Below are 72,089 nucleotides of genomic sequence, written 5' to 3'. Positions count from 1 at the left end.
ACATCAGGTTCTCAACTATCTTTGAAGGATGTCACATTCTCTTGGATTGGAAGACTCCTATGACAGTCTCTCCTCCCTCTGGGCACTCCAACACTTTCTTCTTTACCTCATGATAACAAAGAATTTCACAGCTTGTGTTGTGTTGTGTGTGTCTTTTATTCCCCACTAGAAGGGAAATTCTTCAGCAGCAGAAACTGTGTCTCCTAAAACAATGTCTTGTACATTAAGATACAAAGAGGTGTTTTTAAAGAATGAATTTAAAGGCTTTGCTTAGAAACAACTGCTTAGACTAAAAGCTAAAGTTATAACAAAGCAAGGATCCGAATGTTAGGCACTAAAATACAAAGAGATCAAAGATGGTTTCATCAGGTTATAGCTATGTGTTGAAGTTGGGAACACACAGAATGTCACAATGCACTTAGGGATAGAAGGGCAAAGTGTGATTTCATCTGGCAAGCTAAGTGAAGTAACATACACATCACGTGAATAAAGTTCTAGGTTTCATACCATCATGGTACCCAAGAGCGATGAATTCAATTTTGGAGCAATTTCCAAAGTTTCAAGAAAAATGGTGGAAAAATGGGATCCCTCAATTTAGACTGATTTGAAACAGAACTGTCTGAAGGCCCAAGTGTGCCTTCTACTGCACCAATAAAACCCCACCTCGTTTTATGTGCACAATTTACGTTTATTTATCAAATATCATTTGATTGTCATGGCTGTGATGGACACCTGGTTTGTCATAAGTTTACAAATGGATGACTATTGAAGAGAAAAGTAGACAAAAATTACTTTCCGGGGCTCCTAAAGCTTTTTGCAATGTAGTAAAGAAGAAGAAATTAGATTGTCTGTCTAACAAATAGAAGTGAACTCCATATGGAAAAAAGGCAAGCACTTTACATGGGAACTTACCTTGAACAGCAGTCTACAAACAAAATAAAAGTTAAAAATGGCCTTGTCAGTTCAGGGCTGGAAGAGCATTTAAATGTCTGGCCAACTCTAGTTCACATTGTGATATACAGTTCTCTTGGGTACAGACTGTCAAACTGAGTTAGTGTCAATGAAAGAAAATGGGAGATGGACTTTCAGATGTTCTCACTCAGATAAAAAGAAAAATAGAGTTCAAAGAGCTTTTACCCACTGAGCTTTTCAAATAACCACTCAGTAGGATGGACATAGTGCTTGGAACAGAAAGCTCATAGGAATAGTAAGAGAACTTGACATCTATCAACATTTTTACAAAGTGAATCCAGGTGATTGCTTCTCAAAAGAGCAAATAGATAACCTCAAAAGAGTAAACAGGTGGTAAAGATAACATAATCACCCAGTTCACATGGTCACGTAACTGGTGAAGTGAATTTAGAATAGATGCTCTTAAGCAGCTTTCATCAAACTCGTTCTGCATCAGCCAACCCATGCTTTCTAGTCCCTCAACTAGCCAATGTTGGCTATAGCCTGTGACCTTCTCAACTTCACCTTCTACAGACATGAGGTCAGGAACAGTACCACACGTGGCCCTTAGAGTCGACAGCAGGGTCACTCAAGATAATCTAGGCGGGATCTTTGTAACTTTTTTATCCTCTGGACACACAGAAAAACCTAGGCTTACTGAGCGTGGTGAAATGCACATGTAAAACTTAGACTGAAATGTTAAGTTCAACTTGATACAAACTGTCCTTGCATATATTGTTCACTGATAACATGAAGTCACCTTCTTTTTGCCCAATGTAGACACTGATACAGCATCTGGCAGCTAAATATTTTGAGCTATCTCCCTTTGAATGGTCCTCTGATCAACAATGTAATTTTAGAACATCCCCACTCTTGTCAACAAAGCAGGGTTTGTGTGATCTGTTCTTATGCTTTATAAAAATAGACTAGAAAACAAAAAAGGGCTGATGCTTGTTATAAGAAGTATAGTCTCACAAACTTAACAAGGATGGATGGGATTATGCCTCAATAAATTCACTCATCTGGTCCTTAAATTAGCCAACCATGAGTACAACTTTGAAGGCAGAGCTCAAAGTGTAGGACATATGCGTGTAGGAAATACGTCTTCAAAGTTGTATTTTGAAACTTCTAGATACAACTAGAAATTTTATTTACTTTTTTCTTTTTCTTGTCTCCAGTGCAGACCTTTGAGCTAATTAAACTTTTAAATTTTTGATATATTATTAATTAAGTCTGTATAGGTAATTTGTTTTATTAATTTTTCTCCCTTCAACTCAGAGATCTCTCTGTGTGTTGATGAGAGATTAATGCTTTGCCTACTGCCACGAGACTGACTGTTTACTGGTGGAAATGAATACCAGGTTATTTAAATCACTACAGAGATGAGCTTGGAAAAAATAAGCTCCAAATGGTTATCAATATTAAGACTATGAGCATATGAGGTCTTACAGTATGAAACTGCCGAATATCTGTAGTGTAAGAAGAAATGTCCCTGAGTGGGTCCAAGGACTAAGATATTAAAATACAGGATGGAAAAGGTATTTGATGTAATTCAGTCCTCGCTCTAATGATAAAACTAACAACTTTAAGTAGATTTGGGCCAAACATGAATGTACTAGTCAGATTTAATCAAATACTGAGCACAGGGACACATTGGGAAGAAGCCAAAGGAACAGATGAATACCAGAGAAATTCATGTGAGATTTTAGGATCTTGGAATTCTTAAGATGGGAAAATCTGAGTAAATCACTCAGTCAGGGCTTGCTTTCAGACTTGTTCTATTAAAATCTCCAGCATCAAACGTTTTTTAAAGCACCGCCTTCCCTGCCTAACCCTTCATCTTGCCTCTTCTTTCCCCACCATTCACTCTTCAAAATGGAAATTACAGCATGACCTCAGAAATCCAAACCAGAGCAAACAACAACAACCAAAACCCCTCGTCATTCAAAGTGAAAATGTATCAAGAGAGAAGGTCTGAGTTGAGTCCAGATGGCCATGTGCCAGGAAGTGCTAACAGAGCTCTTCATTTTCAGCCGAGAGCAAGAACAGGCAGTGTTTATAATGACGTGTTAACATCTGTCTGTGAATATCATCTCCATGGTACCAAAGTACACCACCCAAACAAAGGAAATTCACAAGAAAAGCAAGACTCTACACATTCTTAGTAGGGAATTAGTTATTAGAACTGACAAAAGACTCATCGTATATACGTTTGACAAATCCAGGTAAAGTATACCCTACCTCAAAGAATGACTTCTATACTCGATCAGACATGAACAAGAAAGCAGAGGCTAAGGACGTTTTAACATGGAGTATGTCTAGCAGTCCACCTCGGTTGGTGCCAGCAGAGAACACTAGAGTAAATAGCAGCCTTAACATCGTATTTACCTGAATGTAATCCTAGATCCACCATTCATTAGCTGTATGTCCCTGGGTAAGTTACTTAATGTCTGTCAGCTTTGGTTTCACTATTTAAAGGAGGAAATGGTAAGCAACACTTCGTACGAATCAGTAGGAGGTATGGACTCTTCCCAAACCACCTACCTGTTAATGTGTGCTCCATAAATGTTAGTTTTCTTTCCGCTTTCCTTATAAAATAGTCTCTCTTACTTTGTTCTAAATTCGCAATTGCTCGTTTGTTGTAAAAGCAGTTTATTTAGCCTAGAAGCATAAAATAGCTTTTTTTTTTTTTTCTCTCTTCTAGTCACTATTTTTGGTCTTGTTCATTTGAATCCCCTTTCTCAACCTTGAGTGGCCTCTCAGGCAGATTTTGTAACTTTCTGAATATTTTCCCTTACCAGAATTCAGGCCACTCAAGTTAAAATTCCAGTCACAGCTAAGTCAGTGCTTTCCTGTGTGCTCTCTCTGGCCATGCTGGAGAAATGGTCTAAGGAAAGAGAAATGGTCAGCAATTCTACTGCGTCCCCCATGCCCTTGTAAACTTTAAGTCCTGGATCATCATGACCAGGAGAATGGATTGGGGAATTGGACAGATGTCACTGTAACAGTGATCAGCTGCAGTCCTTCTATGGTGGGTTATTGTTGCTCCTCTAGCTAATGCGGACTGGCTGTCACTGCCTTCTGTGAGGCAGACCTCCCTCTGTTGGCCCACTCCTTGAGCCCATGTGTGAGTCTTTGGAAGGTTCTCCAGAGTCCCCTGGTCCACAGTTTCCTGAAATGAGAAACTGGTCTGGGTTCAGTCTCCAGTCTCTAGTACCGCCTCCAGCTCCAACCCCTGGTGGTCCACCTTGAACCCACTGCTACTAGGATCCTCTTATGTGGTCAACATGCTAGAAAGAGCTCAGCTCAACTCCTTCTAGAGATTTCCATTTGACCCGTGAAAAACACATTCTTTTCATACTAAAATGGCAGACCCAGCCATTGCCGTTTCTTTTCTCTCTCTCTCTCTCTCTCTCTCTGGCCTACTCTTTCTCTCCCAGATCACCTTTAGCCCTGCTCAGGTGGGCATCCGGTAGAGAGGCAGATGTGTTGCCTAAGCAGACCTCCAACGGCAGATCAGGATGCCAGGCTTCCCTGGTTTTCCATTTTTGCAGGGAAGCCCTCTATCTTTTATGCCTTCCCCATGAACCCTCCCTGCGGTCAACAAGCAACTTCTCGTTTCATGGGATTGCTTCTGCAAGTTTCTGGCCACAGTGTTAGTAGTTCTCTTTGAAATGTAGGGAATATGCTCTTGCTACTTTTCAGCTAAGGATACGGGCCCCCAGTTTGAGAGTAAAGGGAAAACCGTTAATATATTGGATTTCAGTGTCGTCACAAATAAAAAGAATGGCAAAAGGAAGTCTGAGAGGTAATGAAGTTGAGTACATGGCAAGAAACACAAGTATTTGGTGTATATACAGTTTGCTTTTCTGTCTGCAGTGTTGTCACAAACTTACTCCAACTCAACTTTATAACTGGTCTAGTCTTCACACACTCCCACGAAAGGTAGTAGGAAAAAATCAGCCTATTAGTTCTAATCTCCAGCTCTCCTTTATGTTCCTCTCTAAGACAGAGTTTGATGTGTGAGTGCAAGGACACTCAGGCGACCTTGGGGAAGCATGGGGAATGGATTCGCAGATCTATACAGTATCCCCAAGGTCCACACCAGTCTTCACTGTACAGTGGCCAGCCTGATCTTTCTTAGGGTGCATGTAGCACCGGGTTTCATCTCTGGGTGTTCTAATTAGCATCTGTGGCTGAATCAGCAGCTAACTGGAGATCGGTTAGTGCCTGGCTCAGCTGGGGCCACTTACCTCTCCCTGCAGGTTCAGCCTTTACTTTGCTTGGGCAGAGCTAGATAGCCCACATCCTCAACAGGTCCCCTGGCTCTTACAGTTTTTAAGGCAGGTTCATGTCCCCACTACCTTGGTTGGTACAATGACAGACCCACTGGCTTTGTAGTCAGCATCTATCACATGTGGGAACCAGGTGGGGTTGGAAATGCCTGAGAACTGTCATATCTGATCATTTTATTCTACCCTCTTAGTGAGGATACTAGTTCCTCTGTCCTCTGTGGGGTTTTTAAAACTAATGTGTGTTTTTCTCACTGATTCTGTATAGCTGTTAAGTTTCTCTTGGGAATTTTCAATATCCATTGGAGTAAGAGACAGAGCTACCAGACACTTAGTTCACTGAGATTGTGCGAGGTGACCGTCTCCTCCAATGTAGTTCACAGATGAAAGAAGCCATCATTATTTACTTGGTAATTTTTCGTCGGCATTTTGTTACATGATTTGTTGCTTCACCTTGACATGTAAAGAAATCTTTCTACAATTTGTAATATGATTGTTAAAGGTAGAGAAATAATGAAGAAAGTTTTCAATAACCACAAATTTCTAAATGGTTATTGTGTTATCATTGTCTTGTGAGGGAAACTATAAGGAATAAGTAAATATTGTAGAAATCTATGGTACAGAAAATAAAAGTGGTACTTAAGCATAATCGCAATTACTACAGAAAATAAACATTTCTCCATGGGGTGCCTGGGTGGCTTGGTCTGGTAAGTGTCTGCCTTTGGCTCAGGTCATGATCTCATGGTCCTGGGATCGAGCCCCACATCAGGTTCCTTGCTCAGTGGTGAGTCTGCTTCTCCCTCTCCCTCTGTGATCTCTCCCACTCTCATTTTTTCTCAAATAAATAAATAAAAATATTAAAAATAAAAAATAAAAATTTCTTCATATTTTATAGAAGTTTTCTTCTTTTTAGAAAAGATACAATAACGTCATTGAGAATTTTAAATGCATGATCTGTAATTTGACAGTTGAAAGAATATACTTAACATCTAGAAAATGACATACTTGAGCCGAAGGTCATTTTTTCTTCCAAGAAATTCGAAATATGTCATAAAAACTATTTTAAAAAAGAAATAAGTGCTATAATTCTCCCACCTTTTTGATTGATATTGCCTTATAAACCCTATAGTTTACAACTTTGAAAAGCCTCAAACCAGTATTTCAAAGTTGTAGCTGGAGTAAATTGAAAAAGTACTGATGTCCCAAACTATCTTTGAAAATAAGCTTTGGGTGCCTGGATGGCTCAGTTGGTTAAGCGACTGCCTTCGGCTCAGGTCATAATCCTGGAGTCCCGGGATCGAGTCCCACGTCGGGCTCCCTGCTCAGCAGGGAGTCTGCTTCTCCCTCTGACCCTACCTCCTCTTGGGCTCTCGCTCTCAAATAAATAAATAAAATCTTAAAAAAAAAAGAAAATATGCTTATGTTAATTTAAAAGGTTTATTTTTAAAGTTAATAAAATTTTCCAGGCTTGGTTAGCTTTGCTGGGTTTTTTTTATTTTTTTATTTTTTGAGATTTTATTTATTCATTTGAGACAGAGAGATACAGAGAGAGAGAGAGCATGAGTAGGGGGAGAGGCAGAGGGGGAGGGAACTGAGCCGGGAGCCTGACGTGGGGCTCGATGTGGGACTTGATCCCAGGACCTAGAGATGATGACCTGAGCTGAATGCAAACGGTTAACCATCTGAGCCATCCAGGTACCCCTATTTTTTTTTTAATAAAGCCATCAAATACTGATATGTGAAGGATGGTATGTTAAGCCAATCACTAAAAATGTCTCAGAAACTGGATTTTTTGAATTTTCAGAACAATAAAATAAATTAGTCTTTAATTTAGATCATGATTTTTTTATTCATGTACTAACTAGAGCTTTCCTCCAATGTGTGATGCATATTTACTACTTGTTTTATTTATTTTTTTTTTTTAAAGATTTTATTTATTTATTGGAGAGACAGAGAGAATGAGAGAGAAAGCACATGAGATGGGGGGAGGATCAGAGGGAGAAGCAGACTCCCTGCCGAGCAGGGAGCCCGATGCGGGACTCGATCCCGGGACTCCAGGATCATGACCTGAGCCGAAGGCAGTCGCTTAACCAACTGAGCCACCCAGGCGCCCTACTACTTGTTTTAATTAGCAAAGTTTACTTCTTCCAAAAGGATGATTATTAGCTGGACCAAAGGTGGGACTCATTTAGTCGAGGAGATTTTGGCCAAGTCCGTTGTAGCAAAGTGAGGTGGAGAACAGAGGCAACTCGCAACAACTACTGAGTTCTCACTTTTCATATAACTTTCTAGTATGCACTATGGGTGACTTTAAAGAAAGCAAAAGTCTCTACCTTTACAGTGTTTAAAATTAAATAGGAAAGTCTAAAAAAAAATCTATACATATATATGAATAATTTAGAAACAAACAAATACACACACTTTCAGAGATGAGAATATTACTGCAATTCTTTACTTGTTTGCAATAGACACAGTTTAAGAAAGAAGAGTAGGGTGCAAAATGATGTAGGACCGTTCGTTCTGTTATAATACAGAAGGACTAGCCACAGGCTCTCCACTCCTCCCCACCCCACCCCTCCTTGAGAACCTTCTGTGAATTCTCAGAGAGGCAGGGGAGCCTTCCGGTGTTTGCAGAGAAACATCATCCACGTCCTGTGTCAGAAACTCTGGTCTCCGTGGCACTTGTGACTCGCCATGCCGTCTTCTGGTCTGTGTGTGTCCTTCCAGCCAGCTCCGACTTCAGGCCTAACCAGGTTCACACTCAGAAAGGGGGCTCCCCACCCCCATCAGGGCTGACAATGGTGGGGCAACAGCTGCTCCCCGTTGCCCCGCTCCTGGTCCCTTCGAGGTGTTTGACGGGGCAGTCAGATTTTTAAAGTTTTGTACAAAGTTTTCCTTTGTAATCACCCCCCATTTTTACTTAACAACTGACTTATTGTGGCTCTTATTTCTGAATTCAAAGCTTGTGAAAAAATAAAGAAAAGAAACAGCCAAAAAAAAAAAAAAAAAAAAAGGAGAGGAATTAACAGTTCCATAAAATAGTGTGTACATGGGATACATGGTTCAGTCAAACTGGTAATACGGTGTTCCTCTGAAGAGCTCCCCAGAAAAATCCAATTCAGAAAATCACAATGTATAGATACCAGGGTCCTGGTGCAAGTTTATGGTTTGTCCTTCCCTAAAATAGAATCTAAACCCAGGACTGCTTTCTGACATGAAGAAAGAGGTACAGCAACTCACAGACCAGAGTTGTTGGATTGAATGTGGTTTCCTTTTAGACCTTGTGATAGATAAATTATTGAAATCATCCTAAAAAGATCTAGCAGGCTATTTAAAGTAGGGATTAGATTATTTTGTCAATTATATTGGGCATGATTTTTCAATTCCTAAAAGCATTTTTCAATGAATCATTTTATCTTCTCTTCTGTACATTCACCCTTTTAGTTGGCTATATTTTATCAGAGGGTGAATTAGGTATTTGCTGTAAACATGCTATATAACAGACATCCACTAAATTTCCATGGTTTACAAAAACAATCATTTTTTTCCACATCCACATATTGGTAGGTCATCTGTCATTTCGGTGCTCTCAGCTGGGCTTGTCTCGTCTTTCCTGGGCTGGGCTGGATCACAAGCTTCAGATTGATTTGATTCTTCCTTTCAGGATCCAGGCTGAAGAAGAAATAGATCCCTGAGATAAGTTACAGCAAAGGGGAGCTGTTCCAAGAGTATTGGCTGAATCTTGTCACTAAGGCACAAGTGGGGAAAAGGCACATGGTCATCTCTGCCCAGCATTCCATTAGCTAAAGCAGGTGTCACTTGGACAAGCCCAAAGTCATCAGGGTAAGGAAATATACTCCAGCCACAGGTGAGGGGTAGCACAACAGGTGAGAGAGGATGAACGGTAGACCCATACTACAATCCACCCCAGTAATATAAGAAAAGAGATAGATAATAAAGCCTGGTGTCTGGGGCTAATGTGCAAACACCCCTCCAAGAAAATCACAATTGCAAAAAGAAGACAGGATGTACCACTTTAAACTGCTCAGTAAGGATGACTCAAGCTCATACTCAGCCCCAAAGCAGCTGCATGCCTATTCAGTTGTCTCTTTCAGGCATGGATGGGGAAGCTTTTCTGACTCTGTTTTATAAAAGTACACCCTCTTCCCCTTCCTTTGGTTTAGGATTTCAGCCATGATTTTCCAAACAACAGCTTTTCTTCTGGGTGTAGCTCTGGCCTCTGCCTCAGATACTCATTCTTATCAAATCCTTCATTTTACTCACTTAGCCCGGGTCAGATGTCCACCCCCCATCCAATCTTTCACCAGAAGCATTTGGCACCTAGAACCTGACAACCATGACTCCTGACTGACTGGGTGTTCTACCTTGCTACTGTCCAACTTTTTATTCAGAATGTGTATGCTCAAAATATGAAGGTTATAAATCAGGGGAAAGATAGTATGAAGCTGGAAACCTTAATCTATAACTCTTAAAGAAAAATTGTGATTAGGTTCTATATATTCATTTATCTGTATTCATATATTCATTTATTTATATTTTTATATTTATTTTTATTTAAAACAAAGATTAAGCTGTTGGGCTCCCTAAATACCAGAGAAGCCATGAGATATGGTAGAATAAGGTAGTTTATGCTTTTATCTTTGCCTGTGTCATTAAGACTTATAGTCACCTTCTACATGATGTATCTCCCTGTTTTTGATCTCTTGGTAACCTTATTTGAAGGATGACAGCATGAGTCTTAAAAGTTTCATATACTCCTACTCAACTGATACTAAATATCTGAGAAAAGGCCGTAACATTATCTTTGTTAATTAAAGACATATATATCTTTGGGACACCTGGGTGGCTCAGTCAGTTGAGCATCTGACTCTTGATTTCAGGGTCCTGGGATCGAGCCCTGCATTGGTGTCTGCGCTCAGTGCTAAGTCAGCTTGAGGATTCTCTCTCTTCCTCTCCTTCTGACCCTCCCCCAGCCATCCCCGGCTCATGAATGTGAGCTCTCTAAAATAAATAATCCTTCAAAAAAAATACATCTTTTATTCAAAACTAATCCCAATGTCACAGATAGTCCCTCCAGTTTGAAAGTTTAGAAATTCCATACAAATTTAACAAATACATTTAAATGATGCAAATGCTGATTTAGATAGCGTTTAACATTTGAAGCTATACTTTATTATTTATCGGATCATATTTTTCGATGAGCATCTGATAGAAAAGTCTTATTCTCAGGACCTACATTTTTATGTTGTTTTTCTTCACTGACTTAGAGTCAGTCATTCCAGAGAATATTTATGGATCATCTACCATATATTGAGCACTGGACACAACACTCTATAAGAACCAATGGTATAGACAAGGCTTCTGTCATCAAGGAGATTTTAGATATTATCTGCCAGGAAGACAGATAAGAAAAAGCAAAATAAATTAAACAAAAGTAAATATTTTTGGATAGTTCAATGTTTTATGGAGAAAACAAGCAGAGAAATGAAATATAAAATGACTCCCAGTATGTGTGCTACTCGAATTAGGGGGGGTCAGGGAAGACATTTAAGCTGAAATCTAAAGGAACAAAGAGATAAACAATGTGGGTCTCTGGCCATGTGGACATCTCCGGGAAGAGATCTCTAGGGCTTGGAGGAAAATAAAGGAAAGGCTCTCACGTTAGATTGGAGCCTATGGTGTCCAATCTAGAGACAGGGAAAGACCAGGCAGGATGCTGGTGCCCAGTGAGCAAGGGAGAGCATGGTAGCTGGTGGGCTCAGGATCATGTCTCTGAGGAAGTTTTGACACAGATGATAGTGGTTTCCAGGGGGTAGTGTATAATGCAGGCCAACAAAGAGAAGCAGTTTGCCTATGAAGAAGCAGCTAGGACCAGGTGTTTGGGGATCTTATTTATAGCAATAGCTCTCTCAGGGGCGCCTGGGTGGCTCAGTCGTTAAGTGTCTGCCTTCAGCTCAGGTCATGATCCCAGGGTCCTGGGATCGAGCCCCGCCTCGGGCTCCCTGCTCGGTGGGAGGCTTGCTTCTCCCTCTCCCACTCCCCCTGCTTCTGTTCCCTCTCTCGCTGTGTCTCTCTCTGTCAAATAAATACATAAAATCTTAAAAAAAAAGTAATAGCTCTCTCACTCCCTAACTATGCAAACTTGACCAAATGAACCAGTCTTATGGATCTCATTTTCTTACCTGCGAAGATAAGAATCTATACTGTCAAGATGCCATTATTGCCTTTAAAAATTAAACAAAAATCTAATGAACTAACATTGACTGACTGCTAACACTGTCATACTAAGCCTCTTTATTTTATGTTAATCGGACTTGGAATCTGTTCGTCCTTCAGCCTAAAACCATAATAAGCATAGTTTTGTGGATGGACAAAGTACTATCCAAGCAACAAAAAAATAAGCACTTTCTTTGTACTAAGTTAATTTGTTTAAAATGCTCACATATAAATGGGACGGGAAATGCTAGAGCCCTGAGAGAAACAAAAATTCTTTCACAAGATAACTAACAGAATTTATGTATTCATTGAGTCAGCACGTGTTTGTTAAATCCCCACTAAATGCCAAGCACCTTGATGATCATTGAGGACTTGAAGTCAGTGCCTGGTGTAAAGTAGGGATTTCCTATCTATTAGATGATTTATTAAATTAATTATTTATTCAAATTAGTAAAATATTATACAGTGATACTCTTGTTTTAATTGAAAATAGATTGGAGAAAGCCAAATAAATGTACTGATTTATAAAGAGATTTATTATAAGGAATTTACTCAGATGATTATGGAGATTAGCAAATCCCAGTATCTGCAGGGTGAGTCAGCAGGCTGGAGAACAAGGGTAGTACACAGTCCAAAGCCTGAAGGCCTAAGAAGCAGGAAAGCTTGATGGTCAAGTTCCAGTTTGAGGGTTGGCAGGCTCAAGACCCGGGAAGGGTTGATATTTCGGTTCAGATCTAAAGCCCAGCTTGAAGGCAGTTGAGCGGAAGGAATTCTCCATTACTTGCGACCAACTAGCTATTTTATCATATTCTTTGTGCTCTGCCTTCAACTGATTGGATGAGGCCCACCCACACTGTGAAAGACAGCCTACTTTACCCAGTCTACCGATTTAAATGTTAATCTCACCCCAAAACCCTTAAGGAAAGACCCAGAACAATGTTTGACTCAATATCCGGAAACTCTGTGTCCCGATCAATTTGATACATAAATTAACCATCGTAGTATCCGATATTTGAGGCTGATAAAGTAATGAAAATAGGTGATAATGAAAAGGAAAAGAAAAGGAAAGAATTGCAAACATTGTAAAGATATTAGGGAGGTGGAGGGAAATAAGGAGAGTGGAGTGTGCAGCAAGCATTTTCCATTCACTCAGATTATCTGATGCTTATTTGCCAATTTTGGAAAAGCAGTCCACGTGATGACTGTGGATGCAATGTTAAAGCACCTTTTCCCCACCGAGTACTCCCACTGTGGTACTGCCTCTGGAGAGGTTTTTTGTTTGTTTGTTTGTTTGTTTTTTGTTTTGTTTTGTTTTTGCCTGTTACTGACTGTATATGTCTAGTGTTTGCATGATTATATGATTGGGGTTGAGGTGCAGAGAAAAAGTAGGTTAAAAAATGGGGACACTGACCAGGCAAAACTGGTGCGTAGCTCCTGCTTCTTAGAGACAGTGTTGCAGTTTCAAGACAACTCACAAACACGCAGTTGTGAGCAAAATATTAATGACAACCTTGAGAAGTCATACAGTTCAATCCTCTGCCTTCAAGTTCACACATAAGTCTTCCAGAAATAAAATTCGATCTCTTTATTTTTCTATTTCACCGGAAAGGAACATTCCTGTGGCGAATTCATTATCAGAACTCTTCGATTTCCTTCAAAATATTGTCACACACAATATTAGTACATAAGAAGGAGTGTCTTAGAGTCCTTAGGTGTTCTGATAATGCTGTTATTGTTCCTACTAACAACGCAACCAGTTCTCCGCTCCGCTGTCAATAGACATCGATTGTGTGACAGGGGGCTTGCTAACTGGCCTCTTTGGAGCTCAATTCCTTCAACAGTAAAATGAAAGTTTGGATTAGAGAATCATTAAAGAGTCTTCTAGTTTTAATTTTGTATCTATGATTCCGAAAGCTTTAATATTCGATTTTTTTTCTCTCCTCTAGCCAGGCTACAACCTTGTCTTAAAAGGTACCACGCTGCCCTCATGTGGTCAGATCTGAAATAATACACAGTTACTGAAGCCAGTAAATACATTGTTTTGTTTTGTTTTAATTAACATTCATAAATGGTCAATAACAAAATCAGTTTGAATCACCTATCTGCCAAAAGTGTCAAGGTTTTACCCATTCACAGTGATGCAGAGTTTTCATGTAGGAATAATAACGCAAATACTAATGGTAGTTAACACTGATGAGCACGATCTAAATGTTAGGCCCTATCCATATTTTACATATCTTATTCCACTTGATTCTTCAAAGATGGGTTCTTTTTTTATTCTGTCATTTTTCAGAATGCAGAAAGTAAAACACGATTGGGTCAAGTGTCAGGACATCACAGTAAATAAATGGGAAAACCAGTATCAATCCAAGAGCCCAGACTCTTTTACTGCTATATTCTCATCCAGCCATTATATATTTATGAAAGCTCATTCCCTAACATTCCTTTGTTCCAGGAGACATTCCTAAGGAATTGGACAAAGAGTTCTTGGAAATGTGATGAGATAATGCATATGAAAACTACAAAATGCAATGCCTGATATGAAAACAAGAGCTCAAAGAATGTTAATTTATTTTAATTATACATCCTATTGCTGATAGTATAATGCTTCTTTATTAAATAATTAATATTCACTCTCGACTGTGATGTGAATCAATAAGGAGATTAAATCTTATACCAACCAATGAGTACTCATTTTCTCAGTTGTTCAAATGTTAGACCAGGGTGAATGCAAAAAGATCTGTTAAAAATTTTGCAATGGAAGGGGATTTTTTTTCAGATTTACAGCTGTATTGGATGACTTCATAAGGCAGATCAGTAGTGGCTGTGTTTCGAGTTGCAGAAAAGAAAAAAGAAGCATTTTCAATTTTAGAAGTGGGAGGGTGTATCCACTCAAAGGGTCAGCATAAGACGTTGTAAGTGTGATAGCAGGAGCCGGGATACCTTGCTAATCTCTGGCTCTCTGAAGGCTGGCTGTGTGACTTTAGGTGTTCTTCATCTCATTAGGAACTGTCTCCTCTGCAAATTAAAGGAACCAGGCTCTAGGATTTTTATATGCTCTGCCAACTTCTACGTTCCATTGTCCTAGCGATTCTAAAAAGGCTTAGGCCACATTCACCTTTGGCCCACTTCCGTTAACAATGTCAACAATCACTTCTTGGCTCTATAGATTAAGTTTCGGAAAGTCCAATAGAGGAGGGCTTGTATTTGGTTAAGCTTTATTTAACTTACTCAGCTATTTCTCAACCACCTCTGTGAGACTTGAAGTTAATGGTCTTATCTCTGCCTCTAATAACTTAAAGATAGTGCGTGCCATCAGATCTTTTTAATGCATCACCCAGACATGGAGAGCTAGCGATTCAGTTTCGTATAACATTCTTTCTCCCCAAATTCCATGCAAAAAGCATGCTCTGCTATCATGTTACCTCTATTTTTTATTCCAAACTCTAAGAACCCTATTTCCTTAAATATCTCCAAATAAAGAAATACAAACTTAAACAAAAATTCCCCAAGTTTGCTGGGTCAAGGAGGACATCTAAGAGGAGATTATGGCTATCTTTAGAAAACCTAAACAAGTTAAAGCCATTGGGAGATTACCTTATTTCCCTGATAATGACAATAGCTAGCTATTAAACTATATGAATATGAATACAGTGTTGACATCAGTAAAGAAGATCATTAAGATGCAGAAAAGACAAGGAAGGGCTACGATCTTCAAATATGGGGGTGAAATTATTTTTGTCTAAGGACTTAACAGTGGAGAGAGTAAAGTCTGCAAGTCTACAAGTTGGTTCTAAATCTTGTCCAAAAGAAAACATTACAGCCAAATAATTACAGCTATTATGAATCAGGTTCTCTGACCCAAGCACTTTTTATCTATTACCTCTAATTCTCATAACAACACCAGAACTAGAAATTATTTCCAATGTATATATAATGTAATCAAGGCTCCAATGTATATATAATGTAATCAAGGCTCAATAATTTTTTAAGTTCACACAGACAACTTACAAACAAATATAAGAACCCATGTTTACCCAAATTCAAGACTATGGTTTATCCACCATATTATGTCACCCACCAAGGTCTTCACCTAACGATTACTTTAAAGACTTTGTGATGTACATATATGGTATAAAAAATGGTGATAATCAGGAACAAAGCAAAAAGGTTCCCTCTCAGCACTGCTTTTCAACATCATACTTAAAATCCTAGCTAATACAATAAGATAAGAAAAGGAAATAAAAGCTATACAGATCGGGAGGGAGGAAATAAACGGTCTTTGCTCACAGATGACAGATTTGTCAATGTAGAAAACCTGAAAGAATCAACCAAAAAAACCCTAGAACTAATGAGTGATCCTGTCAAGGTTGCAAATTTTAATGTTAATATACTAAAGCCAACTTCCTTCCTATATACTAGCAATGAACAAGTGAAATTTGAAATTAAAAGCATAGTATCATTTGTATTAGCACCCCTAAAAATAAAACACTTAGGAATAAACCTAACAAAATACATACAAAATCTATATGAGGAAAGCTACAAAACTGTAATGAAAGATATCAAAAAACTAAATAAAAGTAAAGATATTCCATGTTTATGGATAGGAAAACTCAGTATAGTCAAGATGTTAATTCTTTCTAATTTAATCTGTGAATTCAATACAATCTCAATCAAAATCCCAGAAAGGTATTTTGTGGATATCAACAAACAGTGGTGCTAGAACAACTAAATATCCACATATAAGAAAGTGAACCTAGACATAGATGTTATACCTTTCACAAAAATTAACTTCAAATAGATCATAGACCTGAATGTAAAAAGCAAAATTATAAAACTCCTAGAAGGTAACACAGGAGAAATCCTAGATGACCTTGGGTATGGTGATGAGATTTTTTAAATACAACACCAAAGGCACAATCTATGAAAGAAATAAATCAGAAGGTAAATTTTATTAAAATTAAAAAGTTCTTCTCTGTGAAAAACAATGTCAGGAGAATGAGAGACAAGACACAGACTGGGAGAAAATATTTGCAAAGGACACATCTGATAAAGGGCTATTATTCAAAACATATAAACAAACTCTTAAAACTCAGCAATAAGAAAATGGGCAACCCCACTAAAAAATGGGCCAAAGGCACTTTACCAAAGAAGATATATAAACATCAAGTAAGTATTCAAAAAACTATTCAATATCATATGTCATTTATGAATTGCAAATTAAAACAATGAAGTACCATTATACACAGTAAAACAGCTAAAATCCAAAATACTGACATCATTACATGTGATGTGATGTGATATGATGTCTAAGAATGTGGAGCAAGACGAACTTTCATTCACTAATGGTAGGAATGCAAAATGGTAAAGCTACTTTGAAATACAGTCGACAATTCTTACAAAACTAAATATACTCTTATTATATATATACACACAGCAGTTGTACTCCTTAGTATTTACGCAAATGGAATTAGAAACTTACGTGCACACAAAACTTGCACATGGATGTTTATAGCTTTATAAATTAACAAAACTTGGAAGCAACCAAGATATCCTTCAGCAGGTAAGTGAATAAATAAATTGTGGTATAGCTGAACAATGGAATATTATTCAGCACTAAAAAAAAAAATGAGTTATCAAACCATGAAAAGATATGGAGGGAACTTAAATGCATATTACTAAGAGAAATTTAAGCCTATTTGAAAAGGCTACATACTGTATGATTCCAATTATATGACATTCTGGAAAAGGTAAAACTGTGGACAGTAAAAAGATTGTTGGTTGCTAAGGGTCAGGGGAAGGAGGGATGAATAGTAGCACAGAAGATTTTTTGGGCAGTAATACTCTCCTGTATGATTCTATAATGGTAGATATATAAATAAATAGATATTATTACACCTTTGTCAAAACCCACAGGATATAAGAGTGAACCCCAGTGGGGAATAATGATGTATCAGTGTAAGTCATTGATTGTAACAAATGTACCCCTATGTTGGGGGATGCTGATAAAGGGGAAGGTTGCTCATGTGTGGGGACAAGTAGTATATGGGAACTCTCTATACTTTTTGCTCAATTTTGCTCCAAACCTAAAACTGCTCTAAAAAACAGTTTATTAATTCGTAAAAAAGTGATCAATTACAAATTATTGAAACCTTCAAAGCAACAAAACTAAATCATTCTGTCGCTGTGTCTGTAGTTAGAGCAAGTAGCTGTCTTTTTCATATGCTGCCTGAGTGACAGTTTTATAGAATTGCTAAGCGTTAAGGCTAAATTTCCAGTCAGGATGAGTCACCCTCAACTTTACAATTTTCACCTAAAGCCCGGTTTTCTATATGCTTGTCCCCTCCCTGTGAGTCCTCCTTTTTTCTTACGTCTCATCTTTGGAACAATGTGATTATTGCCAAGGCACTAGCAGCCAAAATGTATGTATTTCTCACAGGATCCGTCTTGCTTAAGGGGAATGGAGAGCCAATAAAACAGAATGTACGTTAGTATTAATGACATACAATAAAGGATACCAGAATTATTTTCTTAGATCCTGAAAATGACAAATTTCTGCTATTTAAAATTATTACATGAGAAAGAAAGGGAGTTTTAGGCTCCTGGGCAAAATAGTATTGTCATGCAAAATGCATCGTTTTTACCTGTGAATCCCAGATTTTTTTTTTTAAATACTTAAGACTATGTAGTCACCCGATGCAAAGAGAGAACAGACACTATTTGGCTCTGGGTAGTTAATCATGGTCCTAAGATAACCCATTAGCTCTGTCTCCACAGTGCAGAATGCAGCAGAGCTAAAGCATTGCTCTGTTCACATTTATTCAAATGTCAGCAGAATAGAAATGGATTGAGGTTTCTATAGAAACCCCTTGTGGTTTCAGGTGTTTCTCAGGGCATTTTGTTCCATTAACTGTTCGGAGAAAGAAGGTATGCATTATGCCTTTTCATTAATGGTATTTTCCCTCCTCGTTAGAAGCTGATCGGTGGAGTTCCCACATTCTCCTTTGTTTTACCACATTTTTGGCAGCCCCTGTGGTAGGCTTTCCCCTCCAGCTGAGAAAGTAGAATGAGCTACTTCTAAAGCCTGACAAATCCTGCCCATTAGCAATGGCTGTTCAGACAGCATTTCTTCTTTTTTGGCCAGAAAGGAAATTTGAAAGTCTCGAATCTAGAAATTTAGGTAACACCTTTTCTTAGGCAGAATTTATAGAGTCACTCTGACGTGTTGCCAATCCAAGAGGTTAAGGACAACCGCAATCACTACAACAACAAAAGAGGCAGGTGTGTGTTTGTGAGATTTCGTGGCATTAGTAAGATTTTCACTGTAAAGCCCAAGACTGAAGATAATCAAATCTTTCAATCCATATACTAGCTAATTAGTTGCCTGGAGGAATGATATCCCTTTCCACAACATAGGGAGAAAAATTAAAAAGAAAAAAAAACGACCATTCAACATAGAAGTAATACAATGACTCAAAGACATTATTGGATGCCGTGTTTTTCTATAATTTATATTGGACCATAGAAAGCTCATGGGGCACTGTGAAAGGTCTGATTAATAAGGAAAAGCCAACACGAAATAAAAAGAAGAAGAAACAACCACATAATATGCCTTGGAGTAACAGAGCAGCCTGGTGTAGCTGAAAAACCATGCATGAGCTCTGAAATCTCACAGCTCAACTTACATCTTACTGTGGCGGCTTACCACTTAGGATCTTGAATAAAGTCTTTAATTGCTATACAAGTCCGTTTCCTCATTTGTGAAGTGAGGATAATAATTCCTACATTGCACTGAGGATAATAATTCCTACATTGCACGGTTGTTGTAAGTATCAGAGGCAAGGGACAAACTTCCTTATCAGTGTATTCATTATCTGAAACCCTGCAGCTATGAGGTCTGCAGGGATGCAAACTTCCCCATATCATGAAAACATTCACTAAAGAACTAACCCGTTATAAAATTAACCTTCATTCAATTATTTTCCCCAATTTAATACTAACATCTTTCTCAGCTTATGTTTCAAATTATCTGACAATCTTTAGCTGATTACTTGAACTTACAATATCTCATGCAATTATAGTGATCACTGATAACAAATTTATAATGCATCTCTGAGAAGGTGTAGGATTTCATGAAGTCTATAAATATGATGATGAAGAACAGGAGAGGCTGCATAGCATAGACCAGTGCTAGACGGCACAGACTCAAATGTTAGATACACCAGTTACCAAATGTATAACCTTGAGTGAGTACCTTAACTTTTCTGTGCCTCAGTTTCCCCATCTATAAAATAGAAATGATCATACTATCTACTGAAAGTATATGTTATGAGGATTAAATATAGGTAAAGTGCTTAGCACATGCTAGGTAAATCATAATAAACACAAGAGTGTTTATTAAGAATAAAAACAAAGTAACTCCATAACAAAGCCCTTTAAAAATGAAGTACAATGATTAAAACCTGGAGAAAACCCAGAAGGTTCTTGACAGGCAGGAAACAACCATAAATAGCGATTGGAATATCCTAGAAGTTGAGAAGCATTTGTGAAAATGGATGAAGTCCCGGATCGTTTTCATAGACAAAAAAAAAAAAATGACCATGTTTGTCACTGGGCTGCTAAAATGCAAGATGAGGTTTTGGTAGCTGGTCTTCAGAATAGCACCAAGGAGCCCCACCTTTCGGTGTTCCCACCCGAGGCAATCCCCAACTCCTACAATGCACCGGGCTTCGTCTGTGAAAAAGGAGCGGAAGGGACGGCGTTCCACTCTCAAGGTTATGTCACAGAAGACCCTGCTGCTTCCAACCTCATCATCATCCCCTGGCTCGTTCTCGCTCTCTCTAACCACTCACTCGGAAGAAGATAGCTGTCGTGGCACAAGCAGCTCTCTGAAGAGCCCAGGTGGGAAGGATCTGAGGACTTCGTTCAAAAGCTTGGAGAACTAAGCACTCCTGCCAACAGGCATGTGAGCTTGAAATCAAATCCTCCTTCAGATGACTACAGGCACTCCCACTGCTTGTCTGCAACCTCAGGAGAGAGCCTGAACCAGAACACTTCGCTCAGCTGTTTCCAGATTCTGGCCCCACGGATAATAAATATCAGTGTTTTTGAGCTGCTAAGTTTGGGGGTTATTGTTATGCAGCAACAGATAAGGACTACCCCCGTGAAGGAAGCCCCATGGGCTATTTTGCAAATTTAATTAAAAAAAAGTTTACACCTCCCTTACAGATGCCATTTATAGTGTTTATTCTACAAATAAGCAGATACTTGTGACCTTCACTTTACAAGATAAGTCTTTCCAATCACTTTTTTTTTTTTAACTTTTTCATAGGTCCTTTTGATTCCCGTTCAATTAGCCTGCAAGGACCTATAGAGTCAGTTTCTCATTTCATCTTCTACTCTTCCCCTCTTTCTTTCCACTCCATCCACGCTCACTTCCCTTTTCTGTTTCTGGAATATGCCAGGCATACTTCCACTTTAAGGCCTTTGCATTGACTCTCCCTTCTGTCTTACTTTCTCTTCACCCAAATACCCGAATATCTCACTTCACCTCCTGTCTTTGATCAATGTCTCCTCCACCACGAAGTCTATCCCAAGCACCTTACTTAAAACTGCAACCCCACTCCTTCGCACGCCTGACTCTCCTTATCCCATGTTATTGCTCCGTAATACTTTTACTAATTTACTGTCTCTCTCCTCACCGGACGCCTGCTCTATGGGACGGGGATTTGTCTCTTTAGTCATGTACTGTACTCACATGTCATTACCTAGAACAATGCCTGGCACTTAATAGATGCTCAATAAATGTTTGTTGACACGAGTTTAGGAAGTAAATTTAGTTGAAATAGCTCTTTTAGAATACCAACTACCCTGGGTTAAGAACTGCTGCTGTACTTAATTTTTCTGACTCAGAAAAATTGTTAATAAACAGTAGCTATGATCTAAAAGCAAAGCTCCATTTAAAAGTAAGAATTGTTAGCCTGAGTGACTCACAGAAAGGACCAGGTACAGAAGAACTAAAGAGGCTAAGAGGGGCATTGACCTGTGAACTTATTATCTAAATTAAATCTTTATCATGACACATTCTAAGAGCAATGTATCTCATCAAATGTGCATACAAAAAGACTTTCATGTCTCTCCTTTCAATACTCAAAACAGATGTACATTGTTTGTATTACCAAGTTTGCATCAAAGAATAGTATTGCTCACTTTACCTAGACAAAACTAAAGACATAAATCAGATGGTGGTTCTAAAAAATCTAAAAGGACTATGACATCAATTTTGAAGACTTCTGGAAGCCTTGCTTAGAAAAGATTCTCATATAAAGGCCCATTAGCCCTGCCTTTATGGATGTGTGGCCTGTACAGTCACACAGGACCTTGTACTTAGAAGGGCCCATTACTTGGTTTAATGCTCTGCTGTTGCTGTCTTGGAATTCTTAGCAATTTATGAATAAGGACACTTCATTTTCATTTTACACTGGGTGCTACAAATTATGTAGCTGGTTCTGAGGCCCAAAGAAGACAATGTTACTCAGCTACCACTCCCTGTCCAAGGACATAAACAGAGGGGGAATGACAAGGGAAGCATACAGAAATTTCTGAGCTACATACCCCAGCCCTCTCCCCCACCCCCTCGACCTTGAGAACTGGACAAACAGTAGTTGTGTTATAGAACTTGCTACTCAAAGCGTGGCCTGGGCCAGCAGCAGCCTGGGGAGCTTATAAGAAAAGCAGAATTAGGCCCCACTCCAGACCTGCTGGACCAGAATTTACATTTCCTGTGCACTCCAAATTTGAGAGACAGATCTGTGCTGTTCCAAGAGTAATCCAGGACACCCGCAATAATGGACATCTGAAAGAGATTTTTTTTTTTCCCTTCAAGAGGATCCTTCAAGGGGATGTTTTTTTTCCCCCTTCCACAGGAAAATCCCTAATCTGAGATGTTGCCAGATAGGGATGCTAACTGATTTGAACATTACTTTTGTTCCTTCTGCGGTCCATTCTCTAGGATTGGGTTAATATGAAGTGATGTGGTTTGAAAAAACTAAAAACAAGAAGAAAGTATGAAGAATGGATTATTATGAACTAAGCTGAGAAGGTGAAAAGCAATTACAATAATAAAACAAAGGAGGGGAAGCTACCTTAACATATAATAGCTAAAACTGAACCCTCAAAATATGCCAGCCATCTTGCTAAGTATTTTAGGTGGATTATTATATTTAAATTTCACTACAGGGGCGCCTGGGTGGCTCAGTCCTTAAGCGTCTGCTTTCGCTCAGGTCATGATCCCAGGGTCCTGGAACAGAGCCCCGCATCACACTCCCTGCTCAGTGGGAAGCCTGCTTCTCCCTCTCCCTCTCCCCCTGCTTGTGTTCCCTCTCTGGCTGTGTCTCTCTCTGTCAAATAAATAAATAAAATCTTTAAAAAAAAATAAATTTCACTACAAACTCAGAAGTACCTGCTACTTCTACCCTTCTTTGCAAATAGAAAAACAGGTTTGAGAGTTTTTGAAATGGCCGTAACATAACAGATAGAGACATTGTGCATTATTTTCACAACTGTAAATTCCTGTTAGGTATTTACAAACATCTGCTAAACGAATGAATGCCTTTGTGTAAATTCGCTAACATTTTAGAATTAGGTCCTAAATGTGAGAGACCATCGCGGCAGGAACAACAGAAATAAGGACAAGTAAAATTCAAATACTGCCTGAACCTTTCAGTTTGAGATAAAAGGAAGAAAAATAAAGGACTTCATTCTCGAAGCTCAGGTGACATAATAGTCTGCATTCTCGCGTGTTGCATAAGGAATGACTCTCAGGCTTTCCTCTAACCGCTGGGAGATGAAACCAGAAAGCACATGGTCATGTGCCTAAAGCTGCCACAAAACACCAGCGAAACCGCCACCGTTCCCAACTAATAGGATTCCCAGGTACGGAGCGTTGTCGCCTAAAGGAGCGGCCAAGCCCCCAGCACCGTGCACCCAGTTCAGCTGCTCCCAACCCGCAAACCCGGGAGGGGGAGGAGCCGAGGAATCGAAAGAGAAACCCGGCGGGAGCTGGCGGCCGGAGGCCGCGGGGATGGAGCTGCGGGCGCTGCGGCTCCTCTGGCTGCTTTGCTGCTGTTTCTGCGGCGGCGGCCGCTCCGCGGACCCCCGCGCCACCTTCACAGCGACGGAGCCGCGGAGCCGCGAGCGACAGGCAGCCGCCTTCCGGGTACCGAGCGCGCGCCGCCCTGTGTCTTTCCTGGTCTCCCCTTCCCGTCCCGGGTCTGGGCTGGGGCCGCGGGGGGGGGGGGGGGGTTGAGGGGGGGGTCACTGAGAGCCGCCCCTCCTGGTGGTCACCCAGCCCGCGGTTCGGTGACGGCTTTGGGCTTTCGGAGAAGTTCGCATGCCAACTTCTCCCTCCGTTCCCCACGTGGCCGCTCTCCCTTGTCTGGGCTAACCAAGAGATTGGATGTTCCAGGGAAGATTTGTCGCCGTGGATCTATAGGATGAGCTCAGAGTAATCAATGGATCTGTTCAAAGTATTCTCGATTGGAAGAGGCACCCCTTTTAGCAGTGCCCTGGACGGTTCTCACAGCCTTCCAAAGCGGTTCCTTTTCAAAGTTACGGGAACCTGAGAGAGGCGCAAGAAGCCTGTCGGGGTTTTCTCTTCCGCAGGGGGGCGCTGGTGACCCCCCTGTGATCAGAATGTTCTAAACAAAGAACTTGCTTTTAGAAAGCTCAGAGCCCTGCCCCTTTGCGATTTTCCTGAACTGGGCCTCCTTCAACTAGTGCGGGAACCTTCAAATTTTTCTTGACTTGGTGGAGATGGATTTTGAAAAAAGGGAAGCATTTCATTTCCTTTTCCCATTATTTTCAAAAGTCTGCATAATAATGCTTAGTCGTTAAGCGGCTGCCTTCTGCTCCGGTCATGATCGCAGCGTCCTGGAATCGAGCCCCGAGCAGGGAGCCTGCTTCTTTCTCTCCCACTCCCCCTGCTTGTGTTTCCTCTCTTGCTGTGTCTCTCTCTGCCAAATAAATAAATAAAACCTTTAAAAAAAATAGTCCTTAGATTTTTAACCCGGCTTTAAACCTCTGGAATGGACCTAGTTAGCTGAGTATAAATAGGCTCTTTCCTGTAACCTAGAGATAACGATTTAGAGTTTGCCTCACACTGTTCTATATATCTGATACCATTTAACAATTTTTTTAATGATGAAAGAAATCATTTGATTATAAAAGAAAACTGATTCATTCTAAATAAAAAATAAGAATTTAATAATACTGCTTGTTGGAATTATATTTCGTTTTTTGCTGGTATAGTCTTGGGATTTCTCCTGGAGTTCTATGGCGGTATTCTTTTCTGCTCCTCCTCTCTCCCCCAGAAAATTCCAGTGTTTAGGAAATCCCAGCCTTACCTGATTCTGCCCACTCTTGTTTTTTTGCCCACACCAAGATGTGTACTTTTGTGTCTGTTTTATTGCTCTTGAGTTACATTCTAGCTTTTAAAACCAGAAGCATTGCTTGAGAACAAACTTTCTGTCCTGGGTTCTACCCCTGTCCTGAGCTTGGTTGCCAATGGTGGTGACCCAAACCCTTTCGAGAGAAATAGTCAATCTCATCTATACTGATAATATATTCAGTGGCTGAATAAATAAACTCACTGCTGTCCTCAAGAAAATCATGTTGGAGGATTGGAGGCACAAGGAGTCTCTAGTAATAAATGTATTTTTAACATACAATTTATATGATTTATAAGTATATATTTTTACTTATATAGTTACTCATATTGGTCCTGTGAAGAAAGTGTACCCAGGAGACGAATGTCTCCAAAATGCAGCTCTTCTCAGGAAAAGTACAAGGATCCATGACAGGAGATGGAAAATTTAAGTGGAGGAGTACGGTTATGAAGATTTTTAGTACATTTAAAAACCTGCAGTCGTCAGGGCGCCTGGGTGGCTCAGTCGGTTAAGCGTCTGCCTTCGGCTCAGGTCATGATCCCAGGGTCCTGGGATCGAGCCCCGCATCCGGTTCCCTGCTCGGCGGGAAGCCTGCTTCTCCCTTTCCCACTCCCCCTGCTTGTTGTGTTCCCTCTCTCGCTGTCTCTCTCTGTGTCAAATAAATAAATAAAATCTTTAAAAAAAATTAAAAAAATAAAAAATTAAAAAAAATAAAAATAAAAACCTGCAGTCAAAAAAACCCACAAAAGTTTTCAAAGCAATTGCTTCTAGTGGGAGTCCACTTCATGAAGTGGATGCCCAGAAATGAAAGGTTTAGACTTCAAAACACATTGCTGGAAAGTGGGAGAACCTCTTGGTGTTAGAATCTAGATGTCTGGACCTGGAGTAGAGGGCTGGACACAGGCAAAGATAGAAAAGGCCTTGCTTCCTTGGTCCCCGTGAGCATTTGGAAGAATTCTTCTGACCTAGCAGGATAGATTAAAGTATGTGGTAACTAAAACTCAGTATAACTCTATAATGCTTTACTTCTATAAGATGATGTCAAGTTAGGAATTGGCTGAGATGCCCCACTGTTTACCCATTAGGTAAATTATGTGCAGAATCTAGAAAATGTCCTTGCTTCACAGTGAAGTTAAAGTTTTTAAAAAAATAGGGGCACTCGTGGGTGGCTCAGTTGGTTGAGCTTCCGACTCTTGGTTTCAGCTCAGATCATGATCTCAGGATTGTGGGATCCAGCCTCTCATGGGGAAATCTGCGTACAGTGGGGAGTCTGCTGGAGGTTCTTTTCCTCTCCCTCTGCCCTTACCCCACTTTCTCTCTCTCTCTCTCTCTCAAATGAATAAATAAATCTTTTAAACAAAAGTTTAAAAAAATAAAGCTTGAAAATTAAAAGAGAATCATAAAACACTCTGTATTGGGCCAGAATCTATAGATGGCTTAAAAAGTAAAGAAATCCTGAGGACCAAGAGCTGTAGTCTTTGGATCTTTGTTTCTTATTTAGGGATAGCAAATAGGTCTCATGTGTTTGCAAACTGATTGACTAATAGTTGCTGCCTGAAATATGGTATTGGAAAGTACTCAGGAGATTGCAGTTGGAGACAGTTGGAGAAAGTGTCTAATTGATTAGTAATGTCTTTCACAGTGGTAGGTTCAGAGACTGATGAAAGGGTCTTGTTATCCCTGCCTTATGTATTTTCATAAGTTCCTAGGAATATTTCTTAAATATTAAATACACTGTTATTTACTGATGCTCATTATTTCACCACAGGACAGTTCGTATTCTTATGCCTTCGAGAAGTCACAGACCCAATAGTGGAACTAATAAAACTCGTATGTACTCACTTCAGAATAATGTTTATATGCCAGTACAAATGTGATTTGTGCATAAAATTTCAGGATATTCACCTTAAAAATTCTTGCCATAAAATGATATATGCTACATTGTTAAAATAAAATTATATGTAATTGTTAGGCGTGTTGTTTGTGTATAAATAGAAGATAGTAGTTTATGTATAAATAGAAGATTTTACAATGAATGATCCTAGCTAATAAGTCACAGATATTTGCCATAATCAGCCCCTTGAAATCTGGATTGTCTTCTGCAAACGAACTCTATGCAACAATGCTTTAAACCACATTTTCTGCCTAACATAGACAGGTGAATTTGATGTAAGATACTGTTGTTCAAGTGACAATTTTCTTTTTTTTTTTAATTTTTTTATTGTTATGTTAATCACCATACATCATTAGTTTTTGATGTAGTGTACCATGATTCATTGTTTGTGCATAACACCCAGTGCTCCACGCAGAACGTGCCCTCTTTAATACCCATCACCAGGCTAACCCATCCCCCCAACCCCCTCCCCTCTGGGAACCTCAGTTTGTTTTTCAGAGTCCATCGTCTTTCATGGTTCGTCTCCCCCTCCGACTTACTCCCCTTCATTCTTCCCCTCCTGCTATCTTCTTCTTCCTTTTTTTTCTTAACATATATTGCATTATTTGTTTCAGAAGTACTGATCTGTGATTCAACAGTCTTGCACAATTCACAGCGCTCACCATAGCACATACCCTCCCCAATGTCTGTCACCCAGCCACCCCATCCCTCCCACCCCCCACCACTCCAGCAACCCTCAGTTAGTTTCCCGAGGTTAAAAATTCCTCATATCAGCGAGGTCATATGATACATATGATACATGTGTTTCTCTGATTGACTTATTTCACCCAGCATAACACCCTCCAGTTCCATCCATGTCGTTGCAAATGGCAAGATCTCATTCCTTTTTATGGCTGCATAATATTCCATTGTGTATATATACCACATCTTCTTTATCCATTCATCTGTCGATGGACATCTTGGCTCTTTCCACAGTTTGGCTATTGTGGACATTGCTGCTATAAACATTGGGGTGCACGTACCCCTTCGGATCCCTACATTTGTATCTTTGGGGTAAATACCCAGTAGTGCAACTGCTGGATCGTATGGTAGCTCTATTTTCAACTGTTTGAGGAACCTCCATACTGTTTTCCAGAGTGGTTGCACCAGCTTGCATTCCCACCAACAGTGTAGGAGAGTTCCCCTTTCTCTGCATCCCCACCAACATCTGTCGTTTCCTGACTTATTAATTTTAGCCATTCTGACTCATGTGAGGTGGTATCTCATGGAGGTTTTGATTTGGATTTCCCTGATGCTGAGTGACATTGAGCACTTTTTCATGTGTCTGTTGGCCATTTGGATGTTTTCTTTGGAAAAATGTCTGTTCATGTGTTCTGCCCATTTCTTGATTGGATTATTTGTTCTTTGGGTGTTGAGTTTGATAAGTTCTTTCTAGATTTTGGATACTAGCCCTTTATCTGATACGTCATTTGCAAATATTTTCTCCCATTCTGTCGGTTGTCTTTTGGTTTTGTGGACTGTTTCTTTTGCTGTGCAAAAGCTTTTTATCTTGATGAAATCCCAATAATTCACTTTTGCCCTTGCTTCCCTTGCCTTTGGCGATGTTTCTAGGAAGAGGTTGCTGTGGCTGAGGTCGAAGAGGTTGCTACCTGTGTTCTCCTTTAGGATTTTGATGGACTCCTGTCTCACGTTTAGGTCTTTCAACCATTTGGAGTCTATTTTTGTGTGTGGTGTCAGGAAATGGTCCAGTTTCATTCTTCTGCATGTGGCTGTCCAATTTTCCCAACACCATTTGTTGAAGAGACTGTCTTTATTCCATTGGACATTCTTTCCTGCTTTGTCAAAGATGAGTTGACCATAGAGTTGAGGGTCCATTTCTGGGCTCTCTATTCTGTTCCATTGATCTCTGTGTCTGTTTTTGTGCCAGTACCATACTGTCTTGATGATGACAGCTTAGTAATATAGCTGGAAGTCTGGAATTGTGATGCCTCCAGCTTTGCTTTTCTTTTTCAATATTCCTCTGGCTATTCGGGGGTCTCTTCTGGTTCCATACAAATTTTAGGATTATTTGTTCCATTTCTTTGAAAAAAGTGGATGGTATTTTGATGGGGATTGCATTGAATGTGTAGATTGCTCTAGGTAGCATTGACATCTTCACAATGTTTGTTCTTCCAATCCATGAGCATGGAACGTTTTTCCATTTCTTTTTGTCTTCTTCAATTTCTTTCTGAGTACAGACCCTTTGCCTCTTTGGTTAGCTTTATTCCTAGGTATCTTATGGTTTTGGGTGCAATTGTAAATGGGATCGACTCCTTGATTTGTCTCTCTTCTGTCTTGTTGTTGGTGTATAGGAATGCCACTGATTTCTGTGCATTGATTTTATATCCTGCTACTTTACTGAATTCCTGTATGAGTTCTAGCAGTTTTGGGGTGGAGTCTTTTGGGTTTTCCACATACAGTATTATATCATCTGCAAAGAGTGAGAGTTTGACTTCCTCTTTGCCGATTTGGATGCCTTTGATTTCTTTTTGTTGTCTGATTGCTGTGGCTAGGACTTCTAATACTATGTTGAACAGCAGTGGTGATAGTGGACATCCCTGCCGTGTTCCTGACCTTAGGGTAAAAGCTCTCAGCTTTTTCCCATTGAAAATGATATTGGCTGTAGGTTTTTCATAGATGGCTTTTATGATATTGAGGTATGTACCCTCTATCCCTATACTCTGAAGAGTTTTGATCAAGAAAGGATGCTGTACTTTGTCTAATGCTTTTTCTGCATCTATTGAGAGGATCATATGACTCTTGTTCTTTCTTTTGTTAATGTATTGTATCACGTTGATTGATTTGCAGATATTGAACCAACCTTGCAGCCCAAGGATAAATCCCACTTGGTCATGGTGAATAATCCTTTTAATGTACTGTTGGATCCTATTGGCTAGTATTTTGGTGAGAATTTTTGCATCCATGTTCATCAAAGATATTGGTCTGTAATTCTCCTTTTGGATGGGGTCTTTGTCTGGTTTTGGGATCAAGGTAATGGTGGCCTCATAAAATGAGTTTGGAAGTTTTCCTTCCATTTCTATTTTTTGGAACAGTTTCAGGAGAATAGGTATTAATTCTTCTTTAAATGTTTGATAGAATTCCCCTGGGAAGCTGTCTGGCCCTGGGCTTTTGTTTGTTGGGAGATTTTTGATGACTGCTTCAATTTCCTTAGTGGTTATAGGTCTGTTCAGGTTTTCTATTTCTTCCTGGTTCAGTTTTGGTAGTTGATACATCTCTAGGAATGCACCCATTTCTTCCAGGTTATCTAATTTGCTGGCATAGAGTTGCTCATAATATGTTCTTATAATTGTTTGTATTTCTTTGGTGTTGGTTGTGATCTCTCCTGTTTCATTCATGATTTTGTGGATTTGGGTCATTTCTCGTTTCTTTTTGATGAGTCTGGCCAGCGGTTTATCAATCTTGTTAATTCTTTCAAAGAACCAGCTCCTAGTTTCGTTGATCTGTTCTACTGTTCTTTTGGTTTCTATTTCATTGATTTCTGCTGTGATCATTATGATTTCTCTTCTCCTGCTGGGTTTAGGCTTTATTTGCTGTTCTTTCTTTAGCTCCTTTAGGTGTAGGGTTAGGTTGTGTATTTGAGACCTTTCTTGTTTCTTGAGAAAGGCTTGTATTGCTATACACTTTCCTCTCAGGACTGCCTTTGCTGTATTCCAAAGATTTTGAACAGTTGTGTTTTCATTTTCATTGGTTTCCATGAATCTTTTAATTCTTCTTTAATTTCCTGGTTGACCCATTCATTCTTCAGTTGGATGCTCTTTAGCCTCCATGTATTTGAGTTCTTTCCGACTTGCCTCTTGTGATTGAGTTCTAGTTTCAAAGCACTGTGGTCTGAAAATACGCAGGGAATAATCCCAATCTTTTGGTACCGGGTGAGACCTGATTTGTGACCTAGGATGTGATCAATTCTGGAGAATGTTCCACGGGCACTAGAGAAGAATGTGCGTTCCGTTGCTTTGGGATGGAATGTTCTGAATATGTCTGTGAAGTCCATTTGGTCCAGTGTGTCATTTAAAGTCTTTATTTCCTTGTTGATCTTTTGCTTAGATGATCTGTCCATTTCAGTCAGGGGGGTGTTAAAGTCCCCCATTATTACTGTATTGTTGTCAATGTGTTTCTTTGCTTTTGTTATTAATTGCCTTATAAAAGTGCCTGCTCCCATGTTAGGGGCATAGATACTTACAATTGTTAGATCTTCTTGTTGGATAGACCCTTTAAATAAGATATTGTGTCCTTCTTCATCTCTTATTACAGTCTTTGTTTTAAAATCTAATTTGTCTGATATAAGAATTGCCACCCTAGCTTTCTTTTGGTGTTCATTAGCATGGTAAATGGTTTTCCACCCCCTCACTTTCAATATGGGGGTGTCTTTGGGTCTAAAATGAGTCTCTTGCAGACAGCATATTGACGGGTCTTGTTTTTTAATCCAATCTGATAGCCTGTGTCTTTTGATTGGGGCATTTAGCCCATTTACATTCAGGGTGACTATTGAAAGATATGAATTTTGTGCCATTGTATTGCCTGTAAGGTGACTGTTACTGTGTATTGTCTGTGTTCCTTTCTGATCTATGCTGCTTTTAGGCTCTCTCTTTGCTTAGAGGACCCCTTTCAATATTTCTTTTAGGGCTGGTTTTGTGTTTGCAAATTCCTTTAGTTTTTGTTTGTCCTGGAAGCTTTTTACCTCTCCTTCTATTTTCAATGATAGCCTTGCTGGATATCGTATTCTTGGCTGCATATTTTTCTCGTTTAGTGCTCTGAAGATATCATGCCAGTCCTTTCTGGCCTGCCAGGTCTCTGTGGATAGGTCTGTTGCCAGTCTAATGTTTCTACCATTGTAGGTTACAGATCTCTTCTCCCGAGCTGCTTTCAGGATTTTCTCTTTGTCTCTGGGACTCGTAAGTTTTACTATTAGATGTCGGGGTGTTGACCTATTTTTATTGATTTTGAGAGGGGTTCTCTGTGCCTCCTGGATTTTGATGCCTGTTTCCTTCCCCACATTAGGGAAGTTCTCTGCTATGATTTGCTCCAATATTCCTTCTGCCCCTCTCTCTCTTTCTTCTTCTTCTGGGATCCCAATTATTCTAATGTTGTTTCGTCTTATCGTATCACTTCTCTCTCGAATTCTGCCCTCGTGATCCTGTAGTTGTTTCTCTCTCTTTTTCTCAGCCTCTTTATTTTCCATCATTTGGTCTTCTATATCGCTGATTCTCTCTTCTGCCTCATGTATCCTAGCAGTTAGTGCTCCCATTTTTGATTGCACCTCATCAATAGCCTTTTTGATTTCGACTTGGTTAGATTTTAGTTCTTTTATTCCTCCAGAAAGCGTTTCTCTAATAACTTGCATGCTTTTTTCAAGCCCAGCTAGTATCTTTAAAGTCATGATTCTGAACTCTAGGTCCGACATCGTACTAATGTCCGTATTGAGTAGGTCCCTGGCTGACGGTACTACCTCTTGTTCTTTTTGCTGAGGTGATTTTTTTCATCTTGTCATTTTGTCCAGAGGAGAACAGATAAATGAGAGAACTAAATGCTAACAGGTTAACAACGTCCCCAGCAAATATACTGTATACAAATCAGAAAAGACCTGAAACCAGGGGAAAAGAAAGGGAAAGAAAGAAAAAAGAAAGAGGAAAAAAAAAGAAAAAGAAAAAGATAAAAAGAAACAAAAACAGAACAAAACAAAAAAAACAGAATATGATCAAATATGATCAGGCTAGTGCATAGATCAGTGCCACACACTAGATTTTGGGCGTTTTTTGGTCTGTTAGAAGAAAGTGCTTCCTAAAATTTTAAAGGGAGAAAGACTTATATATGTACAAAATAAGGGTTGATACAATGAAGGGATGGAAGATGACTGTAAAGATGAAACCTATAAAAGGTTTTATAAACGGAATTGATAAGAAGTTTGAAAGAAGAAAGAAGAAGATTTAAAAAAAAGAAAAAAAAATGGGAGAGACTGTGATCAGGCAGGAGACTAGAACAAAGCCATACACTAGTGATTTAGGGTATATTTTGACCTGTTATAAGAAACTGTATATCAAAATTTTAAAGAGAGAAGAACTTATATAAATATGCCAAAAATAAGCGTAACTACTATGAAGGGATAAAATATGACTCTAAAAATGAAAAATAAAAAATGTTTTTTTTTAAAAAAGGGATTGATAAGATGTTGGTTGAAAAAGGAAAAAGAAAAATTCCAAAAAATAACCCCCAAGAAACAGTTAAAAAAATTAACTTTGAAAAACTAATGAATCATGGTAAAAAAGCCATGAATTCTATGTGCAGTATCCCCCTAGCGCTGGAGTTCTCCCGTTCTCCTTGATCGGTAAACTTGGTCTTGGCTTGCTGGCTGTTCGTGCTGATCTTCTGGGGGTGGGGCCTGTTGCCGTGGTTCCCAAATGTCTTTGCCAGAGGCAGAATTTCCCTGCCCTTGTCGGTCCAGGCTAAGCAAGCTGCTTGGGTTTGCTCTCAGGAGCTTTTGTTCCCTGCAAGCTCTCAGCACAGCTTTGGAGGACTAGGGGGAAAATGATGGCCTCCAACTCTCTGCCAGGAGGAGCTGAGAACTCGGGGCCCGCTCCTCAGTGCGCCCCCAGAGAAAAGCAGTCAATCACTCCCGTCTCCCCGATCTCCGGCCGCACTCCGCGCTCACCCGGCCTGTGACCAAGCGTTTCTATCTCTGGCACCGGACCCCGTGTGGAGTCTCCAGACCCAGCAGATCCCTGCGGTGTGCTCCCGCGCCGCTCCTCCCAGGGGAGGGAGGGGAGTCTCCCCGGCTCTGCTGCTTGTTGGGTCCCTGCTGGAGGTGGAGTGGCCTGGGTGGGGCCACCCCGAGCTCCAAGCCCGCGCCTCAGCTCCGTCTCTGCAGCCGGCTTCCCCGCTCCGATACCTGGGAGCTCTGCTGCACTCAGGCACCCCTGGTCTTTCTGTGACCCGGAGGGTCCTGAGTCCACACTGTACCGCGAGGTTTCCACCTCCCGCTTAGCCACTGGAATGACATCCCTCAGCGGAGCCGACTTCTAAAAGTTCCGATTTTGTGCTCCGTGGCTCTATCACTTGCCGGTAGTGGCCGAGGGAGGCCCCCTCCCCTGCCGTCTATCCTCCCGAATATGGCCTCGGATTCACTTCTCCGCACGTCCTACCTTCCAGTAAGTGGTCGCTTCTCTGTTCAGAGAGTTGTTGCTACTCTCTTCTTCGATCTCCTGTTGAGTTCGTAGGTGTTCAGAATGGTTTGATCCCTATTCAGCTGAATTCCTGAGACCAGACGAAATCCAGGTCTCCTACTCCTCCGCCATCTTGCTCTGCCCCTTCAAGTGACCATTTTCAATGATTCTAGGTTAATGCATGCATTGCCAAAATGAAAATATATCAGAAACTTGAAATCTTGGATCAGAATTTATTCATTCATTTGTCCATCTGTCCATCCATCTATCCAATATTTTGATATTGGAGCTGGTCTGGGTTTTCTGATTCAGCGGGGAATAAGACATGTACCAACTTCTAGGAAATTATAACCTATTAAATGGATATTGTATATTTAAACATTGTACTATAATCCATTTTTCAGTGAACAAACAGAAAAATGTAAAGACTAATACACTAGAAAAATAATTGCTTCAACCAATTCTCAAAAGAGTATCTTTTTAATTCAGTCTTTATGTGCATGCACAAACACAAATACTAAATGACTACATATTTCTTTTTTTTACTTTGCATGATAAATATGCACACATATTATTTTTACACAGATGTCAGCACAACATATAAAAAATCCTTTGTGTAGGTAACTTTTGTAAAGCAGTAATTTATAAAAGTATATGTTTTTATTATTCTAGTAGAGGCCTTCTCAACAGCTGCACTGTTGACATTTTGGAACGGATAATTATTTGTTGTGGGGAGCTGTCCTGGGCCTTACAGTGTGATTAGCAATGTCCTTGGCCTTTACCCACTAGGTGCCAGTAGTGACTATCAAAAATGTCTCCAGACAATGCCAAAAATCCTTGGGAGAGAAGAGGAAGAAGGGAGAGATAGCCTCAGCTGAGATTCACCGATGTAAGATTTACAACTCCCGCAGTCTTTAGAGAAATTCTCTGCAATGCTCCAGCACTACAATAAACATTTTACCTTTTGGCTCATCCCTGGACTTACTGCAACTTCCAGAAACGAAAGCACCAGCAAGGAGAACATTTTAAATCCATATGTAGAATGTGTGATTTGTCCTACACCAAACCTCAGAATCTACAGTGAGGGCTGTTAAGGGAAAAGTCTGAATAACAGAAGTGAGAATGAGTTTGGCGTGCTAAACAAAAGGCGGTCTTACAAAGCACCTTTTGCTTCTGTAGTAATTTCAGTGTACAGCTCATCCCACCAAAGCATGGATTCATTATAAGGGAGCACACACCACATAGCGCAAAATAGATCACCATCCTATGACCCGTCTGTTTTTCACACTTCGGCACCTTTCAAAACTACTAATGATAGGTCCTGTATACCTCTCAGAACTTTACTCTCTTCTTTCATAAGTGACCTTAAGGCTCAGGTCTTTCATTTTAATATTTTATATGGCTTTAGGCACATTGACGCTACTGTACGTATAGTCTACTATACTGTTACACCCTTATGATCTACTCCATTGCCTTCTGTTAAGAACATGTGGCAGTTGGTCCTTTACCTAGGATTGATTCTATGACAGAGGCTGTTAACATGAGGAGACACAGAGGCTCAATAGACTCACAGTTTGTGATGCTTCTGTGAAATCTGCTCTCATCGAAGGAATCGAAGTAGACCAGAAAAGTCACTTGAAAGAGTAATCAATTCCGGAAATGAAATATAGGGCTTTTTAAAATTTAAGTGATTTGAAACTCTGTTAGGTGAACTTGATATGTGTCCTACTGTCATAGCAAATAGGAGAATAAATATTCTTGGGTATACTGATAATAATATCTTACTATGAAAGCTGTCTGTTTCTTTCAATCAATAATTGGTCATTTCTAATTCCGTGGGAAAGATTAGCTCCACCTTAATCCAAGAAAACCTGAAAGCATGCTCTTTGAATGACATTTTCTATATCCAAGTATTCTGTGTTTAAAGGGAAAAAAAGGATACAGCATGGGAGTATTTGACATTTTTCTGTCAGACGCTGTAATTTGTGTTTTCCGAACATTATCTTATTTAGTCCTTACACTCTGCCAGCTCAGAATTACCCCACTTGTCAATGAAGAAAATAAAGACCAAAGAGGTTGAGTTGTATAGCCAAAGATTGCACGGCAGTGTGGTGAAGACATTTGTTGCAAAACTGAGAAGAGATTAGAGAAATCTACTGTGTGTGTATATAAATGTTTAAGAGAATTATGTTTTGTTCAGAATTCTCATGGTAAGTACTTTTAATATTTTTAGTGGTCTTACAAAATCAAAAAGGGGAGGATGAGCACTTTGGGGTTTAGAGGTTTAGAGGTCTTTGCTTTTGGCAAGAAGCACATTGTAAATATCAAATAGCCTTAGTGTGGGCTGTGGACAGCCATGAAATGACAAGAATCATTGCACTGGAATGACATACAAAATTCACAACTGAGATTCCCTTAGAAGTTGGCCTCTGGTTGATATAGGTGTTTTGTAGATTCCCTCAATCACGTCCAAGAAATTTGCTCTCATGCACTGTTTGCTGAGGATTTTTATCACGAAAAGGTTTTGAATTATGTCAAGGGCATTTTCTGGATCAACTGAAAATGTATGATCTTCCTTCCTTTTTAAAAATTCCATTAATATGGTATATTATGCTGATTGCTTTTCAAATGTTAAACCAGTGTTGCATTTTTTTAATGAATGTCACTTGGTCATGGTGCATTGTCCTTTTTAAATATTGTTGGATTTAATTTGCTAATATTTTCTGAAGGATTTTGCATCTATAGCCCTGAGGGCTATTGGTGCGGTGTTCTATTTTCTTGAGATGTCTTTGTCTGGTTTTGTAATCAGGGTAATACTGGCCTTATAAAATAAGTTGCAGGGGTGCCTGGGTAGCTCAGGCTGTTAAGCGTCTGCCTTCTGCTCAGGTCATGATCCCAGGATTCTGGGATCGAGCCCCACATCAGGCTACCTGCTCAGCGGGGAGCCTGCTTCTCCCTCTCCCTCTGCCTCTCCCCGCTCCTGCTCTCTCTCGTTCACTGACTCTATCTCAAATAAATAAATTAACTAACTAAATAAAATAAGTCGCAAAGTGTTCCCTTCTCTTTTATTTTCTCAAAGAATGTGTATGATTGGTATTATTTCTTTTTTAATTGTATAGAATTCACCAAACAAGACATCTGGGCTTAGAGTTTTCTATTTCTCTTAATTCAGCTTTTGCAATTGGTGATGTCCAAAGAGTTTGTCCATTTCATACATACATTCATAAAACTTACTGGCTTACCGGTTTCAAAATATTATTCTTTTAATGACTGAAGCATCGTAGTGATGGCCCTTTTCTCATTCTTGATAGTGATAATTTGTGTTTTATCCTTTTTTTTTTCATGTCTTTATCACGAGACCAATGACTGAGAGAAATGGGGAGAGGGTCAGGGAGAGCTATCTGATTGCGCTGCAGCTCTGACCCTGAGTGAAGGAGAGAGGGAAGAAAGATTGGAGGAAGTGCTGTAGGCTGCCGTGCAGCCAAAGGAAGGGTCAGAGAACCATCAGGGACTCATTAATCATCAGCCAGCTTTCAGGGGAGTCCCATGTTTCCCTAAAATAGGTCAGCGTCGGGGCTCAGTCATTGGCTAGATGCGGCCTGTGGGAACCGTGGCCTCTCTTCGTGTAGTTGTCGTAACTCAGCATGCAGCAAACAAGCTCCCATTCTCATGGCTAACACATGCTTTCCTATGCATTCTTAGTGTCCTACATTCTCAATGCCTTCCCTGGTTACTCTAGCCCACAAAGATGTTCAACCAATACTTATAAAATGAATGAATTTTAAATTCCTTAGCAGCTATCAGTCTCTGGTTCATGTTTGTCACATGGAATATAGATAGTTGCTTTGTATTTCTCTTCTATTTTTATATTTATACATCTCCTTTCTAAATTATATTCAGAACTCTGCTTTATCAAGATTATTTTTAAGTACCTAAAATTTACTTAACAATTGTTATTTCATTAATAAATAGGCATAGTCAATAAGGAAATAGTAAGATTATGATAAGTTCCGGTAATAATTTGCTTAAAAATAATCAGGCTAAAGTTCTTAAGGGCACGAGGTATGTAAAATGTCATTTGTGTATTTATTCAACAAGAAATGTTAATTAAGCATCCATTATGTGGCAGGCATGTGCTCAGTGTGGGGAACACAGTGATGAACAAGACAGGCAGGTCTTGCCCTCATTTTACTTAGAGGTTTATGAGATAGACACACAATAAACACATAAATGCATAAACAAATATATAAGAGCTAGACTTGGAAACTTACCAAATGGTAGTTCCCTGAAGTTTTATTTATCCTACACAGTTGGTTAGCATTAGGAAATTGAGGCGTGTTGTCACAAAAGACAAGCTTAAGATAAATTATCACAAAATTCAGAGCTGAGGAATCTGTAAATAATGGTCATATTTTCCCTCCAGATAGACAAGTCAATCTATCTTCCTGCAACATTTCCAGGACTGCATCGCTCTCACAAAGCCTTTTTACCCTTAATGAGGTGGAGAGATTTATAAAGCTCGAATAGAATCATGTTTATTTATTATTTACTGATTTCTTTTTTCATGCTTTGTTACACAGTGCTGGGAAATACAAAGATACAGACACGCTTTCCAAATCCATAATTTTTTAATCTAATGAGCATCAATTGTTGACAGTTTCCACTAGTATCTAGTGTTTATTTGCAATTCATTTTATTTTTCCACTATGTTAAACAAACACATATTTAGTGCTTTCAACATGCTTAGGTGAAGAGGAATTATAAATGGATAAGACATACCTTTCCCAGTCTCAATCATATGACCTCACTGATATGAGGAATTCTTAATCTCAGGAAACAAACTGAGGGTTGCTGGAGTGGGGGTGGGGTGGGAGGGATGGGGTGGCTGGGTGATAGGCATAGGGGAGGGTATGTGCTATGGTGAGCGCTGTGAATTGTGTAAGACTGTTGAATCACAGACCTGTACCTCTGAAACAAATAATACATTATATGTTAAAAAAAAAAAAGAAGAGGAAGATAGCAGGAGGGGAAGAATAAAGGGGGGGAAATCGGAGGGAGAGATGAACCATGAGAGACTATGGACTCCGAGAAACAAACTGAGGGTTCTAGAGGGGAGGGGGTGGGGAATGGGTTAACCTGGTGACGGGTATTAGAGAGGGCATGTACTGCATGGAGCACTGGGTGTTATACACAAACAATGAATCATGGAACACTACATCAAAAAAAAAAAAAAAAAAACCTGAAATCAGATGGTAGTTTTCATACAAATGTCTATAACTCTGATCTGGAGGTCTTATGCAGTCTTTCGCTGTGATCTGCAAAAAATAAATCAAGCTTTGCTTCTAATACCTGAAAAATGTGCCCAAGTCAGTTACACGTACATTGCTCTGCAAAGTTTAACATAGGTGATGTAAATTAACTTTTTTCTTCTTTTAGGAAAGCCTTAATAGACACCGATACTTGAATTCTGTATTCCCTCGTGAAAACTCCAGTGCCGTCTATGGAATAAATCAATTTTCTTATTTGTTTCCAGAAGAGTTTAAAGGTACAGTGTGATTGTGCTACTAGTTGTTTGGTTTCCTGATTTTGATCAGTTTCCTTAATTTTTGAGGAACTGTTTAATTGTGAATCTAGTAAATTGAGTCATAATTAACATTTATTAAATACTGAATGTCAAGCATGTAAATTCCTGCCTACTGTCTTCTAATTATTGCTTAAGATCTGAATGTTATCCTTATAGATGTTTCCATGTGGCTGTAAGGGCCAATGTTTCATCCCTTCTGCATTTTTTAGTGCTATTTCTATTCTAGACATCCACAGTTCCATGCGTTATGATAAAGCTAATGATGTCAATTATACTCATTTTTATTATTGACCAAGTTCTATCAGACAAGTCATTTTATGTGGCAGCTCCAGTCTTGTAGGAATTCTTTAGCTTTCAGTGAGTACATTTCAAGTTATGAAAAAGCATAAAGGAAAATCACAAATGGCAGGCTCTACTAGAAAGCTACTGTTTGTGTTTGAAAAATTCCTCCAAAAAGAATCCCAGGGGACCTCCCCTATAACATAATGTTGTCTGTCTTTTCATTTCCTTTTTCTATTCAGCAATTTATTTGAGAAGCAAATCTTCCAGATTGCCCAGATACCCAGCAGAGGTGAAAACATCCGTACCCAATGTGTCTTTACCGTTAAGATTTGACTGGCGGGACAAGCGTGTTGTAACCCAAGTGAGGAACCAGCAGACTGTGAGTTTTAGGGTTGTTTTGTTGTTGTTGTTCTTTTTAAAATCATCTTAGCATGCATGGGAAGTCACCTTTGAGGTTCAGTTCAATCAAACTTGTAATGGAAGCCATCATTTCTCTGGGTAAAATCACACTCCGATTATCCAGAAATGACAATGAAGGGAGAAACTCTGGTGAAATGAGAGGCAGATGTCAAGGCCGACATTTTTTTTTTTTTTTTAAGATTTTATTTATTTGAGAGGGAGAGGGAGAGAGAGCGCAAGTGAGAGCACATGAGCAGGGGGAGGGAGAAGCAGGCTTCCCGCCGAGCAGGGAGCCCGATGTGGGGCTTGATCCCAGGACCCTGGGATCATGACCTGAGTCGAAGGCAGACGCTTAACCCACTGAACCACCCGGGCACCCCAAGGCCGACTTTATTTTAAAGATAAACCTACCCCTCTGCACCCCCATTGGCATAGGGAATGTCAGCTGACCAGGGAAAATCGACCCCCTAATCGCAGGGATATAGTCTCAATTTATCTGCATTGGAATCCTCAGCAGGTCAGTCAGCCTCCCCGTGTATAGTGTTTTAGACCAAGCAATTTCTCAGTCACTGTCTAGTTAGGATGCTCCTTTCCTTCTTCTCAGATTATACATCTGTTATTTTTTTTAAAATATATCTTTTGTTATGATTTAAGTTTTACCAACAAATCGTTTGCTTTACTATTAAATTCATAATGAAGAGTGAACTAGTCAGAAACGGAATCTTTCCAAAAAGTGTCTATTTTGTATTAAAGGAATACAATTTAATTAGTAATCTTGAGTTAAAGGAATATATGGGAGAGATATCTTTGAGCAGAAACTGCCTTCCTGGGGCAGCTATGGGAAGGTAAACTAATGCTAGGTAGAGGTATGGTGTCGGCAACCTGTAGTCACTTTTCTCAAGGGGTGGAGACCCTGAAATACAGTTCCTTAGTGCCTTTTTTCCTATGCCATAGGCACTGGAGATAGAGACATAATAAGACCCTTAAAGCCATAAAGTTGCTCAACACAACCCCACAGAGTCAACCAATTGTTCTTCTTCCTTTCTTTGCCTAACTCTATAGCACACGTCCTGTGATGAAGTCAGTTCTGCCCAGCTTCAGATCTTACCCTTACCTCTGCCTTTTCTATGGATCCTTCTTCCTTGTGCATGGTCCTTGATTTCATTTCCTCCATCTTCTCCCTTTTTTTTCAGGACCAACCCTTTTATTCTTTCATTCCAGTTTGTCCAATAAAATCAAGTTAATAGATTCAGAATCAGGAAGATCGTCAGCCAATATTTGAATGAGGAATGACCAGTATGGGTTTTGATCATTATGATATTTTATGTGTATCTGTGATATGCCTATACTGGCCCCTTGACAGCCTAAAAAGTAATTCATTCCGCTCCTGTGTCCATCAAATAATGAGTACAACATGGATGATGTATATCCTCACCCCACATCACCTCATCACTGCCTCTGCCCCTTGGGGTGGAGATGGCGGATGCCATAGAGGTCGAGTGTCAGGAAAGAAACAAGAGGAATTGAAGAATGGGTGGAAGTTGGCACACTTCCTAGAAACAGAAGTCATGTTCAATGAACTGATTAGTCTTTAAAAGACCATCCAGGTGTTCTCTCAATCTCTAAAATCTCTAAAATTATATTGCATTTCTAGTTTACAATGGTGATTGCAGTTTATCTTTAATAATTATATTTGGGTGCTTAAGAGAGAATTTTTGGTTTTCCTTTCTTTTGTCAATTTGAAAATCTCGAGGATGGGCATTAATATTTTGTAGGCCCCCAGATCCTGCTCACTTTACTTGACTTGATAACGTGATATTTAGAGATGTGGGCAAACTTGGTTTGAACATTATTTGATACTAAATACAATGCTATTTCTATTTTTAAACAGTGTGGAGGCTGCTGGGCCTTCAGCGTGGTGAGTGCTGTGGAATCTGCATATGCAATAAAAGGGAAGCCTCTGGAAGACCTAAGTGTACAGCAGGTCATTGACTGTTCATATAATAATTATGGCTGCCAGGGAGGTTCCACTCTCAATGCTTTGAACTGGTTGAATAAGGTGACTAGTTTCTCAGCCTTTAAACTCTTTGTTTCCTCTTTCATTTATTTCACATGCATTCAGAATTTAATCAGTTTACTCTCATATACCAAGGAATGTTTTGAAATTTAGATGGCCAAAGCCTGAAAGAATCAAAAGATTTAAAAATGAATGGCTTTCAGGCAAGTCAGCTATTGAAAGATCAAAGTGTGAAAAATCTTGCATGGATTTGTTTTCAGAAAAATATATATGTTTCTTTCTTAGCATTTCTTAATAGGTAAATGCTTTTTTTTTTCATAGATACGATCACATAATGTCCCAGAAAGATGAGAGCATGTGATTACTTATTTCTGTAGAATTTTTGAATATTGCAGTTATAAGGGACAATAGCAATAAGCACATTTAGTAACTCCTTACGTAGGTGAATAAATGAGACCTGAGGGGTGAGATCGTGTTGCCCAATCAGGAGCTGAGCCAGGACTGTGTCTTAAGTCTTTTGCCTCTCACCGGAGGGCTTTATCCAATACACCACCATGTCCTCTGTTTCTTAGAAGACTCTGAGGTTGTCCTGTATCCAGGACCAACCGCATGAAGCCAACCAATGAGGATGTTGCTGTATTTTGTTTAAAATTGTCAAGCTGGAATTTCCCAAACTGGAATAGCCTTTCCTTATTCGTTTGCCATATTTTGAGTTACTACATGCCAGAAGCTTCTCGGTGCACATCAGGGGCAACAGTGAATTGTGGGTCCTTTGACCTCTATAAGCCCAGAATCAGAAAAAGAGGCTTGTCTATCGACAACTAAAAAATATGTGACATATGCTAGATGTATGGCACAGAGAGACGTGGGAGGAAAGAGTGCTTGATCTGGCCATCGCCTGTGCTGCCTGAGTCTCAAAGACTTGCTGACAGAACCAGAAGCTCTGGAAGGAAAATGAGTTGCTCTATTGCAACCTCAGGAGAAAAGACGATAAGACTATGATCAAATGGAAGGAGGTTCTGAGGAAGGAAGATAGAGGAAAAACAAGAGTAAAAGAGGTACTGCATTTACTTAGCGTGTCCATAACAAACACCTAAAGATTGAAATTAAGATCTTAATAACCTAAAGAACATCCACATGATGAGGATGTGGCCAAGTTGAACCTTATTTGGACACATTGTAGTAAGTTCTATTTGATTCCTAAAACAACTGCATTTTAAATAGAGAACACTTTGGATGACTGTTTTCTTTCAGACGCAAGTAAAACTGGTGAGAGATTCAGAGTACCCATTTAAAGCCCAGAATGGTCTGTGCCATTACTTTTCTAATTCGCAGTCTGGATTCTCCATCAAAGGTTATTCTGCATATGACTTCAGGTAATTGTCTTACTCTATTGTGTCTCTCTCTGTATTTCTTAATCTCTGATATGTTGACTCTTCGGAATTCATAACTGGATTGAAGGCATCACTGCATACTTGTAATTGTCTTAAGACCTACTTTTTGCTAGAGAGACTAATGGAGAGCTATATATGGATGTTGTTTCTTAAATATGATCTACTTATTTTTCCATTTGTGTTTATAATAGAATTAACACATTTAAATCCAGTTTAAGGTATAATTTATACTTACCACCTTCCTTTCAACTAACTGAGTTGTCATAATTGTCATTTGTATATTTTAGTCTCACTGTTGAATTGATCCAAAATTGCTTTGTATAGACTCTCCAGTTAATATCAAACAGCCTACTTACCAAGAAGTATTTTTTTTTAACACACTTGCATTTTTTTAAGGCATCAAGTATAAGAAAAGAATGGACTTAAACTTTCATGTTAGAAGCAAGTAAGAGGATATTAATGGAGGTGGATTATGTGGTACACACTATGGGCATGATGGGCATGCAAGGTTAGATAAGGACAGGCTGAGGAAAGGGACTTGTGTTGGAAGTTGAAGGGCAAGATGACTTCGGATAGGTTCAGGGGCAAACAGTCATTAAAAAAAATGCTTTAAAAATGCATGGAAAGCTAAAAGCCAGCTAGAAAACCTTTGCGACCATTTGGTATAGTGCAAAATAGGTGTTCAGGCATAATAGGACAACAGAAGATTCCAGTAACTCCTTTTGTCATTTAAAAAATATAAAAGGATCTTTGCACAGTCTTTTGAAACAGAGAAAGCAGAAAGCAAATTATATTCAGCTGAGGTGACAGACCACCCTAAAACATACTGATACTGAATATAAAAGAATCTCTTGATCCAGATGGTGCCAACCCATGAGATCTGAAGGAAATCAAGGGTGAAATTAGATGATTGAACAAAATGGAACCCGTCTAAATAAGCATACGTGTACCAGAAGCCTGGCAGATTGTCAGCACAGCCTCTGTCTACAACAAGGGCTCTCGGGAGTGACCCTAGGAACCACACACCAGAGAGCCTTGATTCCACAGATGGCAGGCCTACACAGAATCTGTAATAAAATGTGCAGAGTCACTGAGTGCATTTTTCCACACTTTTTTTGAGGGAAACACATTTTCAAAAATGAGGAAGTGTGTCTCTATAAGCCGTCAATTCCTTGCGAGTATAAGTGAAGCATGTGAACAAGAAGGAACTAGATTTTCAAAATGTCACGTAAAAAATAAAAAAAAAAAAAACTCCCGCAAAACGTCACTTAAAATCTTCAGGGAATCCCTCATCATGAGTAGCAAAATGACAAAAAAAAAAAAAAAAAAAAAAATGAGACACAAAAGAAGACTAGGCATGAGTCTGAATTAGAGAGAGAGAGGGAGAGAAAGAGAATGTAAAAGTTACTGGCATTGGACCTGAAGCACGATTTTTCTAACCCTTTGGCTAAGAAGAAAGAGGTCCCTATAAAAAAAATCTCTATGTTTACACTGAACGTAAACATTCTGACGATACAATGCTAATTGTGTTAGACTCCGCAAGAAGATCTTTCATTGATTTGCTCATTCATTTAAATATGTGTTGAACATTGTTTCAGGTTCTGGGGGGACTCAGCAGTGAACAAAACAGACGAAAAACCCTGACTGTATTTTAGTGATAGAGACAGGCAATAAAGAAAACAAATAAAAATATGTACAGCATGTTAGATGTAATCATTTCTACAGAGAATTAAGTAAAACAGTGGGAGCAAGAGGAAACATCAGGGGAGTATACAGTCTTAAAAAGGGTGGCGGGGTGGGGGCTCCTTGAGAGGATGACTTTTGAGCAAATACCTAGAGAAGTGAGGGAATGTAACCACGCAGACATCTGGGGAAGGACTGTTCCAAGCAGAAGAAGCCATAAGTGCCAAGGCTCGGAGATAGAAAAATGTGTAGCATATTTAAAGAACGACGAGGAAGCCAATGGGACTATAGTCCCAAGATGGACAAGACTAGTAGGAGATGAGGTGGTAAATGTTATCGGGTGATAACCTTGGAGCAGTGTTGGAAGAATGGTCTTAGACGTGAGACATCATAGGTTAATACCCCTCCTAGAATATAAAGCCCCACAGAATATATTGAAGGATTTTATGGAGGGAATGAGAGAAAAGAGAGCCAAGGATGATGAGTCCAGGCTTTTTGGCCTGAACAACTGAAAGAATGGAATGAACTCTTACCTGACACATGAAAGTCCAAGACAAGAACAGGTTCAGGAAGGAATATCGTGATCGACCAGTGATCCCTGGAAACGCTGTAGGGAGATAGGGAAATGAGACTGAACAGAAGAAGCAAGGTTTTCTTATTAAGCAACTTAGTACCGAGGATACTGATCCTACTGGGGAGCTCTTGGGGCCAAGGTAGAATAGGCATTCAGAGTTATCTCATCCAAAGTGATGTTTACTACCTTCCATGTCAGTTGAGGGTGCTGCTAAGGTGGAGGTGTGGGGTGAGCTTGATTTCCTGGCTCTTTAAGAGAGAAGGGCCTCAGGCAAAGAACTGCAGGGGTTCCTTTTTGGAAGCCTGGCTGATTGCACCACTATGGTAAGGGCCAGAGGGTGTGGGAAGATTTTCCACAAGCAACTGCTCTCATCAGGCCCTGGACCAGGCCCCTGACACATCTGAGGTTCCAGAGACTCAGGGAGGGTCACAGAGCTAGGAAACTAACTGTAGGGCCACATTAAGCATATGGAAAAAGATTTGATAATATATCCATTATCAACAATATGTATTTTGATAGTACAGTTGGCCTTCAAATGACATGAGTTTGAACTGTACATTCCACTTATAAGTGGGTTTTTTTTTTTCCAAGAAATACAGTGCAATATTTTCTCTTCCTTATGATTTTCACAATAACTTTTTCCCTAAATTTTTGGTAGGGATACAGTATTAAGTACATATAACATGCAAAAGATGGGTTAATGGACTGCTTATGTTATCAGTCAGTCTTTTGGTCAACAGTAGACTAGTAAGTTTTGGGGAAGTCAAAAGTTACTTGCGGATTTTCGACTGTGTGGGGGTTAGGCACCGCTAACCCCCAGCTCGGTGGTCAATTGTAATTCTATCTTGGGCTAATAATGGAAATAATGGAAATAAAATAAAGTATATTTTAACTTACTAAAAGCCAACATCTTTCTGAAACACAAGAGATGACAACGCTAGTCAGTTCTGGGGCTAAATGGAATGTTTGCCTGCGGGTCTGGTCTGTGGTATATCCTCCTATTTCATACTTTCCAATATATTTGATATCTTTCTTTAGTCCTGCCTCAAAGCAGAGACTACTACTCAGTTGTTTCTTTGATCTTACAGTGTTAAATACCCTTTGCATTCTAAAAAAATATTTTTCCTTCTTTATCTTTCTCCTTCCATCATGTTGTCCCTGTCCCTGGACCTTTGATGTCATGTATTTACAGTGTATCTTTTGTCATCTTACAAAGGTAGAGACACCTGTATCACTCTTTTACAGAAATAATCCTATTTGTCGTATCTGGATAACAAAATATTCAAAAATTAGAATACAGTAAAATATACATTATACACTAAAACTTATGCTGGACAAAACTGGTTTATTAGGTAATTTAGAAATGAAGAAAGGAAGCTTTTTCTTTTAAATTCAGAGTGTAATTTATGTTAGGCATGCTATAAAATTTATACCTGTGATTTTCTCCTAATATGTTGATTTTGCGACATAGGTGACTTCAGTCACTTGCTGGAGACACTGGACTCCAGTATGACTGGAATGACTCCAGTCTATAGCTGTTACTGGAACCCAGCTATGCAGAACTTCAAAGCCTATACCCCACCATGATGCCTTATAGGAATTTTGTAATTTTGCCTGTCTCGGGATAATCTTAATGAATACAAGTTATTATTATTATAGTAGGAAAATTAGAATTGACTGCTTATAGATCTCCAAAAAAGATCTTCACATTAACAGGTAATATGAATAAATGTTTAGAATGAATATGTAGTTTCAATCTCAATAAATTCTCTTATGCACTCAATTTTTTCCCCATCTGTAGACAAAATATCCCCTTGATAGAAACTGATCCCCAGCAGGTTATGATGATAGATTATTTACTCTTTGGAGCTACTAATCTACCCATGGTTTGCTGCAGCAATAAACTACCAAATGCTAACTTAATGGCTTGAAATATGAGTAACTTGGTTTCAGTGTCCTTCACTCGTAAGGCTGACCTTTAAAAGGGTAAATAATGGTTTAATCACATACTTCCAAGATCGATGATGGCCGAATGTTGTGTAACATTAGACTTTATCAGTAGGTGACCATCTGTGAGAGCAATAACTGGGTCTTTCACAGGCTTCGCAATCTTTTCCTAGTTCCCCTGGCATCTTAACGTTGCTTCTGTTGTATAATGACATTTGCCACTTTTGTGTAACCCTCCCCTCTGATTTCCGCATTTGGCATTCATTCACATAAGTCTGTCAGTCTCTTGATTCTCACATGGTATGGCAGAGATATATCTCCATGCATTCAGTCTTCTCACTTCCCTTATTAAAAGAATCCCCCTATTATAGCTGGATACTTTGCCAGCCAGCTACGAAACTCCATTTCCTATCTTCCTTGAAGCTAAACATAGCCTCGGAACTGAGTGCTAGCCAGTGAGATCCATACAGACATATGCAGAGCATGTGTGTTACCTTTGAGAAGTCTTTTCAACCAGGCATATAGCACTTCTTTCTTCTTTCTGCTGTCTGAAATATGTGTTAAATGGCGAGAGCTCCAGCAGCCACCTTGGACCATTAATTGACCTGGGCAATGGAAACCTCACGTGGTAGAGCAAGAATATAGAAAGATTCTGGTTTCCTGATATCTTGGAGCCCCATAGCAGTCCTAGACTACCCAGTCTCTCAGACTTCTAGTTTCCATCTTTTAGGTCTTCTGTAATTGCAAGCAAACCTTCTCCTAACCATACATAGATTAAATAGATTATTTTTGTAAAATATCTCTACCTTAAAAACAACTCCTTAACCATGTATTTCCTCTTTCGGTAGTGACCAAGAAGATGAAATGGCAAAAGCACTTCTTACCTTTGGCCCCTTGGTAGTGGTAGTAGATGCAGTGAGCTGGCAAGACTATTTGGGAGGAATAATACAGCACCATTGCTCCAGTGGAGAAGCAAATCATGCAGTTCTCATAACTGGGTTTGATAAAATAGGTAAGTGCTGATAAGACTTGATTGGTTGCTTTCCAGCTTGAACTCTGGCTGACAAATGATCACCATCCATTAAAATGCTGAAATTTGGTCCTTCCATGTCTAAGTCCTCCTAAGACCTTTATAACTTTTCAGTAGATTTCCAGGTATAAATACCCTGTCATGGTCCCCCCAATCAATTTTGAGGACAGCCTTGTTAAAATAATGATAATTCTTGGTTTAAATAATGTGCGTTCTCTACCTGGAACGTTTAGAATAATTGTTGGGGGAAAAGAAGTGCTTGTTATTTTATCATACATATCTAAAAATTCTTTTTTTTTTTTCCTTTTCCCAATTCCCTGGAATTTTGTGTATGTTTTCATTTCATGCTACACAATTCAAATATATATTTTTCCATTAATTGGAGTGTGACACTAAGTGCAGCTCAAGTTTACTTAACCAGTTTATGTCAGCATCACATTACACTTTCAATCTTTTGCTCAGAGCTGCTATACTCATCAAGAATTAAATTTGAAATAAACATGCATTCACAACAAAATCCGAATTTTTCAAGGTTTGTTACCATCTTATGTTTTGTAGGAAGTACTCCATATTGGATTGTGCGGAACTCATGGGGAAGTTCATGGGGAGTAGATGGCTATGCCCATGTTAAAATGGGAGGCAATATTTGTGGTGAGTCATGAATTCATGTTTAAAACTTCAGGCTAAATGTCTAGGAAGACACTTTGAAAATATTAAAATTATAAACCTGTATGCTTATAATTTAAGTCCATAGTCTGCTTCCAATGTACTCAGACCATTTTCACAGTAATAATTTTCATTCTTTAGCCAAATGATAAAAATAAAATAGTGTTCCTTAAAGAGACACATTGCACATGTTCACATTTTGAAAAGGAAGAGGGTTTGCAGTGAAAACAAATATAATGTGCAAAATATGATAAGATAGAGTACTAATTTTACCAAAGTTAATTTCAAAAACCACATAAATACTCAACTTAGGAGGCTGAGATTCTCCAAAATTTATTTATTTCATTTATTTTTTTAAGTAGGCTCCACTCCACATCCATCCTGGGGCTGGAACTCACGACCCTAAGATCAAGAGTTACACGCTCCACTGACTGAGCCAGCCAGGCACCTCCGTCATTTATTTTTTATAACTGAATCAATTTTCCTAATTTGCACCACAATACCTGCTCAAGGATATCAAGAATCACTGTTTTCTTTGTATCAAAATGTATGAAAATCTGAGCAATCGAATTGTTTCTGATTTAATATGCCCCTTGTCACCTACAGACTCAAGCAAAACATACACCAGAATTGAGGGACTGAAGCGAAAGCCAAATATGGTTTTTTACTGTTTGTTTTTGGTTAACCACGAACCAAATTAAAATAGCTGGTTGAGTATTTCAAATTGTATTCTAAAACCTATATGTAAACCTATATTCTAAAATTTTTGATCTAGGAAATCAGCACAGTTTATGAATCAAGTTCGACCTAAACTACATTGCATCTGAAAGCAATCATTTAATTTCTCATTACAATGATTCCTAACATACATACAACTTTTTAAAAATTGTATAACTCTCCAGAGAGTGAGACTGAGAAAAAAAGAGTTATAGAAAATTTTGAGAATTGGGATGCATGGGTGGCTCAGTCAGTTAAGCATCTTCCTTCGGCTCAGGTCATAATCTCAGGGTACTGGGATCGAGTCTGGCATTGGACTCCCTACTCAGCGAGGAATCCACCTTTCCCTCTCCTTCTGCCCCTCCCCCTGCTCGTGCTCTCTCTCTCTCTCTGACAAATAAATAAATAAAACCTTAAAAAGAAAGTTTTGAGAGTTTATATTTTGATTCAATCTAGTGACCACTGGCCAATGGTTTCACAAAGTAGGATCCATGAGAGTTAATCAGTGGTCTGTTCTCTCACCCCTATAAAATATTTTTCTTAAATTATTTATGAAGGAGAGTGAACATCACAGAAATCTTCTAGCCAGAGCACTAGCAAACTAATCAGGCCTCTACTTTTTAGCATCATGGGGGCTTTTCCATTGTTGGAACTTGCAGATCAATTACCTCTGCCATTCACTGAACCTCTGCTACTAAACCTAAATTATCTCTAACTGTCAAAGTGGTAGTACTTGGATCTGGGCTGAAGGGTGGCTTTTTCAAGGCTCTGGCAAGAGAGTTGCAAGAACATCATTCAGACGTTCCTTCATACTTGCCTCCATTATGACTCTCTATCCTCCCTCCACCACCTCTTCTTAGCCCCCAGCTACTAGGGTGAGTTGAAATAATTTCTCCTTTCTACCTGTGTTCCAATGGGATCCTCCTCATGCCTGCCTGGTTAGTAATTAAGCAGGGATCCAAATCCTTCCTGAAAATGAATATTTCCTGAAAGTTACATACCTGATAATGATCACATTTCTCTTATGAACAATGGTGTAACACAGATAGCATCCCATGGCCCCAAGAGATTTTAAAGACATAGCTAATTACAATGAAATCCAGTCTTCAAATGGACTATTTATTGCTTTCACCCCATGATATTGAGATCTATGATCTTGTGTGCCAAGAAAGCATAGCACATTTGTGATTTATTTAAATTTTGCTAAAGTTCAAATCTTAGAGTTTGAACTTTCAAATTGTATTTAAAACAATCCTATAAATTATTGTATTCCTCTAAGCAATGTATATGAGTGCCATAAATATTTCAGATACATTAATGTGTTTATATAATGTCTTTAAAAAAATTTATTTATTTTATAGAGAGAGAGAAGGAAAGAACATGCACAAGTGGGGGAGGGGCTGAAGGGGAGGGAGAAGGACAAGCAGACCCCACACTGAGCATAGAGCCCTACACGGGGCTCATTCTTACAACCCTGAGATCATGACCTGAGCCGAAACCAAGAGTCGGTTGCTTAACTGATTGAGCCACCCAGGTACCTCTGCAGTTTCTTGAAAAAAAATACTAGTCATCTCTTCTAATATTTGTTTTTGAAGTTGCCATGTTTATACTGACAGATGGCTATAAGCATTACATTATTTTTTTGAAAGAAATAGACTAGCGCTAATAATTTCTTTTTCTCTAGGTATTGCAGATTCTGTTTCTGCTGTATTTGTGTGATATGTTGGGCAGATCAAGGGACAAGACAAAAATGAAGGTTTATAATGAGATGTAGCAAAGAACTCCATTCTCATCGTTGTTCGCCTTCAGGCCATCAGCTCCATGGCCAGGGAGAGATCTGTGGAACAGTTTCTTGACTCTGGGATGAAGGTCACTTTAAGAATCTCTTCAAATTGAAGAGGCTTTTATCCGGTTTGACTGTTGTTTTTGTTTGCTTGTCTTTAATGGTATACTTCTAGTAGGATTAAAGAAGGGATAAGAATTTCTTTTCCTCTGTAGAATATAATCACCGGCCTTAGCTTACACTTATATACAAGAATAGTCAGCCTAAAATGAGGTGTGCTTCTCACAATTATATTCACAGCCCTCGGAGATGAAATTTCTTAAGGATTTTGAAATTTCAATTGCTTTACCTCCATAAAAGATGCTTACCCTTCAAACAGTAGAAAGGTCATATAGAAAGAAACAAAAGGACAAAACCACTTTTTAAGAGAAATCGGTTGAAATTAAAGGACCAATATGGCAACTAGGTGGTAGGAAAAACTCCAGTAGCATTGCTTGAGAGACAAATTACTGATTGGGAATTTTCATTGTCAATAGGCTTCCAGTAGGGTCTTTTTTTTTTTTTTTTTTTTAAAGATTTTATTTATTCATGAGAGACAGAGAGAGAGAGAGAAGCAGAGGGAGAAGCAGGCTCCCAAGGAGCAGGGAGCCCGATGCGGGACTCGATCCCAGGACCCCGGGATCATGACCTGAGCCGAAGGCAGACGCTTAACCATCTGAGCCACCCAGGCGCCCTTCCAGTAGGGTCTTATTTCTTCCTTTGTTCTCCCTGTATTGAGGAACAACGCATTCTCCCACTCTCTTTCTCTTGTTCTTTACTGTGAAGCTCCTAAATGTTCTGGGTGGTTTGGCTTCCCTGGCTAAAGAAGTCTCAGTTCTTACTTTCCATTTCTATTTTATAACCATTTATTTGGTTCCATTTGCCTCTAAGCATTTATCAAATCAGGATCTCACCTTTCTGTTCCTCCCTTCATTCCTAGGCACCAGCCCTTTCAAAGCCCGTTCCTATCAATCTGGGCTATCAACCAAACTGACTTTCCCAGGCTGTTTTCCCATTTTTCTGCTTACTTTTCCCAGACTCCCATACTAACCACGTTTTTGTGCATCCCTTTGGCTTCTACCTGGTTCTGCTTCTTGATGCCAATGTTTATTCTTGCAAAAGTCATTATGTGTGGGTGTATAGCAGTGTAAGAACCTCAGAGCGGAAGAGCTGATCTTCTCATTAAATTTAAGTGCAATAAATACATGTATTCAGTGGATTAATATAAGAAAAGCCTATCAAATATTGCATATGTAAACATTTCTTCTCTGAAACTTATGGTTGCTTTCTAATGTAGAATACCTTAACAAAACCAAAATTTTAAATGTAACAGCAACCCCTAAAAAAATTGAGGCCATCCCATATTGCCTCTCACTTTTGACTTTTATTTATCCATCCCCTTTATTAGAAAGGGAAAAATGAAAATCAAAAGCAAAACACTGTATTTCTTTGTTTTACACCAACCAGAAGCAATCTCAAAAGAATACGTGTTGACTCAGGTTTAGAAGTGTTCCAGGAAGAAAAATATTGATATTCTGATTAATATTTTAATTATCCAAATATGTCGAAAGGGAACTGTGTGCTGGTCATTCTAGCTTGTATTTATCTACTGATTTCTATACAATATAAGTGCTTTTCTGATACTCTTTTCCAAATATTAAAGACTTTTAAATTAAAAATGATTAATACCTCTCAGCTGTTCTGGATTTTGATGACGTTTATAATAAAACAACCTATGTTTGACTTTGGGTGAAGAAGACTTTTGATAAGTGCATGACCTACATTTTGTGAACAGTGTTAACGTGCTTATATTCACAAAGCATTTTCTCAGCTCCAAATCCATATATTCAATTTTTGCTTTTCTCCCTAAACACCTTAACCTCAATGTCTGCAAAATTGTCCCCCCTTCCCTCCAGGGGAAAAAAAACAAAACAAAACCAAAAAACGTTCACACCTTCTAGAGTCTCTGTTTTGATCAACAGCATCAACATTATGTAATCACCCAATCAATAAAAGTGAAAGAAATGTTATTGAATCAGGTCAACTACACCTTAGTAACCCATAACTTGATCACCTACCTTTCCTCTGTTTCTACCCCCCTTTCATAGATGCATGTTCTTCAGTTATATCTCAACTCTACTAGTCAGTAGTCACTAAACCCTATGTCCCCTAATACAGAGGTTCTCAAAGTATAGTCCCCAGACCAGAAGCCACTTGAAAACTTATGAAACCCTTTATTTTTAATTTTTTTTTTGAGAGAGAGAACTCCCTGCTGAGTGTGGAGCCTGATGCAGAGCGCGATGCCAGGACTCATGAGATCATGATCTGAGCTGAAACCAAGAGTCGGTCACTCAACCGACTGAGCCACCCAGGCACCCAAAACATTTTTATTTTATAAGTGCTCCAGGTGATTCTGATGGATGTTATTATAATCCATTTACTATGTCTCCCCTGGATTTGCATCTCTGTAAGACAACATTATGTTATTTCCCTGCTTTAAACCATTCAGGAGTTCTCCAATGCCTAAAAGATAATATTCCAACTATTTTAAATGACTTTTCACGAAAAAGCCCCTTTTCTATCTTTTTTGCCTCAATCTCTGCTGTTCTATATGGACGTATCCTATGCTCCAGCCATAGTGAGCTCCTTGAAGTTCATCCAGTGAGGCTAAAGGGAAAGCAATAAAATTTTCACATAATAATTAGGAGTCATGACAAAAATCATCAAGATGTTACTGAGTGTGATTTCACAAAGATCTCAAAGCAAATACTAAATTAGGCAACCTTACACAGACTTTGTGACTTACTTAAGAATTATAACTTAAAGTAGATCATCAGCACTAGAAGCAAGTTGGAATGGGGGCAAGCGTAGAAACTGACATTACAAACTGTTTTTGACTTTTACATTAAGAATTACTGATATATCCCTTGAAAAAAACTCTTACAACTATCTAATTAGTCACACCAAGAAATAAAAATACAAAGAGTTAAGTCAAATCAAGTAGTCTGTTAAAAAACCTAAATCTTGACAAATAGCATTTATTCTAAGATTCCAAGGCATCTATGAGCATATTTTTTCATTACCTCATGAGAAGAGCAAAGATTGAGACAAGTATTTTTTTTTAAGATTTTATTTCTTTATTTGAAAGAGAGGCAGAGAGAGGCACGAGCTGGGGAAGGGGCAGAGGCAAAGGCAGAGGGAGAGGGAGAAGCAGACTCCCTGTTGAGCAGAGACCCGGGCATGGGGCTCCATCCCAGGACTCCGAGATCATGACCAAAGCCAAAGTCAGATGCTTAACCGACTGAGCCACCCAGGTGCCCCTTTGAGGTAAGTATTTTTATCCCCATCATACAGATAGTAACCGGGGGCTTAAACTGGACTTGGTACCAGAATGGATAGTTAATAAATGGCAGTGCCAGAATTTGCTCCCACGTTTGCTGATTTCAAAGCCATTGCCTTTAGCCACCATGTTACTTGTCTGTGTATTTTTCAGCTTGGCCACTGTCAGGCACTCTGTACATGTGCACGTGCATGCACACACACACACACACACACACACAAACATGCAAGGGCCTTATAGGTAAAAGCAATTACATGAAATTGTTTGTCTAGAGACAAACTAGACAACGTGATCCTTGTAAGACAAAAATTAATTGAGACCAAAGAGTAGTTCAGTTCCATCAAGAACTTGCTGCTTGCTTATAGATAATCACCGTAGGTCAAGGTTGATATGCATTTGGATTCTTTTGTTAATATTTTGCATTCCCTTCATAAAAGAAATTTAACGAACTATTGCCAATATCCTGGCTGATCTAGAAAAAGAAGAATAAAACTCCTGTCTGATCTAAACTCTGAATCTAATACTTGTTATTAGAAATGAAGTAAATCACTGTTTAGTGTGTTTTCTCCTCCTCTCTTTCGGAAACAACATTCTTCAGTTGAGGGAACTATCACTCTTTCCAACTTCAATCCTGCATTGACCGCCTCCCAGAGCTGGGAAGAGCACCTCTGACTTTCTGGTCCAGAGCTGCTGGAAGCTGGGACCTTGCTTGAGCAAGGAGCTGGCCCACAGCAGGGAAAAATAAAGCCAACACCCACAAGAAAGAAGAGATGAGACACAAAGGATCCTCAAAGTCTTCCAGGAATCTAATATTCCAGGAACTGGATCCATCCCCAGGCTCCACTCAATTGTTTGAGCTGGTGGAATTGTCCAGCAAGTCCCTTCTAGGCAAACTTCAGGTAGATTTCTGTCATTGGTCATCAAGAGTCCCAAAAAAGATGAGCAATGTTTCTAAAACAATATATGGAAAATAGACTAATTCTTATTATTTCTTAAATTTTTTGATTGTGTAAGTCTTTGTACAGAATGACACATTTCATTGCGTAAAATATTTGAAGTAGCTGAAGTTTACAAGCTCATTAAAGTATGAAACAAGATAATGATTGTGTTAAATGGTTGTATTAAGGTAAGTATCAGGGAACACTGACTTTTTAATAGGAAAATCTTCTATGTACAATGTTACAATTCAGTTGATTGCCTATCTTAATGTTTAGTCTTCTATTATCACAAAAATGAGTCAATAAAATTATTTACAGGATTGAGTCAGAGCACCACAGTGCTTACCTATGTATATACATATATTACAGTAGGACTCTTTGTATCATGAAAATTCATAGAAAAATTTAAAAAATGCAGGCTGAGAAATCGATGTCTTCATAGATTTTTGCAGATTATTTTAATCTGATTCATCACTGCTGAAGTAAGAGCTGTCACAGTATTCAGCCGTGTAAAGGAACTTGTGAATAATTGGGTTCATCTTCGGTATCCAGTGTCGGGGAACCAGATATGTGGAAAGATTAAATAAATCTACGAATACCTTGTATCTGTCACTGGAAAAACACAAATATACAGATGGTGTAGATTTATTGATATGAAATATTTAAAATGTTTCATCAAAAAATTTCATTTCTCAGATAATGATTTTTTGCCATAATTAGTATTTAATATTAAGCTTCCTTATACATTGTCTATTACATTTTGTGCATATTACATATGTAAGATTAAGGAGTTAAGGAATATAAGCATTAAGATCCCCTCCTTTTCACTCCATATCCAAAGATCATGCCCATAAAACAGTATTATATGTTTCATTGATCCTGATCAGGCTGGTTCAGATTAAAACCTGGAGTCTTATGATTGTCATGCTACCTTCATAAAAATAAGAGTGTGTTCTTGTTTCTGACTTTTAAAGGATGTTATGCAAAATAAAAAAATTAAGCATACAAAATTCTTAGTTCATTAGAAAATATTTCCCACCTACAAAGTAGCTGTTAAGTAACTGACATGAATGGATTAATAAATTGAAATGCCAACTTAGATTCATAGTAAATGTCTATAAATGTGGTTTTAGCCTTTACAATCACTCTTATGTGTGTTAGTGAACTGTTTTTAACTGTTGGCTGTTTTATAGCGGAAGAGCATTTGCCTTTGAGGTCGAATGAGAGTTCAAATTCTGCTCTGTGACTTGCAACTCGTGTGAACTTGGACAAGTTTTCTAAACCTCAGTGTCTTGGTTCCTAACTCTGGAAAATAAAAACTACAACACTTTCCTCTGACCAGGTCTTTGTGAAGACTTCATGAGGCAATGGCACACTAGAAATGTTTTGTGTGTTCATTATTCCCACCATCCACTGATGTGTATGTCCATGTGCTACAATCATTTACTGTTTCATGCTTACAGAATTTATCCCCAGGGAAAGAAAAAATATGTGATGACTGTGAAAATTTAAGCCAATGAATTTTATAAACTGTTTAGTCTAGAGTTTGTTCCTAGGGTAAAGAAAATTTATAAAAAGGATGAAAAATGAACTGCGTGTCTTACGACTGTCAATCTGGTAGTAAGAGTAGGGATGAAAACCATGTACAATATGAAGAATTTTGGAGACTGTGAAAATCTAATTTGTTCTTGAGCTGATTCTCCCTTCTCCAGGGGCCTTGTAGGTTTCCTCATTTCCATATGTATGTATCTATCTCTGTGTCCATCTATCCTGTTGGGAACATTAAATAAGAACACAAATGTTCTATAAATCTCTCTAGCATGTTTTAAGGGCTAAATAAATGACCCCTTTCCTTGTAAACACTCTAGGCACTCTCTGAAGTAGATGGAAGTAGTTTTTATAAAAGAGAGTCATACCAGGAAGTAAGAAACTATTTTTCAGCTCTGTCATTCACCCGGGCAAGAGGACATTAGTGGAATGAATAATAACTGTTTGAATCTAGTCCAAACTTGAGCCAGAATGCATTGAAAATGTTCCTACTTGGATGAACTCCCTCACATCCTCACAGGTCGTGTGACCACAGGTACCCTGCCCCTTTTCATCTCAGGAGCAAAATGATGAAGTTCCAGAACCAAGGATTTTTACAATGACCTCTCTAATAGGAATACCTTAATCTAACCAGTTTCAGCAGTTCAGAGCGGAGCAAGTATAAATCACATTTCCTAGATAATGCACAGAAACCAAGAATCAGTGACTTCCAGCAAGAAAAACAGGTGACTTTCCCTCATCTTACCTCACTGTTGAGCGCAGGTACTGATAGCCAGAGGACCCACCAGTGCCAGCTTTGCTGCCCAGCATTCTGTGCACCATGCACACATGGTTATCTAGGCAAACACACAAATTAACTCCATGGATATTTTTCTGCCATTAGTTCCACAATTTTCTAAAAGCAAGGGATTGGTAATGATTATTGCTTCTGAGAAAAGGTTCACACCTTATCACTTAGCCTTATGGAAGGTTTGCATGTGAGAGCCAGATGAGGCCAGTGGGTTGCCTGGTACCCCACTTGGTTCAGGCTAAATGCATATGACGCCATCCAACATAATGATGGACTAGCCTGTGAACACAGTAGGGGAAGAGCAGGGCCTCATTATGACTTTCACAAGCCCTCACCGCCTTTGCCTTCATGGATCTCTTCCTCCACTTAAAGAAAAAAATATATATATATATACTCATACACATATACATACATATATATATATAATTATATTTTAAAATTGTATTGGCATAAGGGTGAATAAGTTATGGTTATATATTAAGACATTCTATTTAATCTAAAGATAATTTTTTCTTCTGATTATTAAATAAGACATTTTCATGGGCCCCCAAAGGTAATCTGGGCCCTAGGCACTCTGCTTGCTGTGTATAATTGGTAAATAGCTCTGGGTGAGAATAATTATTGGGTGGATTTAAAAAAAAACAATTCATTCACACCAAAGGAGGAAAGAAAAGATAGTGGGAAGGGGAGCAGACAGATGGAGAAAAGCAGTAAAGGAACAGGATGGGGGAGAAGGATTATTGGGGTTGAGGTGGTGGTGCTAGAAGGTGTGGGGAGACTTACATCTCCATTTAGTCATGAGTGTGTCTATGTCCATGAGAGAAGTCAACAACTGAAAAGGCACCTGGAATCTAGGCTCTTCCCTAAAGAAGAAATAATAATAAAAAGAAATCTACTAAAGCAAATCCAGTGTGTTCAGAAAGGCATGAGTTTTACAATCGGTTGGCTCTAGAAACAAATGTCAGCTTGGCCCCTTAAGAGCTGTGGCAGCCCTGAATTACTCTCTCAGCCTTAGTTTCTTCATCTGAAAAATGAGGATACTACCACTCAGTTTATAGCATTTGTGTAAAGGGTCTAGAATATTCCATGAAATACATGTGAAGTAACCAGCCAGAATACGCCTAACATCGATTCTCGTTAAAAGGTAGACACGGGGGCTCCTGGGTGGCTCCTTCAGTTAAGCATCGGACTCTTGGTTTCAGTTCAGGTCATGATCTCAGGGTCCTGAGATCAGGCCCTGCATCTGGCTCCACACTGAGCGTGGAGTAGGCTTAAGATTCTCTCTCCCTCTTCCCCTCCCCCTGCCTCTCCCCCCAACTCCTGCATGCATGCCTGCACACGTGCTCTCTTGCTCTCTCTCTCAAATAAATAAATAAATCTTTAAAATTAAAAAAAAAAATGGTAGACATATACTCTACCTCAGATTCACCAGCTTCTTTTAGGCAAAAGATATTAAAACTTCTAGGCAAAGATATTAAAACAAAAACAAAAACTGCTTTTTATTTCCTCTAATACATATTTTTTTTCCTTTCTTCATCTATTCATTCAACACTCTCAGTACATTTTGTGCTTCAGATACATAAACCTGAGAGGCATACTTTGAGGAGGATTTTAGGAAAAAAAGTCAAAACATTTTGTTGATGTTTCTGAAGAAATGAATTTGAGATTTTTTTTGAAGATTTCATTTAGTTGAGAGAGAGAGGTCATGAGCTGGGGGCAGGGGTAGAGGGAGAAGCAGGCTCCCTACTGACTCAGGGCTCGATCCCAGGACCCTGGGATCATGACCTGAACCGAAGGCAGACGCTTAACTGTCTCAGTCACCCAGGTGCCCTGGAATTTAGGAAGATTAAAAAAATCAAGTAAATACAAGTAAGAGGTCCAATAAACAGAGGTTTTGTTTTTGGTTTTGTTTTTAATGTTTGCGAGTGTGCTTTCCATTGTCCTGATACATTTAATTTATGAAACATGAAGATGAGGCCTTCATACACATGGAGTGGGAGTTAAGGGACACCTCGCACACTTTAGACAGTGAGGACAATTTTACTTGAAATTGCAGAATAAAGAGGACAACAGTTTATAAAGGCGTTTTCACTTTATCCACTTTTTTTAATTTCATAAAACAAAAATAACTATAACATTGTTTAATGACGGAAGACATTTTCTGACAGTTTCTGAGGTAGATTAAACTTTGGCCGTTTAAGACACTTAATGTCATATAATATACTGTAGAATTTAATAAAAAAGATTTTTAATTAACTAGTGGGTATGTATATGTATATTTGTACCCACTATAGGGATAAAGTTATACTCTTACTATCCAAAAGACAAAAACTAATGAACCTTCACACTTATTTTCTAAGCTTCCCTCCAAAACCGAATGACTTTTTAAAACTATGGTTGTAATTTATAAGCTTTATATCTGATATATGATCTGTAACCACTCCTCAGCTTCTGTTCTACTCTTCCAATTTGCTTTTACCTGTAAAAATATATCATCAAGGCCCCCTGAAGTGCTCTGTATGACAGTCGTCTTTCACCTGCAAGATACATAGTGAGTTTCAATTTAATGAGGAATTTAGGGCAGTCATAGTAATTTGGCAACATCACCTTAAATAATTAAGTTTTATACGTTTTTAGAAAACAATGTTTTAGTTTAAATTTTTTATTCCTTAGATTTCAAAAAGCAAACTAATATATATATATATACTTCAAATATATATATAATATATATACACACTATTTTTGCACACTTTATATAATATATATGCATTTAAAATATAAATATATGCATTTTAAATTTTCAAAACCTTTAAGTATCATGCTAGGAAAACTTGATATAGAAAATACTTAACTTCTCAGACTAAAATATATTTTTTCTAATTCACTTAAAATTACTTAAAATCACTTGGCTTCAAGGAGTACAATCATTATATAAAATCTCATATGTGTGTTCTACTAAAAGGCTTTGCTCTATTTGCAGAAAAACAAGATTTTGCTATCTTTACAGAGGTTTTATAGAAAACTGAGACTAGGGGCCCCTGGGTGGCTCAGTTGGTTAAGCGGCTGCCTTCGGCTCAGGTCATGATCCTGGGGTCCTCCCGCCTCAGCGGGAGGCCTGCTTCTCCCTCTCCCTCTGCTGTTCCCTCTGCTTGTGCTCTCTGTCAAATAAATAAATAATCTTTAAAAAAATAAAATAAGGATAAAAGACGTGTCTTTAAAAAGAAAAGAAAATGAGACCTAACAACCTTTAAGTTTGTAGCATTTCATATTAATCTCATATACTGCTATGCCTTGTACCTATGTCATAAAAATTAATTTTTACTTCTGCTCATTTGCTAAAGACTTACAAGTACTTTGTAATAAAAATTCCACATACAAATGAACACAAAAATGTCAAACATATAAATGAAAAGTTAAATAAGGAAGGTATTGATGATATCGGTTGATGAACTTCAGAAAATAATAGCCCAACATTAATTATGCCAGAAAGTCTACATACGTGCTTTCCCTGGTCTGCTTGGGAAACTGATTTCCTCTGCAAAGCCATCCTTGCCTTCACAATACTTATTCCTCTCCTCCATATCACTGTGCTGTTTCCAATTACACTGCTTGTCTTCATTTCTCTCCCTATTACATTGTGAACTAAATTGCAAAACCATCCTCGGTTTCTCCTGGTCTCCTGCACGTCGCACACATATTATGAAAGCTTCTGACTACAATGTCTTTGAGATAAATTGGGCATGTAAACGTACCACACAAAGCTATAACAGATAAAAGTAACCCAGTTCTTGTTTCTATGAGTGCAATATAAATTTTCATTTTATTTCCCCCACGTAAGTTTTGATATTTTGATCTCACAGTCATACCTCCCGGGGAATGGACCCTTAGAATAAAATACTCACCTTTACTATAGAGATGTTCATGACGTTTCTCATCAAATAAGGAGAGTAACACCTCTTTTTGTTTCTGAAATTCAGCCATTTGTTCCTCTTTTTCCTCTGACTCTTCCTTAGCCTTGGGGGAAAATATCGCATTAATATCCCCAAGAGAGATCGTAGAATCTTATTTTGGAAAACATCTCTTGTAAAAAACAGACTCACCAGGAGCAGAAAGGGTGTAGTTGGATATTTACCATATCATCTAATAATACAACTTGGAAATTATGGCTTATGAGATGGGTTTTCCTCACACTCACTGGTCTTACCCTTTAAGTTTACATGATTTGTTAGTCTTGAATGTTATTTTCATAAATATCATGAGAAATGGGCTCGGATGGGCAAAACTGGGGATAACTACAAGTGACTGATAATGATCTAATTTTAGGCAGCAATTTTTTAAGACAGGAAGTAAAGTAATTCCACTAAGGAAAAGTTAAGAATTTCCAGTCAGAAAAACTATTAACTCTACTTATATTCTGTAAGTATAATTTCTTAGACATGTACCACCCTCAGATATTTATTCATTTGATATCTATGGACTCATTTAAGGAAATTCTTATACTTCTGCCCTACTACAAATGGGCTTTACTTACAACTCAATTAATTGAGTTGAACTGGAGTAAAAATCAGTTAATTATTTTCAGTTTGTCTGAACAATCACTCATGTGGTGAGAACTTATATGCACATTATTGTCAATTAATTATTCATTTATTTAGTAAATGTCATACTAAGCTGATAGAGATAAAATTGTGAGCAAAAATTGAGTTCCCTGATCTCATGCAGTATATCACCTGGTGGGAAATAAGACATTGAACAAATAATCACCTAGACATTACATTGCAAGGGTGGACAGTAGAAAACAGGAGCAGTATAATGCCATAATAACTTACCCTAGTCAGGGAGTGGGGGGAGATCTTTTTTTTTTAAACATATATTCATTTATTTTTGAGAAAGAAAGAGAGAGAGAGAGCACGATTGGAGGGGCAGAGAGAGAGGGAGAGAATCTCAAGCAGATTCCCTGCTGAGCAGGGAGCCCAATCCCAGGATCTTGAGATCACAACCCAAACCTAAATCAAGAGTCCGACTCTCAACAGACTGCACCACCCAGGAGCCCCAGGGGGAAATCTTTCTGAAGAAGTTCTCCTTGAGCCAAGACCTGAAGAATGGAAGGAGTTACCTGGGGAAGAATATTCCAAGCCCCAAGAATAACATATAAAAAAGACTCTGTGGTGATAAATTCGAAGAACTAAATTCATCTTAAAGAAATTCAATATGGCTGGGCCACATGAGATCATGAATCACCTTGAAGACTATGTTAAAAGTTTTTATCTTTATTTTAAAAACAATAAGGAGACATAAAAAGATGTTTTATGCAAAAGCAAAATGTGATCAGATCTGCATTTTGAGAAGATTGCTCAAACTGCAGTATGCAAAATAAATTGGAATAGAGTCATATTGGGGAAAAGTGTAGGATAGTTGAGAGAAATTATGAGACCAAGTGAAAACAAGAGCAGTTTGCATTTGATTGAAAGCGGTAGATAAAATGGAGGTACCTGAGAGCTATTTAGAAGGTAAAATTGGTAGGATTTGGTGATAAATTGAAGAAGTGACTGAGGAAGAGGGAGGTGCCAAGGATCAATTATACATTTCAGACTTGACAAACTAGATGATTGTAAGGGAAAAATTTCTTCAATTTGTAGAAGACTGAGTTGATATGAGCATGGAAGGAAGAGGAAAAATTTTTTTTTAAAAAAATTTATTTATTTATTTACTTGAGAGAGAGAATGAGAGAGAGCAAGAGCATGAGAGGGGGGAGGGTCCAAGGGAGAAGCAGACTCCCCGCTGAGCAGGGAGCCCGATGCAGGACTTGATCCTGGGACTCCAGGATCATGACCTGAGCCGAAGGCAGTCGCTCAACCAACTGAGCCACCTAGGCACCCCGGAAGAGGAAAATTTTTTAAGTTTGATTTTATCATTAAGTTTTTGAGAGGACCAGGAGGAAATCATAAAGTAGGGTGTGAAATATTTAATTTGAAATTTAAAGAGCTATCTATGCTGGAGATGAATGTATGAATGTATGAATATAAGTACATATTGAAACAGTGGGTATAAATGAGTTCATGTGGTGAGAGTACAGAGAGAGAACACAAAGGGTCTAAGCCAATGCATTGTGAAATCCTACTACTTATCTGTTTGAGAAGAAAAATGAGCCCGTAAAGGGGACAAATCAAGACAATAACGGCCAGAGAATTAAAGGAAGAAAACGTCGTACCAAAACAATGGGAAAAAATACTCAAGAAAGAATAAGTAGTCATTATTGAATGCCACTAGGAAATGAAGTCAAATGAAAATGGCCATTGGATTTATATACCTGGAGGCCATCTGTGAATGACGGGACAAGAAGACAGACTGGTTTGGGTTGGGGATTAGATGAGAGATAAAAAAATATGCTAACCACGTTCTAAATACCTTACAGATATTCATCTAATTTAATGTTCATAATAGTCCTAAAGGCAGATACTCTTATTTTCTATTTTACCATAGGTGAAAGTGAAGCAAAGGGAGGTTAAGTAACAGAAGTTCAATGTCAGTCATTAAGAGGTGAAGGTGGGACTTGAACCCATGCATTGTGACTTCAAATTTCCTGCTTTAAGCACTAGCTGATACAGACTCTCCAGATACAGAATTGAAATAATTCTTTTAAGAAATGTAGTCATGAAGAGAGGATGGGAAACGAAGAATCAACAATATTTTTCTTTTTTTTATAAGATTGTATTTATTTATTTGAAAGAGAGATAGAGAGAGAGCACAAGTAGGCAGAGAGGGAGAAGGAGAAGCAAGCTCCCCGCTGAGCAGGGAGCCTGATGGGGGGCTTGATCCCAGGACCCTGGGATCATGACCTGAGCCGAAGGCAGCCACTTAACCAACTGAGCCACCCAGGGGCCCCTCAACAATATCTTTCTTAAGATGAAAGAAATTTGAACTGAGAGCCAATATAGGAAGGGCCCTGCAAATATTACATGAGCCCAGGGAAAATTATATGGTTAAATATATTTGGTTGACTGGTCTTTTGTGAGCCTACTTCTGTCTAGAATTGGTGATGATATGAAATTTTTAAGAGAAATAAAAAGGTCTATTAATCTGATATACTTATCAAAACCAAAATCTTGTCTATAATGAACTTCTTAATTTAATTTTTATTGTACATAAATAAAATAAAATCAATTATGTAATTTATTTCTTGCAGACTCATTTGTGAAAGAAAAAGAACATAAGAAAAGTGAAAGCTTAAGAGAAAATTGGAGATTTGTTAAATAAAATTCTCAATACTTCATCGGTAATAACTTATATTTACTTATGGCATCATAAATACCTGAATTCTTGTGAATTCTTCTTCCAGGCCCTTGACAGTGTTCTTTTCAAACTTTCCCCAGAAGTTAAATCCATGTGGCTCTAAACCTGGTGTTCTTTCCAGCCATGCCTGAAGTATTATTTTTTTAAGTAAATAAATTGTAACATTTAAATTCTGTAAAATACATTATGCCTAACATCTACGAACTTGAAACAGGACATTTTCTTAATTTTGAGAAACATATTGCATAAATTTTTTGTGTAAAAATATTTTCTCTTTCCCTTCAATTTCTTCATTTAAAGAATAGTCATTTATTATATTTCACTTCTTAATCTTTAAAGCAATCATATTGATAATATTTAATCTTTATTTGTTAAGAAATATATTACTAGAGAAATCCCAATTTTGTTCTATAAATCTATGAACATATCTAAATGTTGTTTGAATGAAGTCTTCTGGTTTATTTTCAAAACACCTTATGGCTTAGGAGCTGAGGGAATTACTACATGCATAAGATATGATCTCTTCTAAAGGTTGGAGCATGATATACTTTGTAACTTTGAAATCGACTAATTACTCAATTATTTCCAAAGTCCACAAGACTTTTTTTTAATTTACTTTAATTCCAGTATAGTGAACATATACAAGAATTTTAATGTAAAAATGAAACAAAATTCATGCATCTCTGTGGATTCTCATTTAACCTATTTTTTGGTTTTGAAATTAGCTTTGTGATTCTTTCTCCCCTTATCTTTATGAGCTGTTTTTGGCATTATGTACGATATATTAACCTAAATCCACATTTACAATATCGAGGGGATTAGTGTGCAGAGTATAAGTCCCTAAAAGAAAATTTTAATTTGCAAAGAAAAAAAAAAAAACCCTTGTGAAGGAAATCAAGCCCATATAATCTTTATTTAATAATTTACTTATGAAGAAACAGTAATCCCTCAAGACCTTTTATAGGCCTGCAGTGAATTAAGATATGAAGGGAACAAATTCTCAGGACTATACTCTTAGTAATTTAGTTCAATTGAGAAAAATACACAACTTATGGAACTGTTCAATAATGGAATATTTTAAAGAAGTAAAGCTCACTGAATAATTAACTACACTCAACTTAAAAATCAGCTAATTAAATGTTTTTTAGTAGGCTTGTTTAAAAGAATTGTTTTATAAGATGAGGTTATTTAATACTAACATAGCTGATTATATAAATATTTCTGAAATTCTCAAGGGAGTTCTTTATAGTTTAAATATTTTAATTAGTCAAGTTTAAGTATTTTTGTAAATTCTTTATGTTCTTATTTACAATGAATGTGACAAAACACTTGAGTTTTAGAATTTTAATCTAACAGAAGCTAAATTAACAAGACAAGGGGAGTTAGACTTCAAAGATAATATTTGAGCGTGTACCTGCACTAGCTGCAGTAGTGTTTTCTCCTGCTCCGACTTAAGTAGCAGTTCATTATCTTCTCCTTTGAAGTTATCACGATAATGTCTTCTGTTGTAAGGGACCCTCAAACTCTGAAGGACACCTATCTTGTTTTCTAAGAGTCGGAATTGCAAACTCTGGAAGCCTGATGCTGGAGATAAGTACTCTCTGCGAATAAATGGGGGAAGGCAAGAGAAGAGAAAGAAGAGAGGGGTTGACATTGTAAATCACTGTAATGGTTTCTTCTATCGTGAGAGGTCATCAGTTTTACTCTCTTAGATATCACCAAGAACAGGGACACAAAACTGCCTAGACATGGATCTGTGATTTGACCTTACCGAAGAAAGAAAACTGAGCTCCCTAGACATCATTGTTGCTGTCGATTAATCAACTTAAAAACGGAATGTGTATATAGTTTGGGAAAGGTCATATATGCATGTGCATACGTATATACATACACACACATACATATATACACATATACGTTTATGTGTTTGTGTACTAATTTTTTCCTGAGATAAAGACACGTGGACATTGAGTGATATTTCTCATTCTATAGTGCTAAAAGATTCTTTATAGATATTATTCAATCCCTCCTAAAATTTATACTCTTGGATATCATCATTGATCTCACTATCTAGTATCATTATGAGCACAATGAGATATTAGCAGTGAAACAAATGAGATATTGCGTCACACAAAATAGGCAATCAAAAAATGTTAGTACTCCCACCCCACAACCACCCAAACTCTTAGATCCTTCTAAGCTTCCTTCATCTAATTGGTTTTAAGACTTCAATTTTTTTTTAAAACCACCACAAAGGAATTTTACTACATTTCTCCTTGACTGTCACGCATGGTGGAGACACTGCCTATTACAACATTAAATGCACCGGATGTTCTTAAGAAAATCTCTTCCCTAATTTTGGTATGAAAAAAGCTTTTTAAAAAATATACATATGGCTTTGGCTGCCTGGAAATGCAGAGCTAACATTTATATAGTTCAATCCATAACTTAAACTGACACTTTTGCTGACAGGCTTCCCGTCAACTTTTGTTTCTTTTCTATTTTTAGCTTGCAATTTTTTAAAATTTAATTACAGGTATCTTGTCAGTCGTGTGAGCCATTTTGATAAGTTTTCTTTAAAATTCTTTTTAATGGCTTCCTGGCCTTTTGGCTAAGATCAAGTGTAAAATTCTTTTTAGATAAAAACAGGGCACACGACAATGAATTGAAATTAATCGATCACATTATGTTCATATGTACAAGTGAGTGAGGACATACTTTTGCGAACTTCTCAAATGTTTTGTGATTAAGACTCTGGCGTGTTTGTAGTGGGACAGGCTCCTTACACAGCACACACGTTCCCCTTTTACCCCACCGGAAAGAAAGGGCGAACGCCACTGCCTTCTTACAAAGCCACAGGTCCACACCTGAAGTCGTTGAAGTCCAAGGCTGTCATGGTTTCCAGAACGGAAAACTGCTGCACCAGTAGTTTCAGGATCACTGCCACCCGGTGCATCCGAGTGACAACCTTCAGCATGTTCCTTTCATCCCTGACCTGATGGTTGAGAAATGAAACATTGAGTCATGAATTCTGATTTCTAGAAGATACAAGATAGCCTATCAACAACAAAGTACTCCTATTGACTTTCTCTATTTTAAAGAGGAACATGGGCATTAAAATTTGCCATAAGTATGTATTGAATTAGTAGCCACTCTAAGTTGTGCGCAAAGGTTGTCTGCAAAATCAGAATCATCTCTCTTTCTTTAAAAATAGAAAATTATAGGGGCGCCTGGGTGGCTCAGTCATTAAGCGTCTACCTTAGGCTCAGGTCATGATCCCAGGGTCCTGGGATCGAGCCCCACATCGGGTTCCCTGCTCGGCGGGAGGCCTGCTTCTCCCTCTCCCTTTCCCCCTGCTTGTGTTCCCTCTCTTGCTGTGTCTGTCTCTGTCAAATAAATGAATAAAATCTTAAAAAAAAAAGATGTATTTATGTATTTGAGAGAGTGAGAGCAAGAGAGAGAGAGAGAACATGAGCAGGGGGAAGGGAAGAGTCAGAAGGAGAAGCAGACCCCCCACTGAGCAGGGAACCCTGATTGGGGGGGAGGGCTCCAGTCCAGGACCCTGGGATCATGACCTGAGCAGAAAGCAGACCCTTAACCTACTGTGCCACCCAGGCATTCTCTTTTTCTTCCTTCTACTACTCTCTTCCTACCTCCTCTCTCTTCTTGTTTCACTTTCCTCATCATTGTTCCCATCTTCCATAGCAAATATTCATTAGAAATAAAATCTTTAAAGAAAACACACACACACACACACACACACACACACATACACACACACACGAAAGAAATACAATTCTGGTACCTATTAGTTAAAGAGTCTATATTAGCTATCTTGGCAATCTACCACCATATATAACAACTTTCTTTAAGGGCAAAAAGAAAATCGAGTTCTCAACAAGGGACCTGAAACTGAAATTTGAAAGGAACCTGGAAGCAATGTGTAGCTCTAGGGTAGTAGAGGCCCTGGGAAAGTATGACTACACTCTTATCCACTCGGAAGGGATTTTAAAATGTTTCCATTAAGCAATAATTCCATCATTTGGTGGTTTTTCTAATTAACAATATTCTACATTCTCAAAAAAAGTATAAATCCAATATTGTGACATAAGAACTCACATGGCCATTCTGAAAGATCTCTCGAACAGAATCTAATTCCCAGAGGATTTGCTTAAACCAGAGTTCATAAGCTGCAATGAGAAAAATCATTGTCAATTCAAAAGGTATGGGAGTCTTTTTGACCATAATTACATGAAAGACATGGTTAACACATTGAAAAAGAAATAAAATGTAATTTTAAAATAATAAATACCAATATAGCCTTATATTTATGCTATAAACAAATATTAGTGATAATGTTATAATAGCCTTCTTTTATTGAATGTTTTACTCTGACAGCCATGTTATCTATATGCTTCATATTCATTATTATTATTTTGATTTCTTTCAACAAGTAAATTATCTAGGTCTTTTAAGATATAGCACATAATCTAATTCTAACTTCCTGTGTGGAAGCTGGAGGTGTATGGGAAAGCAGAAGTGATACTCATCTCCATCTATAAACTGAGACATTAATAGTCACTAATCTGATGAATATGAGAAAATTTTGTTTTCTGGAGGCTTGGAATATTATGGGGAGGACAAGCTTGTGAATAGTCCAAAACTTCATTATATTCATCTACTTCCCTCAGTACCTAGCACAGTGCTTGGCATAAGATAAACATTGGGTGATTATTTTATGACTAAATGAATGAAATAGCCAGTGTAGTCATCAAAACCTTGGAGCTATCTGGTGCATTCTATTTGGAGCTATTGTATGGGTAAAGTCTATGTTTCTGTACTACATAGAGAATCAAGTTATAATTTGAAATTACATTTAAGGAGACTTCTAGGGATCTAATTTTCATATTTGGACCAAGAGCAAATCAAATGTTTACTAATAAGTTTCTGTATCTTTTAATTCAGGTTTAACTTTCTGTGGCTATTTCCATGACCCGCTGGCCACATGCCATAACTGAAGGATGGAAGGACAGTCTCCCTGTCAAATCATGATAGCTCCCATTTGTTGTATACTTATCTTGTGCTATACTTGGGCTAAGTGCTCAATGCACATTAGCTCATCTCATCTTCACAAGAACTCCATGAATGAGAAGATAAAATAATTGTCTCCATTTTACAGATGGAGAAATAGAGAGAATTATTGATCAAGAAACCTGACCAAGGTCACACAATTTACAGTGGTGGAGATGGGATTCTAAACCATTTTCTCATTCCAAATCTGTGCTCCCCTGCCATGATTCCTTTTCTATTGATTTTTGTCTTGGCCCAAATCACCAATAAAAATGTAAACATGAAAACAGGAGAGGAACACATCAACTCAATTATTTTCCATCGTTATTTTTTTACTCTAAGGGGTTGATCATTTTAACCAGTCAGTGAAGCAAACAACCATTTGAGGAAAAGACACAAGGAACTGGTAGGGAAAGAAAACCTGTCTAGAAGTGGGGCACTGACTAGTATGAATCACTGGACCTGGTCAGACAGAGGACACTATTACGGCACCAACAATCTTAGAGTAAATCTTAATATTCTGGGGTCACGGACCTCTTTAAGACACATAGTCGTGAAATTTTGCATACAATTTCAGTGAGTTCAGGGGCTTTCTAAACTCTTGAAGTCATGAATTCCTACGTTAAAAACCACTGCTCAGAGGTAAGAAGTCTGGAGAGAATAAATGCACACTTTAGACAAATTTTACTTTTCTGTTTAGTAGCAGATCTATATACGATTAGGTAAAGTCACAATAAATTTGAGTGTTTATTTCTTGAAAATAGTTTTTTATTTTATTTATTTTTTAAAACATTTATTTATTTATTTATTTATTTATTTATTTTACAGGAGTGGGCAGAGAAAGGGAGAGAGAGAGAGAATCTCCAGCAGACTCCCCATTCAGCAAGTAGCCTGATGTGGGGCTCCATCCCACAACCCTGAGATCATGACCTAAGCTGAAATCAAGAGTCAGTCGCTCA

At 38.5% G+C, this 72,089-nt stretch overlaps 2 protein-coding genes across 2 annotated transcripts in view; one reads left to right on the top strand and one right to left on the bottom strand.

Annotated features, from left to right (window-relative positions):
* The first annotated feature begins 23,471 nt into the window (after positions 1 to 23,471).
* CTSO (cathepsin O) lies at positions 23,472 to 53,846 on the top strand. The gene is made up of 8 exons (XM_027598212.2): positions 23,472 to 23,697; positions 39,473 to 39,581; positions 40,142 to 40,281; positions 42,193 to 42,360; positions 43,573 to 43,694; positions 48,765 to 48,928; positions 49,505 to 49,597; positions 52,014 to 53,846. The coding sequence occupies exons 1-8, from the start codon at positions 23,563 to 23,565 to the stop codon at positions 52,046 to 52,048; spliced, it is 966 nt and encodes a 321-aa protein (XP_027454013.1). The 5' UTR covers positions 23,472 to 23,562; the 3' UTR covers positions 52,049 to 53,846.
* A 2,748-nt stretch (positions 53,847 to 56,594) lies between these two features.
* The window catches only part of TDO2 (tryptophan 2,3-dioxygenase), a 17,670-nt gene continuing 2,175 nt past the window's right edge, over positions 56,595 to 72,089 (bottom strand). Inside the window, exons 4-12 of the mRNA XM_027598211.1 lie at positions 70,180 to 70,250; positions 68,928 to 69,055; positions 67,475 to 67,661; positions 66,080 to 66,187; positions 62,670 to 62,781; positions 61,247 to 61,304; positions 59,551 to 59,630; positions 58,723 to 58,813; positions 56,595 to 57,041 (exon numbers count right to left, since the gene is read on the bottom strand). Of these exons, the coding sequence (XP_027454012.1) occupies positions 56,888 to 57,041; positions 58,723 to 58,813; positions 59,551 to 59,630; positions 61,247 to 61,304; positions 62,670 to 62,781; positions 66,080 to 66,187; positions 67,475 to 67,661; positions 68,928 to 69,055; positions 70,180 to 70,250 (989 nt within the window). The 3' untranslated portion in view covers positions 56,595 to 56,887. The remainder of the gene's footprint in view (positions 57,042 to 58,722; positions 58,814 to 59,550; positions 59,631 to 61,246; positions 61,305 to 62,669; positions 62,782 to 66,079; positions 66,188 to 67,474; positions 67,662 to 68,927; positions 69,056 to 70,179; positions 70,251 to 72,089) is intronic.

This window comes from Zalophus californianus, chromosome 2, assembly GCF_009762305.2.
Source record: "Zalophus californianus isolate mZalCal1 chromosome 2, mZalCal1.pri.v2, whole genome shotgun sequence".
In the NCBI taxonomy this organism is placed as follows: domain Eukaryota; kingdom Metazoa; phylum Chordata; class Mammalia; order Carnivora; family Otariidae; genus Zalophus; species Zalophus californianus.
This window is presented reverse-complemented; position numbering and strand designations above follow the sequence as displayed.

Excerpts from the sequence above, each read along its gene's own strand:
- CTSO (XM_027598212.2), top strand. The coding sequence starts at position 23,563 with ATGGAGCTGCGGGCGCTGCGGCTCCTCTGGCTGCTTTGCTGCTGTTTC. Across the intron at positions 42,361-43,572 it reads CTTTGAACTGGTTGAATAAG|ACGCAAGTAAAACTGGTGAG; the intron begins GTGACTAGTTTC and ends GTTTTCTTTCAG. Across the intron at positions 49,598-52,013 it reads AATGGGAGGCAATATTTGTG|GTATTGCAGATTCTGTTTCT; the intron begins GTGAGTCATGAA and ends CTTTTTCTCTAG.